At 48.5% G+C, this 53,789-nt stretch overlaps 1 protein-coding gene across 2 annotated transcripts; it reads right to left on the bottom strand.

Moving 5' to 3' along the window:
- Positions 3,395 to 34,416, bottom strand: PHGDH (phosphoglycerate dehydrogenase). Of its 2 annotated transcripts, XM_018045984.1 has the most exons (12): positions 34,158 to 34,416; positions 28,482 to 28,633; positions 25,441 to 25,506; positions 22,200 to 22,254; positions 22,013 to 22,111; positions 11,316 to 11,448; positions 10,663 to 10,811; positions 10,087 to 10,239; positions 6,892 to 7,024; positions 5,708 to 5,838; positions 4,549 to 4,786; positions 3,395 to 3,709 (listed from the first exon to the last, which is right to left on the bottom strand). In XM_018045984.1, the coding sequence occupies exons 1-12, from the start codon at positions 34,293 to 34,295 to the stop codon at positions 3,555 to 3,557; spliced, it is 1,602 nt and encodes a 533-aa protein (XP_017901473.1). In that variant the 5' UTR covers positions 34,296 to 34,416; the 3' UTR covers positions 3,395 to 3,554. The 2 variants fall into 2 exon arrangements, with proteins under 2 accessions (XP_017901473.1, XP_017901474.1); XM_018045985.1 differs by lacking the exon at positions 25,441 to 25,506.

Raw genomic sequence — 53,789 nt, 5'->3', positions numbered from 1 at the left:
ACTTGGGAGTCATTTGGACACTGTGGGGGTGATATTAAAAATATTAGTATTTAACAGTGAAGATATCAGGGTGCCAGCTGAGCGTCAGCCCTGGCTCGGCTGCAGGGCACCCAGAAGGGCGCTGGTCATTGTCTCTACCGCACAGACAGAGGCTCCCAGCCTCTTCAACTCCTCCACGCCACTAACTTTGATACTAAGCCCTAGGCTTTCTTCTGATCCGGATCCACTTCATGAAAACGGACTCCGAAGAAAGCCCCCTCCTCCTGTGTCAGGTCAGCAGACAAGGGAATGATTTTTCAGTTGCCCAGTCACTATTTTCACCTTAAGGTCAGCTATTATCATGCAAATAAAGAACTTCCCTATGTGGGCAGAAAAGTCACCCGGGACAACCTAGAGCAGGAAAGAGGATGGAGTGATGACTAGGGAAGGGTATTGTGGCCTGTTTTATGCATCTCAATCAAGAATACCTACATATCATATTAAAACAGATGTGGAGGACTTCCTTGGTGGCCGGCCCACTGGTTAAGAGTCTGCCTGCCAATGCAGGGGACACAGGTTCAATCCTTGGTCCAGGAGAACCCTACATGCCATGGGGCAGCTAAGCCCGTGCACCACAACTCCTGAAGGCCACGTGCCCAAAAGGCTGTGCTCCACAACAAGAAAAGTCACAAGGAGAAGCCCAGGCATGGACCCCACTTGCTGCAACTAGAGAAAGCCTGCACATGGCAACAAAGACCCAGCACAGTCAAAAAGTAAAATGAATGAATTAAAAAAAAAAAAAAAAACGTGGACAGTGAGCCAGTCTGCTGACCATGAGGCAACTTCCTGTCCTCAGATGACATATTAGACACACACGCACACATTTCTAAACCTCAAAATTCTAGGAGTCAGCATTCCGAAGCCAGTTCTCTCCTGTCCCAGCATTTGTTCTGTCTCCACCACGGGAAGCAAACCCTTGCTTACCAGCCAAGGTACACAAGAAGGAATTCCACTCTAAGGTTAGGTGGTATGGAGACACCATGAACCACAGACTAACGTGAAGGAGTAACCAGCACCAGATGGATCTTTAACACACTTGCTTTTTTAAATTTAGGAGCATTTATGTGGACAAAGTGATGCAGTGAATGTGTCCCATGCCTTCACTGGCTACTCATGTCTAGGAAGATACAGAGGGCTGTTCAAGTAATTTTGGGTTCCTAATTACTTGAGTAATTCTAAATTACTTTGGGTTGCTCTGACCTTAGAGCACAAAATATGGTCTGTCTAGAGGAGTTTGGGAAGCTGAAAGTTGTGTTCGACGTGTTTTTTTTTTGGCTGTGCTAGGTCTTTACTTCTGCACACGAGCTTGAGCTTTCTCCAGCTGTGGCGAGCAGGGGCTGCTCTCTATTGGAGAGAGCAGTATGCGGTATGCGGACTTCCCATTGCAGTGGCTTCTCTGGTTGCAGAGCACAGGCTCCAGGGCATGCGTGCTTCAGCAGCTGCAGCACATGGGCTCAGGAGTTGCGGTACCCAGGTTCTGGGGCACAGGCTCAATACTCGCGGTGCACGGGCTTAGTTGCTCTGTGGCCCTGAATCAGGGATCGAACCTGTGTTTCCTGCATTGGCAGTCAGACTCTTTACCACTGAGCCACCAAGAGAAGCTTCTGAGCTCAACTTTACATTTAACTAAGTTTAACTTCATCAATCGCAGCCCGTCTTTCTAGCTAGTAGTGGGCTCCAGTGGCACCCCAACCCCCCAACAACCAGATGCCACATTATGCAAGACCTCTTTCCATTCGGAGGGAATGGGTTCTGATGTGAGGACAACCATGTCTAGATCTGGCAAAACATTACTACTAGGGTGAAGGGAGGGCCCTTTGGTGCACAGGATTCTATGTAAGAGCCTTGAGTGAGACCTGCTTATCTGCTCTGAAAGAAAGGCCTATGGATGAAGGAACCAATGTTGACCAAGTGCCTTAGGCACTTTCCACAAAACAGTTGTTATCCATTCAATCCTGAGAGTTCTCACTGTCCCTCTTATTGATGAGGGAACAAAGGCTTAAGGTCAGAGCAGCTCCAAGCCACTTTGCTGTTCCTGTCCGAGTCCATCCCCTTCCAGGTGTGCAAGGCCCTGACAGGTTATGAGCTCCTGGCAGACGTCAGCACAGGGAGTGGCTACAGGCGGAGTTTCTATCAACCTTCGGTCACAGCACTGAGGCCACAGGAATGGGTTTGCTGCTGCCAGTGGCAATCAGTTACCCTGTATCGGGCCTTCTCAGCCTGGGGTAGTCTCCAAAACAGGTGCTACTGGGTTTGAGGTGGGAATAGACAATCCCTTACTGATAGAGGGAAAACAACCCTCAAAGGGTGAAACCCTTCAGGCACAGGAGTACTGTTCTGACATGTTTCATGAAAATCTTAAAACCAAGTGATATACTGTCTATTCCATACTAAACTGCGGCTTCCCAGGTTGTGCTAGTGCTAAAGAACTCTCCTGCTAAAGCAGGAAACGCAAGAGACGTGGGTTCGATCCTTGGGTCAGGAAGATCCCCTGGAGGAGGGCAAGGCAATCCATTCCAGTATTCTTGCCTGGAGAATCCCATGGACAGAGGAGCCTGGCAGGTTATGGTCCATAGGGTTGTGAAGAGATGGACATGACTGAAGCAATTGAGCATGCGTGCACACACACACCGTACAAAACTGGCTTTGTGAATTTGCCAAATATCCTCAGGCCCCATGCCTTTACTCACACTTTCTTCCTCTTATGAAACCTTTCCAAACATCTCCTGGGAGCCACCATCCTCAACTCAAATGACTTTCTCCTCTGGTCTCAACAGAATTCACACACACCTGTTGTGGCTCTTTCCTCCCTGTTTCCAGTGACCTGTGTGCTCTGTCCCGCAGCAGAGAGAGATGTCTACAGAAGCAGCTGAGCTCTAATAAACCTCCCCCAAGGCAGAACTCCTAACCCAATGCCTGGCACACAGTGCTGTACATGTTTGGTGAGTTACATTTATCAGTGCGCCTCTATGTTTCCAGCCAGACGGGGGAATCTAAAATAGCACAGACTTTGCGACCCCATGGACTGCAGCCCACCAGGCTCCTCCGTCCATGGAATTCTCCAAGCAAGAATACTGGAGTGCGTTGCCATTTCCTACTCCAAAATAGCACAGGCACTTGCTCAAACCCTTGAGGTTTGTTCCTATGAAAACGTCTCTTAAAAACTTGAGACACAGGGAAAGGGTCCTCTTCAGAGCACCCCCACACAGACATGTAGTCCACCCATCTTGATCTCTCTTTATGGGTCTCCCTTTATGTATCCGACTCGCCTGCAGCCAAAGCCCAGCCCCACGGCTGCCCGCGGATGCCCTCTGGTGGCTCTTCCGGGTAATGACAACACAAAACTGCCCAGAGAGTAGAGGGTAGGCTCTTTATTGGGAGGTGATTTCTGTACCATAGGAGGATAGGATTCAGAGGAGACACAAGCAGTGTCAGCCCCAGAAATGTGGACCTCCTCTCCCAGTGGATATGTTTCTTCAGAAAATCCCACGAGGCTGGGACAGGAGAGCCCAAGGCTAGAAGCGGAACTGGAAAGCCTCGGTCACGTGTGGCTTCCAGGGCTCCAGGCTGGGGAGCAGGGAGGAGATACTCATGACGTGCCAGGTCTCCGCATCTGACACCGCAGAGCTCTGGTAGGACAGCAGCTGCACCCCTGCCTCTGCCAGGAGGCCTGGAAGTAGAAGAAACCCCTGGTTAGCACCAGGCACAGGGGAAGGAGAAGCAGGAGGCTGGGAGCAGGCTCACAAGTCTTGATTTCTGACATCAGTGTTGCAACAGGGGTGGTGGTCTCAGAATTGAAGAGCTGAGACAGAGGGAACAAAGGGCTCCCTGTCAGGAACACCCTGACCATCAGGCAAGGCAGGGGAGGGAAGATTAGCCACAAAGAGCCAAAGCCACCAGCTGGACTTGCTGGCTGGCAGTTTTATCTGGACCATCAGCAAGGGAGAAAAGCAGGGGAAAGTTCCTCTTGGCATCTGGCAAGGACATTGATATCAGGCCCCCTGACGCCTGTGGGCACTCATTCTCTGCCATACTTGGAAGTGCCCCAGGACCCCGAGCAGGTTTGGTGCCAGGGGCCTGAGGCAGGTCCAAGATGCCCGCGACTGCTGGAGGGATGCTCAGACAGGCTTTGTTGGATCAGGCTGACCACCACTCAGCCCCGCCGTCAGGAAACCTGCAACTCAATAGTTCTGAACTCCAGGATACACTTCTACAAGCAGTCTCAAACTGAGTCTTAACGTGGTGAGCACCTGGCTAGTAACAGGGGCTCTAGGGTCCCACCCCTGCCACATGGCTCTGCAACCTCAGATAAGGCAATTAATCTCTCAATTCCACATGTTCTGGAACCTGCTGCAGATCCAATGATGCCTGCAGGCATGAAGAGGGGCTGAAGGAGGCAGAAATCCACAGAGCGCAATCCCAGGACAGAGCCGCACACACACACACACACACACACGCACAGCCGTCCCTGCCCCCAGGGCACTGGCCAGCCCCACAGGCCCTCCTCACCAATCATGGTTGGCAGCATCGCAGGGTTGGAAGCCTGAGCCCGGAACATGAGCAGGGGCTGGCCCGGGCGGAGAGGCACTTCTGGTTTGAAGACAGCTCCGTTGAGCGCCTGCAGCATAGGCATGGCGCCCTGGACCAAGCCCACGGCCTGGTAGGGGGCACCTGCCAGGGCCACGGTCAGGAGGCATTCCCCGAAGTCCTGCTCCCCTGGTGTGGCAGGGTTGTGGGAGGTGGTCACCTGCAGAGAGGAGGCAAAGAGGCACAGTGACGCCTACTCCCTCCCTTGGCCTAAATGCCAATTTGTAGGGCATCAGCCTGGCCGCCACACTTAGCAATTCAGGGTCAGGGGAGAGGGCAGATGGGCAAGCCTGGCGCCCCTGAGCGTGAGCTTCCTCCCTGAAGGAGGGCGAAGAGATCTACCGGATACAGGTAAAGGCTTGGAGGGGAGGGTGGGAGGAGGAGAAAGCAGAGGGAGGGAGGCAGACTTCTCTCTGTCCCCAGGATCATCCCTGAAGAAGGGCTGGACAGGCAGCCCAGCCACCAGAGATGGTCCAGTTTGGTCCCTCCAGTGCTGACTTCCTGCTCCCTGTGTAGAAACAGTGGCCAACCTAGGTTGTCAGAGAGCAGGCGAAGGAGAGGAAGGGGGCCTTGGGAGCTCACTGCCCACTGCCTCCGCCAGCTCCCACTGGCTGAGAAACACAGACTTTGATCTTAAAAGGGAACCAGAAAGGAAGACACTGAAGGGAAGCCATGAGGGGCCACAGAGGTCGCAGACTAGCCCAGACCCTGGGTGGGGTGGTAAAGGAGCGCTGGATGGAGAGTTAGAGGCTGATGCGGGGCCACCTCCCAGCTCCCGGCCGGGCTCTGAGATCTCCTTCTTGACTGTGACGTGGGGGTCCCGCTGGCCCTCTTGCTCACAGAGCAGTTATGCACACAGCCCGTTCACGGGCGTCAGTTCTCATGCTGATGCTCGGGGGCCGGCGGGGCGGCGGGGGGAGTCATGGCTGTCTCCCACAGGGAGGCACTGTCACCAGCAGGACTCACACCCTGGGGGGGGTCCCCATCAGTGAGCAGAGCTGAGAGGAGCTCTGAACACAGGGGAGAAAGGCAGTGCTGAGGGGTGGAGGGGAAGGGATGGAGGGGAGGGGAGGGTGCGCACATCGAGGCCGGTCTCTTTCACCAGCAGCGTGGCGTTCACCAGGTTCACATTCGCCTGCTGGGATGCGTCCTGCAGGAAGCCGATGATGACGGCGGGGGCCAGGCAGCTCCCGGAGTTCTTCAGGGATGATCCTGGGGACGGAGAGAAGTTGCCGTCAGGGCGCTGTGTGTTGAAAAACACGGGAGTGGGCAGTGCACGCTGGCCCTGAGCCCTGGGTCACACGGCTCCTCACCGCCCTGGGGGGGCCCAAGCCCAGGCTGCTGGGCAGTTCTGCTACCCTCTGGGGGATGGAGGGGCAGCCAGGGGATGGGGACATACTGGGGGTCCAAACCAGGGGGGCGCTCACTCTAAGACACTCCTCTCCAGAACCCAGCCCAGCTCCACTGTCCCTGGCCCGGCCACCTGGGTCTGCCTGTACCCTTACCCCTACTTGGCACTTACACCCTTGCTGGTCTCAGGAAGTGGAGGCAGAAAGGGGCAACCGAAGCACCTGAGCCAACCTCCCTGCCTCTGCCCCTTCCAAGTATTGGCAATGCTAGCGGTCTACCCCGCCACCACCCTGCCACTCCAGCCTTTCCGCAAGTGAGCAAATGTCCAACAGTCAATGGGGAGGACAGGCCTCTGCAGAGTACAGGGGACCCACTCCCCAGTTGAGCCCCTGAGGACATCAGCCTGCCAGAGAGCCCACCTTAGAATGTTCCAGAGCACAAAATACCCCCAGCACCTGCCTTGTCTGACACTCCCGCCTCAGCTTTCACTTCACGGGTGAAGAACCCATGGCTCAGAGAAGGGGAAGTCCCAGGGCAGGTAAGCAACTGGGTCAAAACTGGAATAAAGGTTCTGTCGCTTCCCCTGGACTCCCTCCACCCATCCTACCGCCTCCCACAGGAAGCTGTGAACCCTGCAGAGGTCCTTCTCGCATCCCAAACGTGCACATTTTAAAAATACTGCCTAACAGGACTTACGAAAATTAAGCAGACTTCCCAATGACTTTGTGTGCCCCTCCCTTTCTGTCCTCACTTGGTAGCAAGCGAGCCATACTCAGATGGGATGTGAGACATGGAGTCACAAGAACAGGGGCATCTCGGAGCCCCTCGCTGGTCTGTGGCCTGCAGCAGACACACCCGCTGTGGTGCAGAGTCCACAGCCCTCTTCGCCCTCCCTCCGCAGAGTCCCCAGCTCACCCTGTGTCACCACCTGGATGGTCCCTTTGGGAGACCCAGCCCAGGCCTGCATCAGCGCCCCAAGAGCTTCAGCCAGACTGACCCAAGGCTTGGTATGTGGACAGAAGATGCTGGTAAGGGCCTGGGCATTTACCTGCAGAGAAAGGGGAGCAGGACTGAGGTCAGGAAGGGGAGGGACAGGGCACCCCTGCCCGACTCAGCTCCCAGACAAGGTCTTAAGGCCAAGCCTTAGCTCCACATGGAGAGCAGGCAGCAGGGGGCCAGCCTGGTTTTTGGGTGCCTTGGGGTGATAACCTTCATCAGCCACCCACAAGATGACAGCTTGTTCCTGTCGCTGAGGAGCGCTGCAGAGCCAGAAAACGGCACAGCTCCCTGGCGCCCCCTATCGGCTCCCCTAAGCACAAAAGGCTCCCCCACTTCAAACTGCCAAGAGGGGATCAGGGAAAAGAGGGAAATCTCCCTCTTCTCTGCATGTGCCGCCACCCCTCCCCAGCTCCACCAGAGATCTGATTTTCCTGTGCAAACAGGGAAGATGGGTCTTTGACATAAACCATGTGGAGAGTCACAGATCACTTAGACCTAGAGTGGTGGGTCTCTCTGGAATGGCTTTCCTATCTGCCTTCATTTTTATTTTCTGTCTTGATTTTAAGTGTGTTTTTACACTGTCACAAAACACTCTGTCTAAATATCACAATTTGTAAGGCTGGATTTATACACTTGGGTACTACACAGCTTGTGGGATCTCAGTTCCCCAACCAGGAACTGAACCTGGGCCACAGTAGTGAACGCACTGAGTCCTAACTACTGGACCACCAGGGAATCCCTGAATTCATACACTTTTGATGATCCTATCACTCTTCAAATGTGGACTCCTATGAAGTCCACCACAGGCCTGCTGGGCAGTGGCCAAGAGGCAGAAGCCACATAATCCTCCAATGCTGTGAAGCCTAGGGTCTGCCCAGCTGGACCCCCCCGCTGACAACAAAGCAGCATGTTCTGGGTCAAAATGTCTATTTCATCTTGTGGCTCAAGATGTCTCTGAGTTAAGTATCTGGCCACTTGCACTGAGGCAACCTGTAAAGAGAATCATCTAAGAAGGATTTAATTAGAATCTTGGGGTTGGATGCAAATCAATCAGGCAGATGTAATGAGAGGAAAACGTGGAAGTTTCTATTCCTGTTTTCACAGGGAAAACTGGCAGAGAATTAAAGAAGAAGGACTCATAATGATGGAAACAGCCGAGGAGGCAGGACTCCCCAGCAGACCCTGCCGTGTAAGGAGGTCCCGGGTGTGACGGTGCCCCACGGCCGGCTCCCCTTTGATCCTCCGTGAAGCGCACAGAAGAAAGGGCCGTGAATCCCAGAACTTCGAGGGAAGAACTGAAGGGCCAGGCGGCAGCTGGAGGGTGAGAACTGCAGCGGGCAGTGGGAAAGCGCTCACCGGAGAAGCCCCACAGGCACGCACCACGCCCGGTTCCTTCCCCTCGCAGGCCAGGGCGCTGCTCGCCACAGGTCTGCCGAGTTAAAAGGGGCATCTATCTTCTCTAGAAGATGAACAGGAGGCTCCAGGAAGAGCCAAGGCATTCGGGCACCAACCTGATCCTCAGGCTAGTCTGTGCCTCAGGTCACAGCAGAAAGGAACTGGAGAGGACCCAGAAAAGAAGGAGGGACAGTGGGGCTTCCTGGGTGACAAGGAGGTCTTTCTTACCAATGCCTGTTGTGCCCGAGCCACTGCAGGGTAAAACAGGCATTTGTTCCTAATTTGAGACTAAGTTTAACGATCTGGCTGAGATTTGACCACATAAGTAAGAAGGGGACATTTCATGGGTCCCTTACTTTCTCAGGGTGTAGCAGTCACGGTGGCCTGGAGAGTTGGGCTCTCAAACAAGGGCTGAACAAAGCACCCTGTGTCTCTCCCGCCATAACTCTGTCCTCAGAAGCGAAAAGCCCTATGCTGAAGGTCAGCCAGGAAGTCAGGGACCACCCTCTAGCCCTGCCCACCCCCATTCATTACTGGTTAAGTATTTGGGGTAGAGCCACATGAGCTGCAGTAAAGCTTATATCCTGCTTTGATTTTTTTTTTTAATCCTCTGAAAACTTAAAGAGTATAATCAAGGACTAAAATATAAACTCATGAAATCTTAATAACAAGAATGTGGCTCATGGCAAAAGGATTAGGATGAAGTGAGACAGGCCAAGCAAATATTCGTGAAGGGGCAGGTGGCAAGCCCCCTGAAGCACCTGGCACCCCTGCTGTGCCAAGGCGCTTCAGTCATGTCCAACTCTTTTGCGACCCTATGGATTGTAGCCCACCAGGCTCCTCTGTCCATGAGATTCTCCAGGAAAGAATACTGGACTGGGTTGCTGTGCCCTCCTCCAAGGGATCTTGCCAACCCAGGGATTGAACCCACGTCTCTTACGTCTCCTGAACTGGCAGGCAGGTTCTTTACTACTAGTGCCACTTGCGCCCCTTATTCACCCCTGTGCCCCCAAAGGGCTATGACAGCATCTGGCACCCACTGGAGCTTAGGGACCATCTGAAGACTGAATGAATGAGACAGGACTTGAAGTGTAAGTCAGGTTCAGCTTGGAGAAGAAACAAAGGACCAGGAAGGGCCCATTGAGAGCACAGTCAAGAAGTCACGATTTGGGGAAATTAAGGGGCCAGCGGGAGTGGAGAGTTCCTTAGCAGGGGTGATGAAGGCTGTGGGGGCAGGGTGGGCCTCTGCGCAGGATTCTAAGTGGAGGTTATGAAAGATGTGCTCAGTGTTACAGTGAGACGAGGTGAGAACACCCTATCAAGGCTTTCTCTTCGGTCCGTCCCCCCCACTCACCCAACCTTGGGCACCCCGCCATCACGCCAGCCTCACTCCTTCACTCCCAAGGCCTGCAGAGAACAAAGGAGCCTTTCTCCAGAGGCATGGTGCAGGGGAAAAAAAACCCAGTGTCTCAGCAGCAAGCCTACAATAGAGCAAGCTAAGCTGGCTCCAGGGTGCCGGGCCTCAGCTCTCAAGGCTAAACTGCAGGGCAGCTCCTGCCGCCCCACCCAGAGCACTCCGCTTGTCAAGTGCAGTGCCTTATCTTGGGCTCCCAGGGCTGAATCTGGTCACTGCTCAGCCCCGGGTCCCCATTCCCAGCTAAAACATGCCCTCCTCTGACTTCTCCTTCTGGGCCCAGCCCCACAAGGCATACTTACAACCCCCGCCAGGGACTTCCCCTTCATCAGGTCCACAAACTGGAGGGCGATCTCCTCTCCGCAGCGACTCTGGGCCTCCTTGGTGCTGGCGCCCAGGTGGGGGCAGCTGATGACATTCTCATGGTCCACCAAGGCCCGGTCCCGGGGTGGTTCCTGACCAGAAAGAGACATCTCTGGGTGGGGTGCTATGGACTGCCTCAGGAACTGGAGGAGGAGAGGGCAGGAGCAATGCCAACTCCTACTTCTGTTTCACCCGGTGGTCAGCGGACTCAGTAATAATCGGCTTCCTCATGAATGCTCCATCACAGCAGAACAGAGTCGGAGACTGGATTCCAATCTCAGCTCCATCACTTACTACTCATGTGCTCTGGGCACATCTCCATCTCTCTGAGCCTCAGTTTTCCTATCTGTAAGATGGGTTAATACTACCTACCTCCTGACACAGAGGTGTTATTTTTGGCAACATAATTTCTCCCACTAGAGACAGTAAGCCAAGGCCTTTGCTCAGCTGGGCTTCCAGCCCAAGGCCCTTTGTTCCCACCTCCCCCCTGCCCTCTACGCTGAGCAGGCACTTACCTCCGTGAACACATCCAGTGCAGCGCCAGCACACTGACCCGACTGCAGGGCCCGGAGCAGGGCACCTTCGTCCACGATCCCTCCTCGAGCACAGTTCACCACGCACACGCCCTTCTTGCACTGGGCAAAGGTGCTGTCGTTCAGCAGGCCTGGGAGGGAAGGAGACGCTGTCTTGCAGCGATGGTGTCGGGAACCACCTGCTCTGGCTCCGGAGGCCCCACCTTCCCCACCACGGGCTCTTCCCCACACGCCTCCTTCCTGGGGGACTACAAGCTCTCTGGTCTCACTGCTCCCTTCTCAGATGCTCTGGGCCAGGAGTCCTAGTGACGAATTTGGACCAGACTCAGTTGAGTTGAGAAACATCTCAAATGTCCCTGAGATGTTAGTGCTTCAGGCAGTGGTCCAAGGAAGTATCCACAGGGTCATTGATCCTACATGTTGACCTAGTTCACCCAGACCCTGTGCATTTCCAGCCAGCTCACCCCTCCTTGATCTGATACCAGGCCATGTAACAAAGCATCACCGTGCTCCATGCTTACAGGGTCTGGAGGCCACCTTCCCACCATAGCTGGTCCCCAGTGTGGGCAGAAGGCCCAGACTGAGGGCCCACCCTTACCTGGTTGGCGGCTTCTGTGGTCAACCCACACACCTACCTGTGGTGGAGGGCAGGAGAGGTGTGTGCACAGTGATAAAGTCACAGAGAGGCCAGATCTGCTCCAGGGGCAGCTGCTGCACACCGAAGGAGGCTGAGACCTCTGGCGAGATGATGGGGTCGTAGCCTATTGTCTGGGGACGTGTGAAAGGGAGAGGGTAAGTGTCCCTGTTAGTTGTCAGTACTGGTATTATTAATCATGGCTACCGTTTATGGAGCACTGACTAAACTGAGCGCTACTGTTAAGCCTTCCCTCCCTGGTGGCTCAGATGGTAAAGAATCTGCCTGCAATGCCAGAGACTGGAGTTCAGTCCCTGGGGTGGGAAGATCCCCTGGAGAAGGGACTGGCAACCCACTCCAGTATTCTTGCCTGGAGAAGTCCATGGACAGAGGAGCCTGGCGGGCTATAGTCCACGGGACTGCAGAGTCAGACACAACTGAGCAACTACCACAATACCCATTTATCTCTCACGGTAATTCAAGGGGGTTGGTACTATTATTTTTCCTACTTGAGACCTGATGGAAGTGGGACATCCATGCTGGAGCAGGCAGGGTCAGAATTCAAAGGGAGGTTCGCCCACCTCCAAGCTCTGGACCATGAAAGGATGCAGGAGCAGCTGGTATGTGGCTGAACCAGTGGAGCTCAGACACCCTTGAAAAGTGGGGAGCCCCCGTGGGAAAGGACCATCCTGTGGGGAGCAGTGACACGGTCAGAGGGCACGAGGGAAAGGAGGGGAGAAGCTGGCTGGAGCTGGAGGCCCCACAGGCCAGAAGATGGGCGGGCACGCCGCCCACTTCAACGGAGCGAGGAAGAGGTAAGGGAGAAGGGTGGTGGCGGTGCCCAGCAGGGCTATCAGCAAGACAGACTCACCACCGGGGAAGGGGGTGAAACACCAGTGCTGACATCAGGTGGGTAGAGTACAGTCCTGTCTCTCAAAGGTTCCTTTCACAAGGCTTAAAGTGTACCTCGTCTTGGAAGGCGTAACTGGGTGCCTAATCAGGCAGAGGTATAAACGACTAAAGGCAGGTCCTTTCAACAAGGCAGGTTTGACAGGAGGGGAAGAACTTCAAGAGGAGGAAAGTGAGACTTAGAGGCACCATGGGTTGGGAGGATCCAGAAAGAACCGCGGTCTGAGCTGGTGGGGAGAGGACAGCCCCCAAAGCAGAGGTACCTCCCTGAGGCTACAGAGAAGGAGGGAAGGTTGGCTCCTGGGAGATGAGGGCAGACAGGAAACTCAGGGTGTAAACTTCATCGACCCCATATCAGCCAAAGGTCATCACATACTGATGGGAAGAGGGAATGCTAGAGAAGACAAAGCTCACGAGAAGGAAGAAAAAGCCCAGACTCATAGCTGATGATGGCAAACACCCCTCACATTAACTATGTGCCTCATGGGGCTTCCCTGGTGGCTCACTGGCAAAGAATCCACCTGCCAGTGTGGGAGACAAGGGTTCCATCCCTGAATCGGGAAGATCCCCTGGAGAAGAAAAATGGCAATCCACTCCAGTACGCTTGCCTGGGAAATCCCATGGACAGAGGAGCCTGGTGAACACAACTTAGAAATTAAACAACAAACAACAATATGCATCTCATACTTGATGAGTTAGATACTATTACCTCCCTGTTTTACATATGAAGAAACTAAGGCAGAGGTTAAATGATTTGCATGCTCAACTGCTAAGTCGTGTCTGACTCTTTGCGGTCCTGTAGACTGCAGCCCACTAGGCTCCTCTGTCCATGGGATTCTCCAGGCAAGAATACTGGAGTGGGTTGCCATTTTCTTCTCCAGGGGATCTTCCCAACCCAGGAACTGAACTCGCATCTCCTGCACTGGCAGATAGATTCCACTTGGGAAGCCCATTAAGTGATTTAACCAAGGTCATAAAGGTAGCAAGTGGTAGAATTAGGACACAAGTATTCTGGATCCAGTGTCCACGCTTCTAATTCCTACCTGCTAATCAGGGGTGGAGTGCGGAGGCCCACAGCCCCCACCTGAGAAAACAGGGATAGAATGAGATGGAAACATCTCTTCTTACATCAGAAAGAATCCTGGCTACCAGCCACATACCTCTCAGCAGGGGCGATGCTTTGAAGGTTGCCAAGGCAGCACAAGCAGCGGGGAAGAATGTGCAACTAGGTAAGAAGCATTTTTCTCTTGCAACATCAAAGACCTAACCACTTCCTGCCTGGTCTACCCAAGAGACCTGCCCCGGGCTCTCTCCTTAGGCCTGGCCCATGTCAGCCACAGTTACCTGATGGGGAAGAGGTGTAGCAGTCGTAAGAATCTCAAAGGTACTGAAATGCTCAAGAAGGCAGGACAGCTGGCTGAGCTGTGCAGGTCTGCAGGACCCAGGATAAGGACTCTGGACCAGGAGGTGGGCCTTAGTCTGGCCTCAAGTGCGGTCAACGGTGTGTCCAGGTGCAAGTCAGTACCTCCAGACCTGGATCCTCAACTTTAAGAAAAGGAGCAGGTGGACAATTTCAAAGTGACCCCTCCTCTGGTTTTCAACAATTCAATGTTCCATGAAAAGAAAGCTCCCTGAGAAAACATTCAGAGTCGGCCCAAAATTAAACCAAACACAAACAGAAAGAACACAAAGCCTACTACTTCAACAGTGGTTACCTCTAGGTGGTAGAATTAATTTTTCTTCTCCTTTATGCTTTCCTATACTCTTTCAAGTTTCCCCCACTAATCATGACTTTCTTTTGAAGCTAGGGAAATAGAAAAGTTATTTTAGGAAATCATGGCACAGAAGATTACTATATCAAGTCAGCCTTCCTAGAGAAAAAACAGAAAACAGTTATGAATGAGGTGTGGCTTTTGGAACCACGTTTTTCACTCATCGTCAGCTCTGCGGCACCAAAGAAGCCAAGTGGGTCCTACTCCTACCCTCACGGAGGTATAGGGGAAAGAGGCTGCCCACCCCCACGCCCTTACAGGATGGTAAGCTCACGGCCATTCCACAGAGGTAAACTCTTCCTTTCTCATGGGGAGAATGAAACATCCAGGGGAGGGGAGAGGACCCTGCCCTGGTTCTCACAAGTCTTCTTTGTCCACTGGCTCTGAGGCTGGCTGGAACAATGTCCCATTCATCTCTAATCCAGATATACTTTTTTTTTTTTTCATGCAGAACATGGGGAGGATAGGGACACCAACAGAAGTCACACAGCCAAACCTAAGGGAGCAAGTTCACACAACCCTATTGTCTCTGGGCTCTCAGAAGCCAAGAATCAGCACAGGGAGGCTCCTGCAGGCTGAGTCTAGCCCAGCGTCCCTACTGCAGGTGCCTGGGGCTAAAGGGTGGAGGAGGGGGGCGGTGCAGGTGAGATGAGCATCTGCCAGGCTGTCAGCAGGCCCTGACTCAGCTTTCTTTCACAGAGAGACAGCACCTCCTTCATCTGCAGACAACTGCAGGGGAAGAATTCTACCCTGTTCTCATTTTTCACTCAAGATACCCAGGGCAGAGACAGAGGCTGAACTCAACTAAGGGCTAGGGCTCTTATACCAGAAGACATGTTCTGGGAGGTAAAAAGGGTGACATGAGGCCCAGGAGACTGACCCTGAGTCGGGTTCCGATGTGTCCAAGAAAGGTCAGATGTCAAATGTATAGATGTCAGGCACTTCCGGGTTCTTATCGGCTATTCCTAGAGAGGAGCCTTGGGGAGATGCATAAAGGGATGCATAAATTCCTCACCCCAACTCCAGCCCCAGGACAGAGTCCTGATGTTGGGGGAACAGAGGAACCCTAGCTTTTCAAGCGGTGCTCTCAGGTGATCTTCTAGCTGCTGTTATAGAAGGCAGCCTTGGGAGACCAGTCATACTGCTCCTGGTCCCTCTGGCTGCCTGTGGATGGAGGAGATCAGGGAGGCTTTCAAGGTATAAAAGGGCTCCAACAGAGGAGCCTAATGGTTATGTGCCCTTTCTCTATCCCAGAGCCAATCTTTGAGTTTAGCATTGGCACTCTGCCCCCCACCACACAATGAAATCTTAAATACAAACTCAATATAAAACCGTATCAGGACCTCCCTGGTGGTCCAGAGGTTAAGAATCCGCCTGCCAATGCTGGGGACACAGGTTCAATCCCTGGTCCGGGAAGATCCCCCATGCCATGGGTCAACTAAGCCCATGAGCTACAACTACTGAGCCCATGGGCTGCAACTACTGAAGGCTGAGAGCCTAGAGCTCTGTATGAGAAGCCACTAGCATGAGAAGTCTGTGCATGGCAACTAGAGAAAACCCCTGCACAGCAACGAAACCCAGCACAGTCAGTAATAATAATAATAATATAAAACCAGATCAGTTCAAAACCACAGAGGTGAAGGCCCAGAAGCCCCACCGCCTGCTCTGTCCCTGGGCCCACACTCCACGTCCTTGAGTGTATGTGCGCATGCTAACTCGCTCAGCTGTGTCCGACTTTTTGTGAGCCCATGGACTGTAGCCCCCAGGCTCCTCTGTCCATGGGATTCTACAGGCAAGAATGCTGGAGTGGGTTGCCATGCCCTTCTCCAGGGGATCTTCCCAACCCAGGGATCAAACCCATGTCTCCTGTGTCTCCTGCATTACAGGCGGATTCTTTACCACTGAGCTCCTCCACATCCTTACTATGTGTCTACACTTGAGGCTCTGGGAAGAATCTGAAAACCACTGCTCTGGGGCAGAAAGAATTGCAGGTACCAGACTGAGATGGGAGCTGCCTGTTGCGTGAATGACTGAGCGCAAGAACATGGTGCAGGGACTGATTTACCAATAGGAACCAGCAGGAAGGACGGCGCTGGCGGTGGTGCTGGGCAAAGAGCACCAGACTGCGACCCAAGAGGCCCAGAGTCTGAGCTGGACTCCACCCCTTACTCGTCCTATTATCTTGAGCATTTCACATAACCTTCCTGGGCCTCAGTTTACTTATTTGTAAACTGGGATAATAATATTGACTCCAGAGGGTCACTGTAGGCATGATATCTAATACAGCAGATCGGTAAATATTCAGTTCAGTTCAGTCGCTCAGTCGTGTCCAACTCTTTGTGACCGCATGGACCGCAGCACGCCAGGCTTCCCTGTTCATCACCAACTTCCAGAGCTTGCTCAAACTCATGTCCATGGAGTCAGTGATACCATCCAACCATCTCATCCTCTGTCGTCCCCTTCTCCTGCCTTCAATCCACAGCCTTGTCTAACTAACTCAGTAAATATTGGCAAGACCCAAAGGCATTGATGACAACTGGAGCCTCAAGTTAAACATCCCTCCCTTTGGGCTAATGTCAGACTCTTAACAATACTGGCCACAAAGAAACTGTTAAGAGATGCTAGTCTGCTCCTCACCAAAAACCTGGTAAGAAAGTATAAGGCTCAGCTCCTGATTGGCTGGGGCCTATTAAACCATCCCAAGGGATAGGCCAGATTGAACGAGTTGAGCCTCCAGAGTTATAATCTGTTATCCAGCAATATTACTGAGGACAAGAAAATTAGTGTGTTAAGACTCAAGTGATTCAGAACACCAGCCGCTGCGGGGTGCCAGATTTATCCAGAAACCCACACCTGTACCTATGGCTCAAGCATGTCAGCAGCTGCTCTAAGGACATCCAAGGCTCCTTCTAGGCCTGTGCTGGCATAGATGGGCTCTTCCCTCACCCATCCCCACTCATACACCACATGCTCTTAGGAAGCCACCTGGCTAAGCTCCCGCTTCCCTAAGTGATAAGAAAGTCACAAAGGGAAGGAGGAAAAGGGATGGTCCACTCCCAGCATCTGAGCACAAGAAGGTCTCTCCTTACAGCTCCTGCGGCATGATGGGGTCAGGTCTTAAATCCTGATACCCTAGAGACAGTCAGATAACAGTCATCCCAATAACAGCCTAACTGGGTTTCCCAGGTGGCACTAGTGGTAAAGAACCTGCCTGCCAATGCAGGAGACATAGAGACTTGGGTTTGATCCCTGGGTCGGGAAGATTAGCTTGAGGAGGGCATGGCAACCCACTCCAGCGTTCTTGCCTGGAGAATCCCATGGATAGAGGAGCCTGGTGGGCTACGGTCCTTGGGGTTGCAGAGAGTCGAATGTGACTGACTGAGCACACACACACCAGCCTGATTAGTGACAGACCAGGAACAGGGTAAGACCTCAGTGCTGGGAGAGAAGAGGATAATAAAAATAACACCTACAGGCTTTACTGTTCTGCTCGAGCTGGCCCAACCAGAACAACTCAGGGTCCCCCACGCCTCCTGGTCCACTCTATGTCCTTTTTTAAAAAAGACCTTTTTGATGTGGAACATTTTTAAAGCCTTTATTCAATTTATTACAATACTGCTTCTGTTTTCAGTTTTGGTTCTTCGGCCAAAAGGCATGTGGGATCTTAGTTTCCCAACCAGGGATGGAACCTGCAACCCCTGGATTGAAAGGTGAAATCTTAACCAGTGGACCTCAAGGGCAGTCCCATCTTTATGTCTTTAGCTTGTTCTCCCAAGTTACTGTAACAAACCCAGTCCTTAAAAATTTGGCACCATGACCTATGATCACACGGTGAACTCACGGCCAGGGCCCTTTCACAATTTAAAGAAACTGGTAGCCCACTGGGGTGATGTGTACTCAGAGATGTGAGGGCTCAAAGGGCCTCTGTGTCTGTGTTTACATCCCCTCTTCACTTGCCGGCCAAGTAGTTATCTGGTCTTGTAAGTGTATCTGCAGTGATGGGGACTCACTCTCTCCTGAGATCACTTATTCCACTGAGGCCAGCTCTGTCTGTAACCCTGCCTCTGCAGCCTGCACTCTAGTGCTCCTTCCTGGATCTACTTCTCCGAAAGCGTGACTCATCTATACGACTTCCCTTTGGCTATTTCAAGCCCTCCCCTGTGACTCCCACCTCTTGATGAGCTCAGAGATCCCAGTGCCTCTACCCTTTCTTAGGAAGCACAGATGTGTGGGCTCCCCTGCTATCACCCTATCTCCCAAGTTTCACAGTCTTGCAGAACATGGGGTCTTCGACTGCTCAAATACTCACAACAGGGGTTGATCGGTATGGAGCATGAAGAATGTCACCCCCTTGTTCTGAAAATCATCTTCGTTCAATGCTGCCAAGAGTCACAGAACCTTTTCTATCAACCATGTCACAATTAATCACACTGCACTGCTGTCAACTAAAGGCCTCCTCTCCTGGAAAAGCCTTTATAAACACCTCTACACCCAACTCTACTTGCTCTGGGGCCTCATATGTGGGGCACTGACACGTATTCCAATTAAATTTCCTATTAGGATGCCCAACTATTCTAGACTTCCTATGCCTCTTAGGACCTAAGTCTGAACTTTTAAGTATTAATTACTTCCCTCTGCTTCCTGTCATCCACAAATGACACGTCATCCAGGCTGTGGATGGGCACAGGGAGCAAGGCAGAGCCCTGCACTATCCTGAACCAATCCCCCTGCAGACTGAGATGAATACCTCCTTCAGCCAGTTACTAAACCCTCTGCACCAAGCTCATGATCTCCATCTTAATCTCAAAGGTATCACGAAAGACCTCACCAATGCTTGCTAAAGTCCACATTCTACAAAAGATCTAAAATGTTCATCATTGAGGTAATTGCCAAATAAAGGCAATTTATCCCTTCAAAGGAATTCCATGCAACAGTTTAAAAATACAGTAAATCTACTTATTCCAAAATATATGTTTTTATCTTAAAAACATGCACTACTGTCTCTAGGCTAAAACTCCTCTATAGGTACAGAACTGTACCTATATCCCAGAAACCTGTATTCCATGTAAACACATAGAAAATGTCTGAGATGACATATATCAAACTGATGCTACCTGAGGAAACTCGGATTGGGATGGTCATCTAGGAGACCTTTATCTAAACTTCAATTTTTGTGAGAATGCATTCACTTATTACATTATTATAATTTTAAATAGTCAAGACATATACATCTAGGGTATCCCATGATATTACCAGTTTACTACTGATTTCCAAAGAGAGACCAAGACTAGTTAGAAACAACTTGTGTTTAGTAAACACTCATCCTGCCTGGATGCTGATAAATCATCTCTTTAACAATTTGTTCAAGAATCTTCCTTCCTTGGCCTTTAGAAAATCTTGTTCTCCTCAACTGCTCAAACATCAACCAAGGTTCTGAAGATGCAGGTCAGTAATTTCTCTGCACTGAAATATGATTCAAAATGTGTCAGACCCAGAAACCTGTTAGGGAGCTAGATCAAAGTGAGCAGCTGAGTACAAAAAAGAGGCCACTTTGGGCCAGTGGGAAAGAACCAGAGCCAGGCTGCTCTTGAGGGGCTGGGGTGTATGTGGGGTGGGGGGTACATTCCAAGGTGTGTTTCAGGTTTACAAAGAACATGTACCAGAAGCAAAACAGTCTAGTGACCCTCCAGAGACATCTGGACAGAAGAATCCCCCAGAGAAGCAGATATATTTTGCAACACAAAAAAGGTGCCCACACCCTCAAAACCATGCTGGGGACAGAGCATGTGGGCATGTGGTATGTGCTATGCCCAGAGACACAGATGAGCACTCATATGCAGGGTCCAGACATCTCTGAGCTGAGCCATGTCAGTCATGTCTGCTGCTGATGCTCAAGGTCCTGTATCCCTCTGTGCCTCTAGGAAGCAGCCGGGGCTGTGGTTAAGTAGCTGAGTGCTGCCAAAGGAACAGACAAAGCTTACCAATCACTTCAGTTATTCAGGAAACAAGATGGCTTCACAGGTGGTTCAGTGGTAAAGAATCCATCTGCCAAGGTGGGATAGAATCCCTGGGTAGGGAAGATCCTATAGAGGAGGAAATGGCAACCCTCTCCAGTATTCTTGCCTGAGAAATCCCATGGACAGAGGAGTCTGGTGAGCTACAGTCCATGGGGTCAGAAACAGTCCAATGCAACTGAGCGACTAAGCACGTGTGCACGCCAAAAGGACGGACAAGCTTACCAATCACTTCAATTACTCAGGAAACAGGGTAGGGCTTTTGGTCTGGCTTAAGTCACCCAAATGTCTCACGTCCTTGACAATGAGTGTTGCCAAGCTAGAAGAGCCCAGTGTACTGCGGTGCCGTACACGAGGGGAGCGCACGTGATAGAATGACCGCTGGGTCTGGCAACCGTCCCAAAGTCACCACATCATCAGTGAAGCACTCATGTGTTTGGCTACATGTGCCCTGGGTTTTACTGAACCCCTGACCCCTGCTTTTAGATGATCAGAATTTTCCAGGAGCTGAACCTTTACCCTGAGTCCTCACAAACAAGCAAAAAGGAGAGAGTGCTCCCTGTGGCTTGCACAAAGAACATGGCTTTGGTCTGCTTCCATGATCAATGCATCCTACTGGGCCATGTCCCCTCTCATAGGGAGCCAGAAAAAGGTACCTCTCCTTCCTGGTGCTAAAGCTTAGCAGAGATATCTGGCTGACTTCAGTCGATATGGTAAGTAGAAAATATGATAAGCAGACAAGATGCAGACTGTGGTACAAAGGGATGCCCAGCTGGTCCTTGTTCACCATCCATTTGCTATGAGCCCTTAGCAAAAACTTACAAAATTCAGAGGCTGATATAAAATTAAGGGTTAATCTATAAGGTCTCTTCTAATGCAAAGTGAGAAGGACATACAGAAAGGAAGGAGCAAGGGAAAAAAGAGAAAATTCCACACAGCTCTATGTACATGTTTCTAGACCTGAAATAATCTGATTTTCAAAACCATCTTCCTTAATGTTTCCTGGCTGTAGTTTGAACCCACAATCCCTCTCTCCACAGCCACAGTAAACATGGAGATGCCCACCTGCCCACCCAGCTGCCACACCTCTCTCGCCCACTTGGGCACCGGGTGGGTGTCCTCTCCCTTGGCACGATCTTCTGGGTGGGTCCCCGGGGTGGGGGCTGGGGAGTGGCACTGCTTCTGATGACAACTCTCCCTCAACCAGAAGAACTACTGAGCTGCAAGCACAGGATAAGACAGAGCCTCAGTGGGCGGTGGGGTTAGGGAAGATTCCTGAGAAATGTGCGGGTTTTCCCAGCCACTGTGGGCTCTATGATCTTTTCACAGTGTATGAAAGCAGAAGTGTGAGTTGCTCAGTCATGTCCAACTCTTTGTGACCCCCTGGACTGTAGCCTTCCAGGCTCCTCTGTCCATGGGATTTTCCAGGCAAGAATATTGGAGTGGGTTGCCATTCCCTTCTCCAGGGGATTTTCCTGCCCCAGGGATTGAACCCGGGTCTCTGGCATTGCAGGCAGATTCTTTACCGTCTGAGCCACCAGGGCAGTCCCTCACAGTGTATAGGCAAGCACCTTTCAACCTCTTCTGGACTATAGCGGGAGCTAGAAGACGGACAGCAGTGGCTCTGCTGCAAGGTTACAAATTTGCTCCTGTTTTCTGATTTATCACAGGAGACAGAAGCAGCAAAACAAGAAGGCCCTCACAGAAGGGGAGGAAAGGACACAGGCGGGATAAGACTCCACTCTGCTTCACGGGGACTCAGGGCAATTACTCATCCCAGAGCTGAAGGATCTCCACCAAGTATTCCCAGATGCTGAGTTCAAGGGTCTAGGTCAGTGGGCCCTTGTCCCCTCCCTCCCTGGCTTTACCACCCATTTACTCAGGGGCTCAAAAGAGGGCATCAGATTTTCCTAGGACAAAGCTTCAGCATCTCTCAAGCAAAGCTGCCTCTTCCAAAATTGCCACAGGAAGCCCCACATCAAAGAGGTCTGGGGACCTCTTACCTTCATCCCAAAGGACTGCATCCGGGTGGCCACTTCTCTCCCAATTCTGCCCAGGCCAAGAATTCCTAGGACCTTTCCATTCAGCTCAGTTCCCATGAACTGCAAACAGAGAAAGAAGCCGAAGTCAGCGCCTGCAGTAGACTGTGGACACCGAGCCAGGCAGGGTGAGGCAAGGCCAGCCACTTACCTTCTTCCGCTCCCACTTGCCATTCTTCATAGATGCTGCCGCCTGAGGAATCTGCCTGCAAGGACAGACACATTCAGCAGGCCCACCCAGACCCCACTAGCCCAGGAAGGAGGCGCAGTGTGAAGGCTGCGCGGCCACTACATCTGCCGGGCATCCCCTGATGAAGACAAGTACAAGCTAGGTCTGGGGGCTCAGGTTCAGAAATACCGAGGATGGACAAAGGGCTATAGCAGGAGGATCCCTTGACAAGACCTGGCTTGGAGCCCTGGGATTGTCTCCAGCCAAATGTCGGGGAGGAGGTTCTGAGTCCATCTCAGTTGCTTGAATATTGGCCTCAGTGACTCCAGGCATGTAAAAAGCAAACGCTAATCCTCCAGCATTTGTAGAGATAATGAAATGGTGTATTGCGGGATTTTAACAACACCAAATGTTCCAGAAGCACAAAGATTTCCACTTTCTTATTTCATTCAGAGCTACAACCTACATCTTCCACTATATCAGGGGATAGCTGAATACTTATTCTCCCTTGAGAGTTAGACTACACTGGGGTAGCAGGTGCTGTAGTCTGGACACTTTCAACAACCATAGGACCTCCTGTCTCACACCACACACACACACACACACACACACACACACACACACACACACACACACACACACACACACTCCACAGCCTATCCTCTCCTATCAGCCAACATGGAGGTCTGATTCTCCATGTGTTTTCCAGAGGGCACAAAGGAAATCAGGGCGATGTGAGAAATCAGAGGCAAGATATGTTATGTGGATCATGGTCCTCCAGGCTCTTCTGGAAGCGAGAAAGGAGGAGATAAGAAGCAATGTTTAAATATCAGCTCATTTGATGCTCACAATAACTGCATGGCGAGGGTTGGGGGGAGAGTTGGTGGGAGATTGCAGGCACTGGGGGTTAAACACCTTGCCCAGCATCACTCAGCCAGAAGCAGCAGAATGAAGTCAAAGCCAAGGAAGGCATCCCCACCAGTCAGCCTCCTAAGTGTTTCAATGCAGGCTTTCCTGCCAGCCATAACATTCAGCGGTGTGTGCGTGTCTGCATATGCAAGAGAGAAAACAGACATTCCAAGATAACCGCTCCCATATTTCCACTTCCCTGAGTTCCGATTCAAAGCTTTCTTTCCTGTCTACACGTTACCAGGCACAGACTTCCATCTGAGGATGAGGCTGACGGAGAACCTGCCCTGCTGTCACAGCCCCATGAATTCACGGGCAAACTCAACAGAGCTCACGGAAGCAGCCCCATCTCACTGCTCTGGCCCATCAGGCCTCACTGCAAGAAGGACAAAGTCCTCACTTCACTGAGGACAATGACTTGCCTCGAGGAAGCAAAGCCAGACTGATCAAACCTGCCTGAGTGAGACAGAGCCCCCATCGGCCTCCTCTGTCCTCTTGCCTCCCGACCTCTGCCCACCTCGCTGCATGGTGCCATCTGAGGTATGCGTGTGGCACCATCGGGTGCAGGAAATGCCCACACCCGCCCTCTGGGTGCTGCACCCAGCTGGCCACGGTGTCTTCCCAGGTTTTAACACTGTGGGGTCCTCAGCAGGCCAGTGTGAGGAGGGCCACAAGTGGGCAGAAGACCTCCCGAGAATTCAATGGAGGCCGACCTGACTTAGGAAGGAAAACAGGCGAACAGCGAAGTCTACCTTTTCGCATTCTCCTGTCTTTCCATGTCCGTGCTCTTCTCCAGCTCCTCAGGACCAGGCATCTAGTCGAAGTCCCCCAGCGCGAGGCCCATCCCGGCCTGCTCTCCACCCACTGCCCAGTGCTCTCAGCTTCACTGTCCACCGCCCCCCCCACCCGCCCCGACCGCTGCTGCTGCCTGGCTGGGAAAGCATACTGATTAAACCAGCGCACAGTGAGTTATGAGACTGGTGATGACTGAGGTCATGATGAGTGGTTGAACCTAAATCATACCGCTTTGCCAACTCCTTTAAGTAAAGTTGGTTGTGGAATAGGAGGAAAACTATTCCTGACTCCCAAGGGAACATCACTCCCCCAAAAAAATTGTGAGAGAAATAGAAAGCTGCACTGGAATCCTTCCCTCATCCCTCAAAAACACACACAAACACACACCACTGAATTTAATAGCACACGTGACACCAGGGCATCAGGCCTCAATACGTGTCTAGATGTTCTGGGAGATCCAAACAGCCAGCGCAGAGTCCCTTCTGGACCGGGTCCCTTCTGCTGGGCAATTCTCCCTATTCCTTCCTTTTTCCAACCTCTTCTCATCTTCACTGACAGGTGAGTATCAGTGAAGACCTACGATCTCAGGTAGAAATCCTGGGGAAGAATTAGAGCAAAGGTGAATGCCCTCAGACCCTCTCCCAGGTATTGAGAAGGGGAAAGGATCATTTCTCAGGCCCAGAACGTTTCAGGCCCCCTGAGTAGAGAAGTAAGGGGTCCTAGCTGCCTGGGTTCCCTGTTTAAGGATCCATGGACCTGCGAAGGGACCCAGAGCATCTTTCTGCCCACCCACTGGCTCCCTGTCCTTCCCAAGGACCCACTACCTGTTCAAGAGCGGGCGCTCAGTCACTTTACCACCCAACACAGTAAGACTCGTGTACACTGTGTGATATTCATTGGTCCTAGGCTGTCCCCCCTCTTTAAGAGATTTGACCCTTTGAGATCTCTTGTGTTACGAACCCACAGGTCACGGTCCCAGGGATCCCAGGGAAGCCTTCTATTTCATTCCCTTCATATAGATCTGCAAGGACAGTGACAGAGGTAAGCCCCAGGAGAATCAGCCTGGCTGGGGAATCTTAGAGAGAGCTTTTTGGATGAATTAACACTCGAGTTTAACCTTGAAGAACAGTTTTAAGAGTTAAAGAAAGAAATGGCAGGGACGGATACCCAGGCAGCAGAAACAGCATTTGTGAGGCTTCAAGATCAGAGAAGGCTTCGTGTGTGTGTGGACACCTACCACTGTGACTGGCACAGGGGATGTGTGTGGAGAGTGGAAGTGAGTAAGGAGAAAGAGATCACTCACGTATTTATTTTCTCAATGGGCCTGCTCCCAGGTAATGAACGTGAGAACCAGGATGATGAGTGAGCAGTTGAGGACTAACAGCCTTGAAGGTTTTTAGCAGCCCGCACATCACCAGGCTGAAGTGTTCCTAAGCTTCTCTGGGTCAGTTTGCTTAGGGAGTTAACAACTGACAGACCACAGAGAGTAACTCTCCTCAGAAGTTAGGGACTCACTTACCTGGCGAGGCACATGATCATTCCACAGGTGAGCTCCGCAGCACTGAGGCTGTTCCCATTGGGGGTACTATGCATGGAAAAAGAGGGGGGTCATCTGTCAGCCAGACCAGGATTCCCATACCTGTCCCTGTGGAAAGCCTCCAGTGCACCCCGAGCTTGCTCTCCTGCTCCATGAGAGCTCTCCTTGCTCTTTATTGCTCTTGTTTAGCTTTATGGGTTATTTCTTTACATTTTAAAAAATTGAAGTATAGCTGATACACAATATAAGTTAAACATGTACAATATAGTGATTTATGATTTTTAAAGGTCAGACTCCATTTATACCTATTATCAAACACTGTCGCTACGCTCCATGGTGTACAATCTATCCTTGTAGCTTATTTTATACCTAATAGTTTGTACATCTTAACTCCATACCCCTATGATGCCCCTCCCTCCCACTGGTAACCACTAGATCATTCTCTGTATCAATGAGTCTTTTCTGTTATATTCACTAGTTTGGTATACGTTTTAGATTCCTCACATGTGACATCACACAGTATTTGTCTTTCTCTTTCTGATTTATTTCCTAATGCCCTCCAAAATCATCCCGGCTGCCACAAATGGCGAAATTTCATTCTTTGTATGGCTAATATTCTATTATATGGGCTTCCCAGAATGGCTCAGTGGTAGAGAACCCACCTGCCAATGCAGAAGACATGGGTTCCATCCCTGGGTTGGGAAGATCCCCTGGGGTAAGAAGTGGCAACCCATTCCAGTACGCTTGCCTAGAGAATCCCATGGACACAGGAGACTGGTGGGCTATAGTCCATGGGGTCACAAAGAGTCAGAAACGACTTAAGAGACTAAACAACAGCATTACATTGTGTGTGTTTGTGTGTGTGTGTGCATATATATACATATATATCTCACATCTTTACCCATTCATCTGTCCATGGACACTTAGGTTGCTTCTGCATCTTGACAACTGAAATAATGCTGCTATCAGCACTGGGGTACATGTATCTTTTCAAATTAGCGTGTTTTTTTTTTTTCCAAACATACCTAGGAGTGAGATTGCTGGGTGATGTGGTAGGTCTATTTTTAGATTTTGAGGAAGATCCTTATTGTTCTCCATTGTGGCTACACCAATTTACATCCCCACCAACAGTGTATAAGTGTTCCCTTCTTTCTACATTCTCTCCAACATTTTGAGCGTATTTGTTCTTAATGCAAACCCCCAACCCCCATGCCACCAGCCCGGAGTTCTGTGAGGTACTCCTGCCCTAAACCCAAAGTTGGAAAAAAACCCTTTTGCCCCAGCTTTATGTTTTCCTGCAGAGGGACCCCCATTCAAGAAACACACCTGGCCTCTCTCTACGCAGACTTACTTCTCCTGAGGCAGAGAAGCATCTCCTTAGATGGGGAGAAACGTGTGTGGCTCAGCCCTTATCTGACTCCTCTTATTTCAGGATCTACCTGCCTACAAAAAGCACGAATCTCTGCTGCTCCATGCCATCAAGCTTTTATTTTATTGGAGTACAGTTGATTTACACTGTGGTGTTAGCGTCACACATCTGTACCTGTAACAGAGGCAGAGGGTGGCTATTTGACCACAGACCTTTATCAAGTTGCCCAACCTGGCTTTTATTAGGAACAAAGCTAATATTTTTATCTCGTTCTGTTGGGCTTCTCCTATTTCTCCACAAGTTTTGCACTGAGAAAGCTTCCTCACATGATAAATCAAAAGGCAATGTTGATTCTACCCATCTTGCAGAAAGGAAGACAGAGATAAAATCCATGAAACTATTTTTATTTTCTTGAAGGATTTTCCTTACTGTTTTTAGAATATTAACACACGTTTACCCTTTATGCCCTCTACTGGGTCTTTTCTTCTCTGGAAATGAAGGTTATAAAAAGAAAAAAGGTCAAGAGACTCTATTTTTTAAAAATGAAAAAGTCAAGATAAAAGGATTCTTAGAATCTGTCTTTCTAAGAACACCTGGCTTCCTGTCACCTGCAGCTAATGACCAGACTAAACAGGATATGGGAGGAGGTGCTGGGGCCAGGGGGCTGGTGCTTCTGAATCCAGGGCAAGACTGAAGGATGGGTTGCATGTGTGTTCTCGGTCACTCAGTCATGTCCAGCTCTTTGTGATCCCATAGACTGTAGCCCTCCAGGTTCCTCTGTCCATTGGAGTTTCCAGGCAAGAATACTGGAGTGCGTTGCCATTTCCTCCCAACCCAGGGATGGAAGCCACGTCTCCTGCATTGGCAGGTGGATTCTCTGCCAGTGAGTCACTTGGGAAGTGCGGAGCGTGCTACCGGTTAACATCGCTTCTGTTAAGATACTGACCTCAGGCTGATAACCAGGTCAGTTAACCTCTACCCTACAGAAGGAAGTGGAGAGGAGGGAGGGGAAGGTCTTGACGATGATGAAGCTCCCGAGGGAAGAGAAAACATGGAGGATGGAGAAGTGGACAGGGATAACCTTGCCACTCCATCTTATGTCAGAATGGTGCCGGAAATAAGGGTTGCCATGACCTTGGCCATGAGTTTCTGCAAAAAACAGCTCTGAGGAGGACCCCTTCTTTCTTGGCCCTGGAGTCTGAAAGAGAAACTGGGGTCCCTTTCCAGAAGAGCGCAGGGAAGAGAGGAAGAGAAAGAGTGGGCAAGTCTGTCTACTAGCAAAGGCTGTGCTGCAGCACAAGAACCACCACCCAGTGGAGCCTGCAGAACCGGGCTCCATACGGAACCACAGAGGGGCAGGGGCAGGATGCAGCAGAGACTGAGGGAAATCCACGAAGGCTCTTCTGATCCCTCAGCCAGGCTGCAGGCGTGCAAGCATCTGTGGGGTGAGTTTGTGAAGCATTTTGAGATTAACAAGACAGCTTCCATGTCAGAAACCTGGGGAACCACTAAGCCGTGAGCTCTGACCTGCCCCCACCCCATCTGTTCTCAGCCTGGAGCAGGCAGCCTCTTGGACCCCCTTCTGACTCTACAGGCATCTCCTCCCTCCACGCAGTCAGTCTCCACACTCACTCCCACCACCTCCATGACTTACTTCATGACCAGGATGCCCTTTCTGGTCGCAGCCTCCAGATCCACGTTGTCCACGCCCGTGCCAGCCCTGCCCACCACCTGCAGCTTCTCTGCCGCGTTGATGATGTCAGAGGTCACCTTGGTGGCCGAGCGGACAATAAGGCCTTCACAGTCCTGAGGCAGAAAAAGAAACACCTGGATCCACAGAGTTGGTCTCTGTACAGCCTCTCTGTCCAAGGTGGGAGTCCCCGCAGGCTGATGCTGGATAGCCAGGAAAGGTACGTGTATGCGCACACACCTCTGAAAGCCTTCACCAACAGTCAGGCTTGGGTTCAAATCCAAGCTCCAGCCCTGACAAGCCAAGACTCTGAGCTTCAGCCTCCTCAGGTGTGTGAGGAGGAAATGACAGGTACAACCCCTGGCACAATATCTGGCCCTGCTCAAGGGACATCACTTCCTTCATCAGACACGGAGCTACTAAAGGGGTGAGGTGGGATCAGATTCCACTTCGCGAGCCCCTATGCCTGGTACACAGAATGCACTCAATAAATGTTGGTCGGCTGAATAAGTGAAGTTAATAAAAGGCAAATTATTAAAAGAAAAACATTTCCTAAAATAGAAATCACAGTAGAGGGAAGGGGAGAAAACAATTAAGCTGGTTCACAGTTGCTCAGAAAACCAGGCACTATTAGACTAAAACTAAACCTACGTGAGAAATCAGACTTTTTGGATTCATCACAGCCATTTTACCTGGGCTAAGCCAGACCTGGGGATAATTGTCCTTAGGCTTGTCCAGCATCTGATGGTATCTTCTGCAGAATAAGGATGCTGTGCCAAATACTCAACGAGAAGGCCCAGGAAATGGAGCTGGAAAGCGAATGCACACTCTGCCCAACGCTGGCTGTCCCAGGTTTTGTTGATGAGCAAGCTGCAAGGGCGTCTGCATAAGCAGCAAGCTGGGAACCAGGAGCCTGGGGCTCTAGGCCCCGTGCTGCCAATGACACACTGGGTCACTGTGCCAAGTTATGTCACCACCACCCCTGGTCTCCTCCAGTAACACAAGAGCACTGGAATAGACAGCTGATCTGAAGCCTGTAACTCACCCTGCATTTCCCCAGTGGGGCACCCAGCTGGATCCCATGAGAACCTTCTCTCTTCCCTTCCCACCACATGGACTCCAAAGACAAAGAGGGGCTATTGGCATCTGGCTTCCAGGGTAAGGGCCCACTCTGTGTTTACTGTGCACAAGTCCAGAGCCTAGGAACAAGTTTGGACAAGTTAAATGCAGGGAGAACAGAGGGTTCTTTTCCCTCCACGGAGGGGAGAGGAGAAAAGAAGCTTACTCTGCAGTCTACTTAGATCTGGAGGGCTTCTCAACACTGGGATGATTCTTTAGAAAAGGCTGAAAAACTACTTCTCTGGAGGTGTGAATGTTTCATGCATGCTCACTGGCTGGAGCTCTGCCAGACCAGAGAGAGCTGCATCGAGGACCCTTCACCAGCACTTCACACCCTTTCGTGTCTGTGGTTCTGAAATAGAATGCTCCTTGAATACTCTCTCCAAAGCTGCCAGCCCTTCCCCAAACCCTGGGAATCTTCTCACAGGGCAGTCTAGCTGCAGAAGGGCATATAGACTCCCCAGGAGTGCACCCCATCGCTGCAGACTCCAAGGACAAACACGGAAACACCAGTTTTTAACAAGCAGAGCCTCTCTCTGTGGAAGGATCTCCCTTATGGAGTTTCCCTCAAGGGTGTGTCCCAGCTTTCTCTGAAGCCACGAAGTCTAAAGAGCCTCCAGTCAGACCAGCTGAGATGTACAGGCAGAGCTTGCCCATCCCAAGGGAGAATCTGCCTTTGCAGACTTCCACTCAGCAGACACTGGTCCCACATGATCTGGACATCCCTCTGGCAAGAGTTCACAAACTTGCAAGTCCTCTTGTACCCTCAGCTACCTCTGTTCCTGTTCATTCAAACAGCATCAGTTAATTCATTCAAGGGAATTCCCTGGGGGTCCAGCGGTTAGGACTCTGCACTTCCACTGCCAAGAGCCCAGGTTCAATACCTGGTCAAGGAACTAAGATCCCACAAGCCACACGTGGTGAGCGCCGCCCCCCACCCCCAAAAAAACTTAGGATTCAGTCAATCTGCATACATTTACTGAGAGTCTGCACTCCCAGGCACCGTCCCCGTCTCAGGACCCTGCCATCCCTCTGAGATGTGACTCCCTGCTCTCCCCACCTCTCCTCTACTTCTGAAAACGGCAGCCCACATCCTCTCAGAAGTTTGCTGTGGTTATAATTTTCTTCTGCGGCATCCCAAGGTCCTCTCTGGCACTCCTGCGACGGGAATCTCAACACCACACCTACTCTGCCGCCTGCGTTCTCCGCTGTGTGTGCTGTATCCGCGTATGACAGCTGGCTGGAATAGGCATTTGCTGCACTCGGTTTGCCTTCCTACTCCCAGCCCCTCAGTGGCCTCAGAGCTGGAAAACAGCAGGACCCTGTTCTGGTGGATTTATGGCTGTTTCAGACAAACTGTGCCAACTCAGCAGTGGAAACACATTCATGCTCCTCAAGTCCACACATGCTTCCGTTCCCAAGGAGGACAGGCTTCGCCTTGGAGGTGATTTCAGCATTGCTCCTGCCTCACAACTGAAAGACCAAACACACAAGCACGCGCTGACTTATGTAACAGGGGACGCCAAAGAAAGCCTCCAGGTTATGCTCCCCTGGCTACAGAGGATGCAGGTAGGTACTGTTGGGCACAATATATGTGATCCTCATTAAGCAGATGGCTATGTAACCTTTGCAAACCAAATCCTAGTTTAAAGGCTGGAAACGTGCTATTTTAAAAGAGCCTTTCAAAACATGGACTCTTGCCTGGAAATTTAGTCCCTTCTTTTGCTTTCTTAAAACTCAGAGATAAAGATACTAAGATGCCTCAGAAAGTTAAATGCATTACCAGCCTGCATTTAGTGGATTCTGACCAGCATTGCTATTTAATGAAACAGAAGAAAATATCAGAACACAGCATATACAGCATGGGTGTTCTTTCATGAAACTTGAGTGTATGCGTGTACACATATGTGTGTGTATACTGAGTTACGGTGTAAAGTGAATTTCCTATTGTGGGTCATGGTCAAAGTCTAAAACCACTGATAGATGGTAAGACTTAATGTTTATTACTAGATTTGTATAAGATGATAGAAGAGGGGTACACAGTCTAAATAAGAGTTTTGTTGAGTTCCAACAAGAAGTTTTATTATTTCAAGCCAGTGTTTTCCAAACTTTTGACTAAGACCCACAGTAACAAATACATTTAGCCTTACTATCTGTATTGCTGTCTGATATTTACTTTTTTTTCTTTTTAATGCTAATCACGACCCATTAAACAGACTTCAATGCCCACTAATGAGCTGTGACTTGCTTCAAGTCTGAAAAGCATGGTTCTGGGGAATGATTGTACTTCCTGACCACGGAGTGAGAGAGAACAAACCATGCCTGCCCAGAATACCAAGGAGTGTGAAGGGAGGCCAGGCATGGTTCTGTCAACCTGCTCCAGTTTCTTTCGGTATATAAAAGGTTTAAACAGGGGAGGCCAGGGGCCGCTAACCCAGATACCTCTCTACTCACAATAACAAGAGGTAGCTTGGATAGGACCCACTCCAGTGTTCTTGCCTGGAGAATCCCAGGGACGAGGGAGCCTGGTGGGCTGCTGTCTATGGGGGTCGCACAGAGTCGGACACGACTGAAGCAACTTAGCAGCAGCAGCAGCAGCTTGGATAGGAGTCCTTTCATTGGCCCAAGGAGAGGGATTCCAAACTTAGTGTTTTTCTACAAAGACAGACATGAAAACTGGGCATGCCCAAATCCCTCAACAATGTAGCCAACAAACACCTCTCTTCCTGCCAGGAGTTTGCAGTGCCTTTAAAACATCCTTTGTGTCCCAGCCCCCAATTCCCAGCCAACCTCCCAACATCCTGGAACTCTGCAGCTAGTGACCAAGGGCTCCCATTCTTGTCAGTTCCACTCACTCACCACTTCCTCATCCCACCCTACCCCAGGGGTACAGGATTTTCATTTCCACAAGAAGTCCCATGCACACTTCCCAGCCAGGTGGTCTGGTGGAGGTGAGGATCTAGAGAACACTACACTGCCTTCTGGCCACTGCCCATAGCCAAAGCCACTGCTGCCATGTGCACATAGGAGGAGGTGACAAGTGAAGTGCCTGTCTCCCATTCACTCCGAGGGTGCTCCAAGGACCAGCTCCTGAGTCCTTGGCCCCCACCAAGTCAAGGCTGATCACCCTCTCCTCCCCACTTGAGCAGCAGTGGGGCAGGCAGAGGCTTAAGCTTCTGATGGTCTCATTTAGCACTCAAGCACTGTGTTATCTGGTCATTAGCTTCACAGTCTATTAACCAGGCTCCCTAACCAGCTGACAAGCTTCTGGAAGATAGGAACCAGCCAAACTTCTCTGAGTACAGGACAGGCGCTGGATACAGTACCATGGGGCCAGAGCCAACAAGGGTTCCAAGGAGAAATCCAGGAGGAGATACAAAGGCAGTTAGGAAGACCGTGTGATTGCCTCACCGCTAGAGCAACAGCTGCCACCTCTGTGGTTTGATTTAAGGGACTCTCGGAGGAGTGAAGGATGGAGGGGTGGATCTGGGCTGAGTCTGGCTGAAGTTGGTAGGAGGCTACAATGCCGGGTGTGGGAGTTGGGGGGCAAGGGAGAATACTTCCGGACGGGTGGGGTGGAGACACCTGGGCGCTGGGTGCCGTCCAGAAGTAAGTGAAGAGTTCCCAAAATTAATGTTATAAGCCTAGACGAGGCTACCAAATCTCGCAGGGATTTTACAAACCAGGTAAAGAAAAATCCGAAGTAGACGGCACTAATTATATAACACGACAAGCGGTGATACGCTCCTGAGAAAGATTTGCTAAGAAATACACGTTTCCTGGGAGCATTTGGGATCGGATTCTCCATGGTTCTGGCCATACCTTGCCGCGCCGAGGCCAAAGGTGAGGTCATCCGCCGAAACCGCTGGCGGAGACTAAGCCTGGATCGCCCGAGCCGCGGTCACGGCCGGGATCTCTGGCGCCCCCATCACCCGCCCCTCCTGCCTCCGAGCGCTCCCAGGCGGCCGAGGGGCGGTGAAAACTCTTCGTAGTCTTGCATCAGACTAAAGGCGGGTATGGCGTTTGCTGCCCTAGTCCCGCCGCTTTCCCTGCGGCTTCTGGGGGAGCTTGCTGGAGCAACCACGCGACAGGCTGGACTCCGCCAGCGTCTCCCAGGGAAGGCAGGACTTGGCTGGGCTGGGCCGGCCAGGGAAGGCTCGCCGCTCCCTGAGTTCCAAGAAGGGAAGCTACTTTGGCGCCCCTCCCCCCGGCACCCCCGCGAGGCGGGAGAGACGGCCCTGGGGAGCCGCGCTGGCATCCCGCGGGCAGCCGGCACTTTGCAGTGTTGGCGGGAAACGTTCCAACGTGGAACACGCCGTTGCAAACTGAACGGAAAGTTTGCATCCTGCAGCTTGCAGAAGTTGGTTCCTCCCTCCTTCTCCCTCCACCTTCCCCAGCCCCCAAACTCGGGAGACCCCCAAGACTGACACCAGGTAGGAGGTGAGGGTGGGGCGCGCTGGGCCGAGTGTGTCAACCACTGTCCACGGAGGATGCCACACAGCCCTCTGACGCTCGCCTAACCTGCAGCTCGGCTATCAGCTCTTCTTTGCTCAGGTTCTGCTTCTCCACCACCTGCAGCCCTCCATCTTGCAGGATCTTCCGGCAGCAAGGGTCCAGGCTATCACTGATAAGCACTTTCCGTAGATCTGCAAAGGCCATTGCTGGAGTCGGCCTTGGAATCTGCAGCTTTTCCTGGGCAGAAATACCTACAGAGAAACGCGGCTGCTTCGGCTGGCGGGCTTCAGTAACTGGGCAGGATTCGCGATTGGACAGAAACTCTCCGACTCTCTGTGACTCCGCCCCCTCGTGGTGGTTCTGGGTCTTCAGATCTCCTCCCACTTTATTATCCTCTGGAGACAGTCTCTCAATCTCAGCCAAAGCATTTCTCTATACCTGGTGAGCAGACAGAAGCATTTTTTGCTGAGTAGCTGATTCATATCTGAAATAAGTTGAAAAATATTCGCTCTCATCATGAGAGAAATATTTCCTCTTCACTTTCCTCTTAAGGACCTAACTCTTTAACAATCATTTATTAACGCACCTACTATGTGCAAGGCAAGGTGCTGGATGCTGAAGGGGCTCGAATTTCAAAAAGACATAGCCTCTTTCCTCTGGTTGGCTAACATCCCAGAATACCAAAGACACAGATGTGGAAAGTTAAATAATAAAAAGCAATAGGGAACTGTTTCTGAAACCTCACAAAACCATGACTAATTCCAAATGAATGATACAATGAAAATTATAAATTTGAAAAAGAACAAGGGACTGGTCCATTTGGACCAGCCAAAATATTTGTTCAAGTTCAATATCCTCCTCTTCCACTACTTCCTCTCTGATTACTTAAAAAAAGACGAAAAAGAAGAAAATAGATGAGATGTCAGTCTGGCCTAATTTATATATTGACCAAGGAGGCACTTCCCAGCCCTTATCTCCTTTATGTTTAAACCTTACGACAAACATGCTCTTCCATGCCCTATCTTATAGAATACTGGAAAGTCTTATTTTGGATTTTTTAAGACCACCTAGGATCAGAAACAGAGTCAGGGACCCTCACAGATGAATTGGAATTCATTATATCCAGCCCACTTAACCTTTATGTTCTGTTGTCCTCCACTATTCACAATGCTCGGGTGCAAGATCCTTATCCTATAGGACTATGCAGTGTCAGCACTCTCGTGTAATGAAGCTTTGGACAGATAATTCCTAGGCACAAATCAGAAGTTAGACCAAATGCTTCCAAAAGGAAAGAAGATAATTTGGCTCTCCTGTTTGCTGGTTTGGATGATTTCTTGCACCCGCGTCCCAGCACTCTTGAGTATTTCATTTCTCTCCCTCTCAGGAGGTGCTCAGCAACCCTGGAGGCCCTGGGAGCTGACAGTGGAACTGGCCCCGGAGGCTAACAAAGCAACTTGGCAAGTGCCCATTTTGGCTACCTCTTTAATTCAACTGGTTCCTGGACTCACCCTCTGCTTCCATACAGTGTAGAATCTAAAGCCCACTGTATCTCAAAGGTAACCCCAACCCTTGACCCCAAGTCAAACTTCTCAGATGCTGTTGAACTCAAAACCAGAGGCCCTTCCACACCTGTCACCTGGGCATTATTTTCTTGCTTTACTATTTATGACCCACCTACTTTCACACTGGACACACAAAAGGTACTTCTAAGCCCATTAAGAAAGTAGTCAACAGATGTGTTCAGTTCCAGTTAGAAAGGAAGGTGTGTAATAACTTTTATCATACACAAGTCAGAAACTTGCTCCTCTTTTAAATTTTCTATAGCATTGTCTTCAAGTTATCTCATAGTACCTTGGACAACATATATGTGAACATTTCATGTCTTCATTCTCCCCCCAGGATCAGAGACACAACTTTATGTCCCTCTAAACTAAGATCATGGCATCCGGTCCCATCACTTCATGGCAAATAGATGGGGAAACAGTGGAAACAGTGGCAGACTTTATTTTGGGGGGCTCCAAAATCACTGCAGATGGTGATGGCAGCCATGAAATTAAAAGATGCTTACTCCTTGGAAGGGAAGTTATGACCAACCTAGATAGCATATTCAAAAGCAGAGACATTACTTTGCCAACAAGGGTCCATCTAGTCACGGCTATGGTTTTTCCAGTGGTCATGTATGGATGTGAGAGTGGGACTGTGAAGAAAGCTGAGTGCCAAAGAATTGATGCTTTTGAACTGTGGTGTTGGAGAAGACTCTTGAGAGTCCCTTGGACTGCAAGGAGATCCAACCAGTCCATCCTAAAGGAGATCAGTCCTGGGTGTTCTTTGGAAGGAATGATGCTAAAGCTGAAACTCCAGTACTTTGGCCACCTCATGAGAAGAGCTGACTCATTGGAAAAGACTCTGATGCTGGGAGGGATTGGGAGCAGGAGGAGAAGGGGACGACAGAGGATGAGATAGCTGGATGGCATCACTGACTCGATGGACGTGAGTCTGAGTGAACTCCGGGAGTTGGTGATGGACAGAGAGGCCTGGTGTGCTGCAATTCATGGGGTCACAAAGAGTCGGACATGACTGAGTGACTGAACTGAACTGAATAGTGCCTAGCACAGAGATTTCCATGTTGGAGATTCAGAAGACATTGCATTCAAATTTAACTTATCAAGCACCTACTATGTGCCAGGTACTATGGCTTAACACGGGTGCAGTGATATACCAGTCACACCCCTTTCACCTGAAAAAAAAAAAAAGAAAACAACACAGACATAGAGAATGGATTTACACATAGCAGAGGAAAGAGAGGGTGGGATGAATTAAGAGAGTAGCATCGACCTATATACAGTACCTTGTGTAAAACAGATAGCTGGTGGGAAGCCCTGTGATGACCTAGAGGAGTGGGACACGGGGCATGGGAGGGAGGCTTAAAAGGGAGGTGATACGAAGTATACTCCTAGCTAATTCATGCTGTTGTACAGCAGACACCAACACAACATTGTAAGGCAATTATCCTCCAATTAAAAATAGATTTTAAAAAAGAAGTAAAACAGCACTTAAAGTATAGCATTCAAAGAATAAATAGAAATATGCTGAAGTGCTTTAACAGCAAGAAAGAGACCTCCCAGCACAAACTAGGGGCAGCAGGAAAGATTCTAGAAAGGTTGCCCCTGAGCTGATGCTTCAACGCTCATTGAAGGCAGGCACTCGAAGAGGTCCAAGGATACAGAGATGAGTACAACTTATTCTGCCTCAAACTGCTCATGGTCAGTCACCTAATCTTGAAAGCATATAGGATATATAGAATAGGAAGCTTCCATGTAGAGGAAAAAAAATAACATTTACAAAAACCCAGAGAAGTGAAGAATTATAAGATGTTCACAATGGCTGCTCCAGGGGTATCGGCTGTGGAGGTGCCAGAGGAGCAGATTAGGCTACAGAGGAGCCAGCGGTGAAAAGTCTTGTCCAGAGAAGAGGTTTCAGTTTGACTCAATAGGTAGTACAGAGGTGCTGAGCCCATTTTTAGAAGTGACATGGTTATATTGGGCTTCCCAGGTCGTGCTAGTGGTAAAGAATTCACTCGCCAATGTAGGAGACATAAGAAACAGGGGTTTGATCTCTGGGTCAGGAAGATTCCCCTCAGAAGGAAACAACAACCCACTCCAGTAATTATTGCCTAAAGAATCCCATGGACAGAGGAGTCTGAAGGGCTACAGTTCATGGGGTTACAAAAGAGTCAGACACAACTGAAACAACTTAACACACATATGCACACGTATGCACACACACTGTTAACATTAGCTGGCTGAGCTGAGCCTTGATATGCTCATATTCATGCTTGATATTCAATCATGTCTGACTCTTTGCAACCTCATGGACCATAGCCTGCCAGGCTCCTCTGTCCATGGGATTCTCCAGACAGGAATACTGGAATGGGTTGCCACTTCTTTCTCCAGAGCCTTGATACTGTTAGTTCAGTTCAGTTCAGTCGCTCAGTCGTGTCCGACTCTTTGCAACTCCATGGACTGCAGCACACCAGGCCTCCCTATCCATCACCAACTCCCGGAGTCTACCCAAATTCATGTCCATTGAGTCGGTGATGACATCCAACCATCTCATCCTCTGTTGTCACCTTCTCCTCCTGCCTTCAATTTTTCCCAGCATCAGGGTCTTTTCCAATGAGTCACTTCTTCGCATAAGGTGGCTAAAGTATTAGAGTTTCAGCTTCAACGTCAGTCCTTCCAATGAACACTCAGGACTGATCTCCTTTAGGATGGACTGGTTGGATCTCCTTGCAGTCCAAGGGACTCTCAAGAGTCTTCTCCAACACCACAGTTCAAAAGCATCAATTCTTCGGCGCTCAGCTTTCTTTATAGTCCAACTCTCACATCCATACATGACCACTGGAAAAACCATAGCTTTGAGTAGGTGGACCTTTGTTGGCAAAGTAATGTCTCTGCTTTTTAATATGCTGTCTAGGTTGGTCATAACTTTTCTTCCAAGGAGTAAGTATCTTTTAATTTCATGGCTGCAGTCACCATCTGCAGTGATTTTGGAGCCTCAAAAAATAAAGTCTGTCACTTTTTCCACTGTTTCCCCATCTATTTGCCATGAAGTGATGGGATCAGATGCCATGACCTTAGTTTTCTGAATGTTGAACTTTAAGCCAACTTTTTCACTCTCTTCTTTCACTTTCCTCAAGAGACTCTTTAGTTCTTCTTTACTTTCTGCCATAAGGGTGGTGTCATCTGCATATCTGAGGTTATTGATATTTCTCCCAGCAATCTTGATTTCACTTGTGCTTCATCCAGCCCAGTATTTCTCGTGATGTACTGTGCATATAAGTTAAATAAGCAGGGTGACAATATACAGCCTTGATGTACTCCTTTTCCTATTAGGAGCCAGTCTGTTGTTCCATGTCCAGTTCTAACTGTTGCTTCCTGATCTGCATACAGATTTCTCAAGAGGCAGATCAGGTGGTCTGGTATTCCCATCTCTTGAAGAATTTTCCAGAGTTTATTGTGATCCACACAGTCAAAGGCTTTGGCATAGTCAATAAAGCAGAAGTAAATATTTTTCTGGAACTCTCTTGCTTTTTCAATGATCCAGTAGATGTTGACAGTTTGATCTCTGGTTCCTCTGCCTTTTCTAAAACCAGCTTGAACATCTGAAAGTTTATGGTTCACATATTATTGAAGCCTGGCTTGGAGAATTTTGAGCATTACTTTACTAATATGTGAGATGAGTGCAATTGTGCAGTAGTCTGAGCATTCTTTGGCATTGCCTTTCTTAGGGATTGGAATGAAAACTGACCTTTTCCAGTCTTGTGGCCACTGCTGAGTTTTCCAAATTTGCTGGTATATTGATTGAGTGCAGCACTTTCACAGCATCATCTTCCAGGATTTGAAATAGCTCAACTGGTATTCCATCACCTCCACTAGCTTTGTTCACAGTGATGCTTCCTAAGACCCACTTGACTTCACATTCCAGGATGTCTGGCTCTAGGTGAGTGATCACACCATCATGATTATCTGGGTCGTGGAGATCTTTTTTCTACAGTTCTTCTGTGTATTCTTGCTAGATAATATTCCTACCCACCCCACCCTCCTCCACCCCTCACCCCTCATCCCATCTCCAATTTCCATTGTAAGTTGGAGGTTTTTCTTTTATAACAGAGGGCTGTGCATGTTAAGTCTCTTCAGAGGGCTGGAGAAGGGCAATTGTTCTCCCTCTCTCTGTGTTAAACAGAAACTTTGATTCTCTTGGAAGTATTAGGAAAATAGTTCAGCCTTTCTCTCCAGACACCTTATACCCTCCCCACCCCTGACACTTGCCCCTTGGGAAGAAAACCTGATCAGATTCATGAATTTGGGGGAAAGGTCCTAGTGTGAGTCAGGCCAGCCACTTCTTGGCTGTCTCTTTTAGAGTAGAAAACCCACAGATAACATGCACTCTGCTGCTTCCTGGTACGTGATGAGCCCCCCAGGGCAGGCCCCACCCCATGCACCTGAGGGTGCAGAGCTGCAGCTGCCCAGCAGCTCTTCCTGAGGAGGGTAAGGTCCGTGGGCAAGGCGGGAGGTGGGAGAAGTAAGAATCCCATTTGATCTCCAAACTCACATTATGAATAATAAAACAGACATCTTAAGTGGTAGAGGATGAATTCATCTGCAAAACATGCACAATTCGATTTGAATTCTAGCTTCTCAAATCACTGATAATGCGACCTTGGGCAAATTGCATTGCCTCTGCAAGACTTAGTTTTCTTCTCTATAACATGAGACTAACAGTGGGATAGTGTTCACTTCATAAGGTTGTTGTGAAGATTAACAATATTAACAAGGTTGTTGTGCAGAGCCCACAGATGACTGCCAACTGTAGTGCGTGGCTTTCACTCATTCAGTCAGTCAGTTAATATATGTTTATTGGGAGCATGTGAGCCTGGCACTGCTGAAGGTGCTGGGAGTGAAGCTTTGAATGGGACAAACACAACCTCTGCTGTTATGGAGCTTATGTTCTAGTTGGAGAATGAAAATGAGTAAGTAAATAAATGAAAGATTTAAAAAGATAATCTTAGGGTTAAGTTTAATGAAGAATAAAAACAGAGTGATGTGATAGAGGGTCGTGATAAGGGGATGTCTATGTTAGTGTCTATGATCAGGGAAGGCTTTCAAAGAAGGTGACATCTGAGGTAAGACTAAAATAAGTCAATTATGGGACTTCCCTAGTAGTCCTTCCCTAGTGGCTCAGACAGTAAAGCATCTGTCTGCAATGCAGGAGACCTGGGTTCGATCCCTGGGTTGGGAAGATCCCCTGGAGAAGGAAATGGCAGCCCACTCCAGTATTCTTGCCTGGAGAATCCCATGGATCATGCAGCCTGGTAGGCTACCATGGGGTCGTAAAGAGTTGGACACGACTGAGTGACTTCACTTTCACTAGTAGTCCGGTGGCTAAGTCTCCACACTCCCAGTGCAGGGGGGCCTGAGTTCCATCCCTGGTCAGGGAACCAGATCCCCCATACTGCAACTAAAAATCCTGCATACAGCTACTAAGACTGGGTGCAGCCAAATAAATAAATATTTATAATAATAAAATAAAATGCACTTTTAGAAAGATGTCAATTACACAAAGCAATAAGGAAGGGGAGTTCTAGACAGCAGGGAAAGCACAACAAGTCAAGGAACTGGCCCACCAATATTTCAGTAACACTTACAGAGTGCCAGGCACTGTGATAACCATGCTAAACAAGTCATGTGAGGCCACTGCCCTCAGGGAACTCACAGGCCAGTGAGTGAGCACATGTCCTGTGCGTTTCATCTGTACTGGACAGTGAGGAAAGCCTCGGCGGAGACAGTGCTGAACTTGAGATCTGAAAGGGGAGAAAGAGCCCTGGAGAACTCTGGAGGAAAGGGAACAGTAAGAACGAAGTCGCTTGGGTAGAAACAAGCGTGGCTTTTTCTTGAAACTGACAGAAGTTCCAAAAACCTGTCATGTAGAGAGAACAAGGGGGAATGCAGCCCGAGAGATTGGGGGGCGTCATCAGGGAACAGACCATTCAAGCCATGGGAATAGACTGGATTTTCAGCATTCTTGGGATTCCCTTGTGCCTCAGCTGGTAAAGAAGAATCCACAGGCAGTGAAGGAGACCTGGGTTCGATTCCTGGGTTGGGAAGAGCCCCTGGAGAGGGGAAAGGTTACCCACTCCAGTATTCTGGCCTGGAGAATTCGGTGGACTGTATAGTCTATGGGGTTGCAAAGAGTTGGACATCACTGAGCGACCTGCACTTTCACTTTGACCATTCACATTTATGGATGTGAAGAACAGCATTTAATCCATCCCAAAGGAAAAGATACCACTCAAGGGTCTGAAAAGATCAAGTCTGGACAGAAATCAGCTCAAATGGCAATCTGTATCTCTCTCCTATCTCTGTTTTCCTCTGAGTTTGCTTCATTTCTAGAAAGGCAAGATGTGGCATGTGCTTGCCTGCTAAGTTGCTTCAGTCGTGTCTGACCCTTTGCAACCCTATGGACTATAGCCCACCAGGTTCCTCTGTCCATGGGATTCTCCAGGCAGGAATACTGGAGTGTGTTGCCAAGCCTTCCTCCAGGGGATCTTCCCTACCCAGGGATTGAACCTGTGTCTCTTTCAACTTCTACATAGGCAGGCGAGTTCTTTACCACTAGTGCCACCTAGGAAACCCAAGATGTGACATCAGTTCAGTTCAGTTCAGTCGCTCAGTCGTGTTCAACTCTTTGTGACCCCATGGACTGCAGCACACCAGGCCTCCCTGTCTATCACCAGCTCCCAGAGTTTACTCAAACTTGTTCCCATTGAGTCAGAGATGCCATCCAACCATCTCATTTTCTGTCATCCCCTTCTCTTCCTGCCTTCAATCTTTCCCAGCATCAGGGCCCTTTCCAATGAGTCAGCTCTTCACATCAGGTGGCCAAAGTATTGGAGTTTCAGCTTCAACATCAGTCCTTCCAATGAATATTCAGGACTGATTTCCTTTAGGATGGACTGGTTGGATCTCCTTGCAGTTCAAAGGACTCTTATGAGTCTTCTTCAACACCACAGTTCAAAAGCATCAAAAGCATCAATTCTTTGGTGCTCAGCTTTCTTTATAGTCCAACTCTCACATCCATACATGACTACTGGAAAAACCATAGCCTTGGCTAGATGGACCTTTGTTGGCAAACTAATGTCTCTGCTTTTTAATATGCTGTCTAGGTTGGTCATAACTTTTCTTCCAAGGAGTAAATGTCTTTTTATTTCATGGTGGCAGTCACCATCTGCAGTGATTTTGGAGCCTGAAAAAATAAAGTCTGCAACCGTTTCCACTGTTTCTCAATCTATTTGCCATGAAGTGATGGGACGCGATGCCATGATCTTAGTTTTCTGAATGCTGAGTTTAAAGCCAACTTTTTCACTCTCCTCTTTCACTTTCATCGAGAGGCTCTTTAGTTCTTCTTCACTTTCTGCCATAATGTGAAAGTGAAAGTTGCTCAGTGAGAGTGTCCGATTCTTTGCGACCCCATAAACTGTAGCCTACCAGGCACCTCTGTCCATGGGATTTTCCAGGCAATAGTACTGGTGTGGAATGCCATTTCTGTCTCCAGGAGATCTCCCCAACCCAGGGCTCAAACCCGTGTTTCCCACATTGGAGACAGACGCTTTACCGTCTGAGCCACCAGGGAAGTCCATCAGGGTGGTGTCATCTGCATATCTGAGGTTATTGATATTTCTCCCAGCAATCTTGATTCTAGTTTGTGCTTCATCAAGCCTAGCATTTCTTGTGGTGTACTCTGCATACAAGTTAAATAAGCAGAGTGACAATATACGGCCTTGACGTACTCCTTTTCCTATTTGGAACCAGTCTGTTGTTCTATGTCCAGTTCTAACTGTTGCCTCCTGATCTGCATATAGATTTTCCAAGAAGCAGATCAGGTGGTCTGTATTCCTGGCTTGAGAACCCCATGAACAGTATGAAAAGGCAAAAAGATACGACACTGAAAGATGAACTCCCCAGGTGGGTAGGTGCCCAATATGCTACTGGAGATCAGTGGAGAAATAACTCCAGAAAGAATGAAGAGATGCTGCCAGAGCAAACACAACACCCAGTTGTGGATGTGACTGGTGGTGGAAGCAAGGTCCAATGCTGTAAAGAGCAATATTGCATAGGAACCTGGAATGTTAGGTCCATGAATCAAGGCAAATTGGTAGTGGTCAAACAGGAGATGGCAAGAGTGAACATCGACATTTTAGGAATTAGTGAACTAAAATGGACTGGAATGGATGAATTTAACTCAGCTGACCATTATATCTACTACTGTGGGCAAGAATCCATTAGAAGAAATGAAGTAGCCATCATAGTCAACAAAAGAGTTCAAAATGCAGTACTTGGGTGCAATTTCAAAAATGACAGAATGATCTCTGTTCATTTCCAAGGCAAACCATTTGATATCATAGTAATCCAAGTCTATACCCCGGCCAGTAATGCTGAAGATGCTGAATATGCTGAAGTTGAATGGTTCTATGAAGACCTACGAGAACTTCTAGAACTAACACCCAAAAAATATGTCCTTTTCATTATAGGGGACTGGAATGCAAAAGTAGGAAGTCAAGAAACACCTGGGGTAACAGGCAAATTTGGCCTTGCAGTATGGAATGAAGCAGGGAAAAGGTTAATAGAGTTTTGCCAAGAGAACACACTGGTCATAGCAAACACCCTCTTCCAACAACACAAGAGAAGACTCTACACATGGACATCACCAGATGGTCAACACTGAAATCAGATTGATTATATTCTTTGCAGCCAAAGATGGAGAAGCTCTATACAGTCAGCAAAGACAATACTGGAAGCTGACTGTGGCTCAGATCATGAATTCCTTATTGCCAAATTCAGACTTAAATTGAAGAAAGTAGGGAAAACCACTGGTCCATTCAGGTATGACCTAAATCAAATCTTTAATGATTATACAGTGGAAGTGAGAAATAGATTTAAGGAACTAGATCTCATAGACAGAGTGCCTGATGAACTATGGTCGGAGGTTTGTGACATTGTACAGGAGACAGGAAGCAAGACCATCCTCAAGAAAAAGAAATGTAAAAAAGCAAAATGGCTGTCTGAGGAGGCCTTACAAATAGCTGTGAAAAGAAGAGAAGCAAAGAGCAAAGGAGAAAAGGAAAGATATAAGCATCTGAATGCAGAGTTCCAAAGAATAGCACGGAGAGATAAGAAAGCCTTCCTCAGTGATCAGTGCAAAGAAATAGAGGAAAACAATAGAATGGGAAAGACTAGAGATCTCTTCAAGAAAATTAGAGATACTAAGGGAGCATTTCATGCAAAGATGAGCTCAATAATGGACAGAAATGGTATGGACCTAACAGAAGCAGAAGATATTAAGAAGAGGTGGCAAGAATACACAGGAGAACTGTAGAATAAAAGATCTTCACAACCCAGATAAGCACGATGGTGTGATCACTCACCTAGAGCCAGACATCCTGGAATGTGAAGTCAGGTGGGCCTTAGGAAGCATCACTATGAACAAAGCTAGTGGGGGTGATGGAATTCCAGTTGAGCTATTTCAAACCCTGGAAGATGATGCTGTGAAAGTGCTGCACTCAATATGCCAGCAAATTTGGAAACCTCAGCAATGGCCACAGGACTGGAAAAGGTCAGTTTTCATTCCAATCCCTAAGAAAGGCAATGCCAAAGATTGCTCAAACTACCACACAATTGCACTCATCTCAGGCTTGTAAAGTAATGCTCAAAATTCTCCAAGCCAGGCTTCAACAATATGTGAACCATGAACTTCCAGATGTTCAAGCTGGTTTTAGAAACAGCAGAGGAACCAGAGATCAAATTGCCAACATCCGCTGGATCATGGAAAAGCAAGAGAGTTCCAGAAAAACATCTATTTCTGCTTTATTGACTATGCCAAAGATGTGACATAAATGTCATAAAACAATGAAGAACAGAAGGTTCAGCTGTATATTCCAGCACTTTAGCATCCTGGAAGATTGCACTAGTCTTCCAATGATTGTTGCAAAATATTCAGACCTGATCTTCACTGGGCAAATTTGGGACATGTATCTGTACTTGAACCATTCTCTGTGGCCTGCAGAAAGAACATGCTGACTGGCCATTCTGAGAGAAAGCACCCACTTCAGATTGGAGGAAAAGATTTGTTCCATCTGAAGTGTACACTAATAGTGTAAGAAAAGTGGGTCCCCAAAGGAAAATTCAGGGTGCTGAACCCAAAGAAGGGATGTCCCCCTGGGGGACAGGCTAGCAACACCATGGAAAGGAGTTTGCATTTCATTCCAACTAGGATGGGAAGCCATTGAAGGGTTAGATATAAGAAGAGGTATGTATTACCTAAGTTTTAAAATGATCACTGTACTTTAACACACAAAAATGTCCTCTTTTACAGTGTTGTTTTGATGATAATGATGAAGATAACAATAAAGATAAGGATGATAATGATTAGAAGAATGTGTCCCTTGTTTGGCACATGAAGCCACTCAGTAAGGTACACTCAGAACTTGAAAAGGCAACTCTCTGATGGTGAAACTGATAAGAATCACTGACTATTAGATGAATTTAATCACTTGAGAAAGTAAACCATCCTGAGAGAAGGTAAATGCCTGAAATAGGATTTTGGGGAACCACTAGATCAAATGAAGGGAAGAAGAATACTATTTCATCCAAATACAATTGAATGTTAAGGGAAGAAAACTCATAATATAATCAACTGGATTATAATTTTTCTGCAAAAAGAATGTATTAATAGAAAGGCTGGTCTGCACCTTCAAAAGGGTGATGCGAGTCAAGCCTTGGCTTTTACCCAGCACTGTTCCAGCAGAAAAAGAAGAGAACAATGCATGCGACCACAGGCATGTGACGGTCATTAGCAAGGTGAACCCTGTTGTGGTACAGAGAGAATTCATCAGATAGAATCACAGTCTATATAAAAATACCCCTGCTGATTATGCAACTCTTTTTCCTTTTTTTTACCATTCTTCTTTACCGTCTTAGTGGCCAGGGAAGACCTCTTTTTCTTACAACCCTTCAGAGTATTTTATATTCCAGATACCCTGATGCCAGTAAGCGACCGCAGGGTGGGATCTCTTTCTCACCAGATCCCATCATCTTTGAGTCCTGTGGCAGAAGAAGAAACAGGCATAAACTTAAATGCCTGTTTTGTGAAGGGTGCCTGTCACCAGGGGAACGCTCTGAGTGACAGGAGCAGGGGAACAGTGTGTTCCCTTGTGGCAGTCACTAGACAAGCAAGCCTCCTGTTCACCAACACGGGAACTTTCCAATTTGTTCTCTGGTCTCATGAATTAGGCTAGTGAGAGTCTCTGAAACTGATCAATATGAGGGGCTCTGAGAAAATCAAATTTTTTAACCTTTTGACCCAAGAATGGAGCCTGAGCTACTACTTTGGGAGTCTAGTCGTCAGAAGGCTTCCTTGTGCCATCTCAAGCTCTCCCTTCCTTACCTTCAGCTGCAGTGTCTTGAAACTTATTTAGGTCACTGAACCCTCCAAGAATCCAATGAAAGCTACAAACCCTCTCACCTTCTAAATTGTGTAGATGGTTTTGAGGACTCGTGAGCCTCTTGAAGCTTATTCTTGGGCCTTACAGGATCCCGTGAGCCTTGTGTTAATGTTAAAAAAATATTCAACCAAGTAAAATTGAAGATCTAAGTGGCTCCAAGGATTCAAGAATAAGCAGTATCCTGTCTAACAACTAAAAAGTATTTCCTGAGGGCTGCAGAAGGAAAAGAGAAAAGAGAGCAGGGCAAGGAAGTCATTAGCAAAAGAAAAGAGAGATTTTAGGCCAGGACATCTTTTGGAGACCAGTATTAATCTGTATCACATGAATTGTCTCTTCTTGGGGTGGGAGAGGGAGATGGAGAGGGCCCGCAGGACACAGTACCATATTGGTGCTGACCAGAAACTGGTCCCAAATTGGCTGATAAAGATTACGTTTCTGGGGAAGGTCGAAACTGCTATTAAGTCACATATCAAGTCTAGGTTTGGAATCATGGGCTTTAGCACAAGTGATGCCATTTTGGGCCTGTGGTTTTCTCTTTAACATTAGAAACCCATATTTTACATGGATTAGGTGTGATAATGAAATGCAAAATGGCCATAATAATGATACAAATATTTACTGATCATTTTTAAGTGCTGCTGCTGCTGCTGCTAAGTCACTTCAGTCGTGTCCGACTCTGAGCTAAAACTGATAACTGAAACTGAAGTCGCTCAGTCGTGTCCGACTCTGTGCTAGATATGTATAATTCAATAAATCCTCACAGCAACTTGACAGAGTAGGCATTCACTATTTTCATTTTACAAATAAACGATAAATCTGAGACACATTGCTATTTTCACCCCAACTTTACAATTTAGAGAAGTAAAGATGACTTGCTAGAAGTCACAAGACAATAGATAACAAAGTTGAAATTATTACTTTTCCTTAAAACGCTAGTTAAATTTCTAATTGTGCTGTCCTTAAACCTTTCAAAGTGAAATTAAAGGTCCCTCCATTTCTAGAATACTGTATTCAATTTAGAAACAATAGCACAAAAGGCTTGAATGTTACAGCTATTGACAATGGCCAGAAATCAGGGATTCTGTGCTGCCTGAAAAGTTGTCCAACACATTTGTATTTACTAAGAAACGAGAGTGGTAGCAGAATAATGGTCCTCCATGATGGTTCCCACCAGGGCTTCCCTACAATGACCTGGGTTTGATTCTTGGGTCAGGAAGATCCCCTGGAGAAGGGAATGGCAACCCACTCCAGTATTCTTGCCTGGAGAATTCCATGGACAGAAGAGCCTGGCGGGTGACAGTCTATGGGGTCCCAAAGAATTGGACGCGACTGAGAGACTAACACAAACACACACACACAAGATGTCCACATCCTAATGACCAGAACCTGTGAATATGTCACCCTATATGGCACAAGGGAGTTTGTCGATGTGATTAGGTAAAGGCGTTTGAGGTGGGGAGATGACCCTGGGTTATCTGAGGGGTGGATGTGAGACAGGAGATAGAAGGGCCCCAGGCTAGACATTTACAACTGGCCTCCTAAAATGGTAAATATCCTGGCCTTGTGTCCTGTGAACACCTTAAGATAACAATCATGGCAGAAACAAAAAGGGACTAAACCTTGCTTGCATAAAGGATCAGGAGGTCATGTGTTTCTCATCCTTGAGGCAAGGGAGACATTTCACATGTGCAGAAAGGCTCCTTGGAGGTCAAAAAGGAGAGGTGGTTGTTGCTGTGTGTGGGTTTCCTAGGTGGCACTAGTGGTAAAAAAAAAAAAAAACCAGTTGCCAATGCAGGAGCTACAAGAGACAGGAGTTTGATCCCTGAGTCGGGAAGATGTCCTGGTGGAGGACATGGCAACCCACTCTAGTATTCTTGCCTGGAGAATCCCATGGACTGAGGAGCCTGGCGGGCTGTAGTCCATGGGGTTGCAAAGAGTCGGACATGACTGAAGTGACTTGGCATAATATTGTTGCTTAGTTGCTAGGCACCACCCAGTAACACATAATGTTAATATGTGATGCCATAGGCCTCTGGGCTGGTGTCCATCTTGGAAAAGAGTTGTGCATACATTTGGGGAGGGTTCTGGGGTAGGTTAGATGTGGAAAAAGAAACCAGTTAATTGGGTAAAAGTAAACAAAGGCCTCTTGGAGGGCACAAACAAAATCTTGTGCATACCAGGACTGCTGCGTCCAGCACAAGCGGGTGAGAAAGACCTGAAACGGGGGCGAGCGCGTAATGAAAAGACAAACACATATGATTTGGCAAGTGGGGAGTCAGAGGCCCCTCCTGCTCTCCATGGCAGGAAGACAAAATGGCTCCTTTCAGCCTGCACTTTTACTGGCAGAAGTCACACGAGATCATTAGGGAATAGCCATAGTGGGGAGTTTGATTAGCGCAGGCTCCGCTGTTGATCAGGAATATCTTGCTTTGTTTCCATGGAGATGGACCCAAGGGTAGGCGGTGAAGCGGAGCGGAGCACATCCTGATACAAGAATGTCCCGTTCAGCATGCTTACTAGGACAATCACGAGGGTACAGTTTGCCGCACCCCCAAGTCATGGGGCAGGTTCTGGTCTCTGCTCCACCAGGCTGCAACACAGGACTCAGGAGAAAGGAGCAGCGAACCCACAAGAGACTGACCCAGACGTGCCCCTGAGTGTCTAGGAGTCTCCGGTGGAGGTCTGCTGCAGGGTCGGGGCATTGAGTGCGGCAGTGAATATACAAGAACTTTTGAGGAAGGTCACCATTATGTTCATTACCTCCACCATAGTTTGACCTCAGGTCAAACAACTGGAAGGGAACACAGCCCCGCCCACCAACAGAAAAGCCAATTAAAGATTTACTGAGCGTGGCCCCGCCCATCAGAACAAGACCCAGTTTTCCCCTCAGTCAGTCTCTCCCATCAGAAAGCTTCCATAAGTCTCTTACCCTTATGCATCAGAGGGCAGACAGAATGAAAACTATCACAGAAAACTAATCAGACTGATCACATGGACCACAGCTTTGCCTTACTCAATGAAACTGTGAGCCATGCCACCCAAGATGGACAGGTCATGGTGGAGAGTTCTGACAAGATGGGGTCAACCAGAGAAGGAAATGGCAAACCACCTTAGTATTCTTGCCTTGAGAACCCCATGAACAGTATGAAAAAGCAAAAAGATAGAACACTGAAAGATGAACTCCCCAGGTGGGTAGGTGCCCAATATACTACTGGAGATCAGTGGAGAAATAACTCCAGAAAGAATGAAGAGATGGTACCAGAGCCAAAACAACGCCCAGTTGTGGATGTGACTGGTGATGGAAGTAAAGTCCGATGCTGTAAAGAACAATATTGCATAGGAACCTGGAATGTTAGGTCCATGAATCAGGGTAAATTGGAAGTGGTCAAACAGGAGATGGTAAGACTAAACATCAACATTTTAGGAATCAGCGAACTAAAATGGACTGGAATGGGTGAATTTAACTTGGATGAGCATTATATCTACTACTGTGGGCAAGAATCCCTTAGAAGAAATGGAGTAGCCCCCGTAGTCAACAGAAGAGTCCAAAATGCAGTACTTGGGTGCAGTCTCAAAAATAACAGCATGATCTTTGTTCATTTCCAAGGCAAACCATTCAATATCAGAGTAATCCAAGTCTATGCTCCAACCAATAATGCTGAAGATGCTGAAGTGGAACAGTTCTATGAAGACCTACAAGACCTTCTAGAACTAACACCCAAAACAGATGTCCTTTTCAGTTTAGGGGACTGAAATGCAAAAGCAGGAAGTCAAGAGATACCTGGAATAACAGGCAAATTTGGCCTTGAAGTACAAAATGAAGCAGGGCAAAGGCTAACAGAATTTTGCCAAGAGAACACATTGGTCATAGCAAACATCCTCTTCCAACAGCACAAGAGAAGACTCTACACATGGACATCACCAGATGGTCAACACTGAAATCAGATTGATTATATTCTTTGCAGCCAAAGATGGAGAAGCTCTATACAGTCAGCAAAAACAAGACTGGGAGCTGATTGTGGCTCAGATCATGAACTCCTTATTGCCAAATTCAGACTTAAATTGAAGAAAGTAGGGGAAACCACTAGTCCATTCAGGTATGACATAAATCAAATCTCTTACGATTATACTGTGGAAGTTACAAATAGATTCAAGGGATTGGATCTGATAGACAAAATGTCTAAAGAACTATGGACAGGGGTTCGTGACATTGTACAGGAGGCAGTGATCAAGACCATCCCCAAGAAAACGAAATACAAAAAGGCAAAATGGTTGTCTGAGGAGGACTTACAAATAGGTGAGAAAAGAAAAGTGAAAGGCAAAGAAGAAAAGGAAAGATATACCTATTTGAATGCAGAGTTCCAAAGAATAGCAAGAAGAGATAAGAAGGCCTTCCTCAGTGATCAATGCAGAAAAAGAGGAAAACAATAAATGGGAAAGACTAGAGATCTCTTCAAGAAAATTAGAGATAACAAGAGAACATTTCATGCAAAGATGGGCTCAATTAAGGACAGAAATGGTATGGACCTAACAGAAGCAGAAGATATTTTTTAAAAAGGTGGCAACAGTACACAGAAGAACTATACAAAAAAGATCTTCATGACCCAGATAACCACAATGGTGTGATCACTCACCTAGAGCCAGGCATCCTGGAATGTGAAGTCAAGTGGGCCTTAGGAAGCATCACTACAAACAAAGCTAGTGGAGGTGATAGAATTCCAGTTGAGCTATTTCAAATCCTGAAAGATGATACTGTGAAAGTGCTGCACTCAATATGCCAGCACATTTGGAAAACTCAGCAATGGTCACAGGACTGGAAAAGGTCAGTTTTCATTCCAATCCCAAAAAAAGGCAATGCCAAAGAATGCTCAAACTACTGCACAATTGCACTCATCTCACACACTAGTAAAGTAATGCTCAAAATTCTCCAAGCCAGGCTTCAGCAATATGTGAACCATGAACTTCCTGATGTTCAAGCTGGTTTTAGAAATGGCTGAGGAACCAGAGATCAAATCGCCAAAATCCGCTGGATCATTAATAAGCAAGAGAGTTCCAGAAAAACATCTATTTCTGCTTTATTGACTATGCCAAAGCCTTTGACTGTGTGGATCACAATAAACTGTGGAAAATTCTTAAAGAAATGGAAATATCAGACCACCAGACCTGCCTCCTGAGAAATCTGTATGCAGGTCAAGAAGCAACAGTTAGAACTGGACATGGAACAACAGACTGGTTCCAAATAGGGAAAAGAGTAAGTCAAGGCTGTATATTGTCACCTTGCTTATTTAACTTATATGCAGAGTACATCATGAGAAACGCTGGACTGGAAGAAACACAAGCTGGAATCAAGATTGCCGGGAGAAATATCAATAACCTCAGATATGCAGATGACACCACCCTTATGGCAGAAAGCAAAGAACTAAAAAGTCTTTTGATGAAAATGAAAGAGGAGAGTGAAAAAGCTGGCTTAAAACTCAACATTCAGAAAACTAAGATCATGGCATCTGGTCCCATCACTTCATGGCAAATAGATGGGGAAACAGTGGAAACAGTGAGAGACTTTATTTTGGGGGGCTCCAAAATCATTGCAGATGGTAATGCAGCAATGAAATTAAAAGATGCTTGCTCCTTGGAAGAAAAGTTATGACCAACCTAGATAGCATATTGAAAAGCTGAGACATTACTTTGACAACAAAGGTCCGTCTAATCAAGGCTATGGTTTTTCCAGTAGTTATGTATGGATGTGAGGGTTGGACTGTGAAGAAAGCTGAGCGCCGAAGAATTGATGCCTCTCAACTGTGGTGTTGGAGAAGACTCTTGAGAGTCCCTTGGACTGCAAGGAGATCCAACCAGTCCATCTTAAAGGAAATCAGTCCAGAATATTCATTGGAAGGACTGATGCTGAAGCTGAAGCTCCAATACTTTGGCCACCTCATGCGAAGAGTTGACTCCCTGGAAAAGACTCTGATACTGGGAGGGATTGGGGGCAGGAGGAGAAGGGGATGACAGAGGATGAGATGGTTGGATGGCATCACTGACTCGATAGACATGAGTTTGAGTAAGCTCTGGGAGTTGGTGATGGACAGAGAGGCCTGGCATGCTGCAATCCATGGGGTCACAAAGAGTCGGACATGACTAAGCAACTGAACTGAATGGAGAGATTAAGTAACACTGAAACAGAAATAAATTTTAGAAGCTAGAAAGGGTAGTGGAAAAAAGTGAAAGTGTTCATCACTCAGTTGTATCCAACTCTTTTCAACCCCATGGACTTGTGGCACGCCCCAGTCCTCTGTCCATGGAATTTTCCAGGCAAGAATACTGCACTGGGTTGCCATTCTCTTCTGCAGGAGATCTTCTCAACTCAGTAATTGAACCCAGGTCTTTTGCATTGCAAGCAGTTTCTTTACTGTCTGACCCACCAAGGAAGGGTAGATGGAAGATTAATGAACTCCTCCGATGGCCCCACTTCTAATTAAGAAGAGAATTTACATAAAATCAACATACATAGACACTGGTAGTCCTCCTTAAGCCTAAAGTGAGACAGGATGGATAGGACAAGAGAACTGTCCTGTTTTTCCTTTCCTCAAGCATCTGTTTCCTGGAGTGGTTAGCTGATTAAGGGTGCCTGAAGCCAGAGA

This window comes from Capra hircus, chromosome 3, assembly GCF_001704415.2.
Source record: "Capra hircus breed San Clemente chromosome 3, ASM170441v1, whole genome shotgun sequence".
NCBI classification, from domain to species: domain Eukaryota; kingdom Metazoa; phylum Chordata; class Mammalia; order Artiodactyla; family Bovidae; genus Capra; species Capra hircus.
This window is presented reverse-complemented; position numbering and strand designations above follow the sequence as displayed.

What these genes read in the sequence shown, in the direction of transcription:
- PHGDH (XM_018045984.1), bottom strand. Translation starts at nt 34,295, where the DNA reads ATGGCCTTTGCAGATCTACGGAAAGTGCTTATCAGTGATAGCCTGGAC. An exon ending in GGAAGTCCCTGGCGGGGGTT is followed by an intron (nt 7,025 to 10,086) that starts GTAAGTATGCCT and finishes CTTTCTCTGCAG; the next exon opens with GTAAATGCCCAGGCCCTTAC. An exon ending in TGAAAGAGACCGGCCTCGAT is followed by an intron (nt 4,787 to 5,707) that starts GTGCGCACCCTC and finishes TCCTCTCTGCAG; the next exon opens with GTGACCACCTCCCACAACCC.